General features: G+C 35.7%; 1 protein-coding gene across 5 annotated transcripts; it reads left to right on the top strand.

Moving 5' to 3' along the window:
* Positions 1-29,905: 29,905 nt before the first annotated feature.
* LOC143232722 (methionine aminopeptidase 1D, mitochondrial-like) lies at positions 29,906-70,203 on the top strand. Of its 5 annotated transcripts, none has more exons than XM_076468469.1 (8): positions 29,917-30,095; positions 31,485-31,613; positions 31,972-32,529; positions 36,117-36,308; positions 36,859-37,022; positions 55,934-56,031; positions 62,434-62,481; positions 66,541-70,203. In XM_076468469.1, the coding sequence occupies exons 3-8, from the start codon at positions 32,029-32,031 to the stop codon at positions 66,708-66,710; spliced, it is 1,173 nt and encodes a 390-aa protein (XP_076324584.1). In that variant the 5' UTR covers positions 29,917-30,095; positions 31,485-31,613; positions 31,972-32,028; the 3' UTR covers positions 66,711-70,203. The 5 variants fall into 5 exon arrangements, with proteins under 5 accessions (XP_076324585.1, XP_076324584.1, XP_076324583.1 ...); XM_076468468.1 differs by having other exon boundaries at positions 31,404-31,613; XM_076468470.1 differs by lacking the exon at positions 31,485-31,613 and having other exon boundaries at positions 29,906-29,972.
* The last annotated feature ends 1,886 nt before the right edge of the window (positions 70,204-72,089 follow it).

Below are 72,089 nucleotides of genomic sequence, written 5' to 3'. Positions count from 1 at the left end.
AGCTATAATCGTCAATACAATTCAAGGCTCTTTAACTTAGTTTTAAAAATAGCTTTTTTAACTTTCAAAAAACGAATGCACTCACATTTAAAAACGTTTATTTGAATAAGTAATTTTGTTGTTGGTTTTGTTTAATTAATCACTAATTAAGCCTAAAATTTGGAATAAGAATAATGTAAACTACTGTTTTTTTTTTCGTATTCTTCTTAATTTGATTATCTGGGGATTCAAAATCAAATGTGTGTTAAAATAGCATTTCAACTCAGATCTATTTCATCTCCTACAAGTTATAAACCAAGTAGTCTTTCTTACATACAAGAAATCGTTATTTTGAGCTGAACGAAAATGACAAATTAAAAGAGGATTGTGAAAAAACAAACATGTAAGACTTAAGTGGTTTTATCACAAATTTTAAACCTATTGGTTCCTAGTAATTCGTCAGCTTTTGCCGTTTAAAGATTAATAATCAGTTCAATATTAAGTAATTTTCGGACAACAGTTTTTATCACGACCGTCACTTAAAGTTTGGACATAAGCCCAGTATGAAGTATATAGTTGTAAGTTGATTCACAACTATAATTATTTAGCTTGAAAGGTATCACAGCTTCGAATAAATTTATATTACATAGATTCTATATACAGGTATTAAGTAATTTATAAAAAGGTTTTGTAATTGTTCGTTTTAGAATATTCACAAAAAGCTACATGAAGAAATATATGCGCATAGATATTCCTAATTCTTGACAGACAGTCTAGGGAGAGTGCATTCAATCGAGAACACTTGCCATTAAGTTTCAGGTTACTTTCTTATCTGACCGAATAGAAAGGTTTGTTACTGTAATAGCGAATCGAATGCCCGAAAAAAAAAAAACTGAGCGAGATTTTTTGCGGCAACGGGAAGCGTGTCGTGAATCCTTGAATTTATTTATAGTCTAACCACTAGGCCACGCCCGACCCTAAGGCTTCACGCATGCATGAGTAAAAAATATATACAAATTAAGTAAGTCAAAAATGAGAAATGACTTCAGAGTGAGAGAGAGAGAAATGATTTAGAGAACAGTGAAACTAAATTAACAAAACGTAACAGAAAGTACTTTATTTAATGTTTATTGAAATCATTAGCCTATTGCTTATGAAATATTATTCAGAAAATCAACATTCAATTCAGCTGTTACAGAAGATAAATATTTTTTTTCCTGAATATTTATTTCCTACTTATTTTCAAGTAATTTTGGTGAATAAAAATAAATATTAAGTTACAATGGTATGAGCGTTCATACAAAACTGTTACTGCGGGCTCAAAGAGTAGCCTGGCATGGCCAGTTCGTTTGGGACATTCGACTTGCAGTTTGCAGGTCGCAGTTTCGATTCGCTATCCTACCAAACGAGCTCTCCCTTTTAACAGTGATGGTATTATTATGTGACAGCCAATCTCACTATTCGTTAGTAAAAGAATAGCCCACGAGGTGGTGGTGGCTTGTGATGACTAGCTTCCTTCTTTCTTGTCTTCACTGTTAAACTGGGGACGACTAATACGGTTATTCCACATGTAGCGTTGCGCGAAATTCAAAACAAACCAGAGACTTAAGGAAGAGACAAGTTTTGTGTACTCTTATCGTTTTTATCAAGAGCGCAGCTATGATTTGGACATTTTTTAACTGAAAATTTTGTTTATGGGTTGTTCTGGTGCTACGATTACGTTATCGATAGTGTTTTAACTAATTTATATTAGAAACGAAACAATGGTAAATACTTAATTTTCGATAATTCATCTGAAAAATGTATGTAATTTTTTGGGAGTTATTACTAATGTTAAAATAGCATGGAAACATTAAATGTTCGTACACCTAAGAACTTGATATTGTCGTGTCTGAATTAGAAAACTTCAATGTTTGTTTTTCTTAAAACTAAAACTAATATAATTTAGCTATTTGCCTTGTTGCTTTAATATTTCGATAAATAAAACTTTTTACGAACTTCATAAGTTTAAAACTAGCACATTTTGGTTAGCAGAAGTTTCCTCTACTAAAAAAAAAATAATCTTCTTTCTTCTTGGTAGCAAGAAGTGCTCTTAATCTAAATATTATATTCACGTGAAGTGATATTAATCTGGGCCCTACATGGCCAGGTGGGTTAAGGCGTTCGACTCGTAAACCGCGGGTCGCGGGTTCGAATTCTGGTCGCACCAAACATGCTCGCCCTTTCAGCCGTAGGGGCGTTATAATGTTACGGTCAATCTCACTATTCGTTGGTAAAAGAGTAGCCCAAGAGTTGGCGGTGGGTGGTGATGATTACCTGCCTTCACTCTAGTCTTACACTACTAAATTAGGGACGACTAGCGCAGATAGCCCTCGAGTAACTTTGCGCGAAATTCAAAACAAACGAAGTGATATTAATCTGTGAAACTAGAGTTTATTTTCATTTCATATTCTTATTAAAATGTACTCTCACATAAGACATGCCTATGAATGAAACTGTGGAACTAAATGAACCTTTAAGTAATAATGGATTATCCTGAGACGTGTAACTTAAATGATACTTATAAGCCTCGCACAATCTATGTAAATAATTAAAATCCACTACCAACCATTGAATATATAGTTAACTAGCTAGTTTGCTTTGACAATGTATGAGTATTTTATACTTAGGGCTGGGCTGATTGTTATATACAAGGTAGACCAAAGTGATGTACCTTTTTGCCATTGATGACGTACTGTTTGTATAAAAATATGAAATGAAATTATTTTTGTTCAATGATGTTTATAAGTGTTTGTACAGGTAGGTCATAATAATAAACAATTTCTTTTCTACCCTAATGCTGCAGTTTATTTTCAGTCTACAATGAAACGAGTGGAGTTCAATACACGAAAGCTATCTGCACTAGTCGTCACTAATTTAGCAGTGTAAGACTAGAGGGAAGGCGGCTAGTCATCACCACCCACCACCAACTCTTGGGCCACTCTTTTACCAACGAATAGTGGGATTAACCGTCACATTATAACGCCCCCACGTCTGAAAGGGCGAGCATGTTTGGTGTGACGGGGATTATCGAATGTTCTCTCCGTGTCAGACATGAGGATGTTATTATACGACAGTAACTCCCACTATTCAATTACAGTAGCCCAAAGTATGTGGTGTTGACTAGCTGCCTTTCTTTTAATCTATAATCTCGAAATTGAGAAAGGTTAACGTAGATAACCCTCAAGGAGCTTGAAGCAAGTTCAAGATAACAACAAATAATTTTTTCCTTGTAATCGTTTCTTTTCGCCCTTTTTTCTAAAACCAAGGGAATCGAACCAAGTATTTTAGAACTGTAAGGTCCATAGACTCCCCGCTGTCCTACTGGGGGAGTCGTCTTTTAAAAGCCATATCTATCCAAACTGTAACGATTAAGGAAGATTGAAACAATAGTCAACTATTTTTAAAGGAATTCATTATAAGATTTACAAGTTGATTGTTATATTTTGTACTAAAAGAAATGGACAAGAGTTTAACAATTAACGAGAGATTTGCAAGAAGAAAGTTTCTAGACAACGAATCATTTTATTATGATCACCAGAGCTATATCACACATCTTGGTTAACCATAGTATCATTACGTTGTGTAGAACAGTAACACTTTGTTCTGGAAACTGTCAAATCTTGAAACCCGCACTCATGTCATGAATGTTCACGTGATTTGCGCATGTCAAACTGTTATGAAACTAAAATATGTTTGGACCCTGCAGGGTAATCTTTCAAGCTGGGGGATCTAGGTCATTCGGGCAAGTGGGTGGAGTTTCTCGAAAATATCTGTAGACGTTACCACAGATTAATCTCGCTTTCATTATCTGTATTTAAGAACTATCTTTCTATTTCTTAGTGTTGTGTCCCTGTTCTTTCTTTTTTTACTGTTTGTCGAACTTTCGGTGAGTTGGGAAGGGTCAGAAATGGACTGCGTTCATTCCAAGTCATATATAATGTGTGAAATCTGAAATTTAATGAGCTAAGCAAGGCCTGAGTTTCTTTAATTTGGTGTCATATATCTCCCAAAAATGAGAATTCAACCACGTGCTTGACAACGTAATATCTAAAAGTTGTTTATAATTTACCATTAAAAGAAAAACAAAAACAAACGGTGCGTTACTGTATAATTAATGCCTCACTAAATATAGATTTTTGCTTAGACACGTAAATGAAAGTTCATGCTTATAGGTTAAAAAAAAAGAAATATAAAAACACAGCATAAACTGCCCATTATACTATAATGAATTGTTTTTAAACTACGTAAAATATTGAATTTTGCAAAAGTGTATATAAATGTCAGAAATTGCTAGAAACATAATATTTGGTCAAAAAAAGTTATCAGGAAAAGTATTTGTGAGTGCACGAAATTTGCTATGTTTTAAGTTTTTCTCTCCACGACATAGACATCGTCTCTTAAAAAGCCCGGCATGGCCAGGTGGTTAAGGCACTCGGCTCGTAATGCGAGGGTCGCGGGTTCGAAATTCCGTCACACCAAACATACTCGTCCTTTCAGCCGTGGGGGCATGATAATGTTACGATTAATCCCACTATTCTTTGATAAAAAAGTAGCTCAAGAGTTGGCGGTAGGTGATGATGACTAGCTGCCTTCCCTCTAGTCTTACACTGCTAAATTAGGAACGGCTAGCGCAGATAGACCTCGTGTAGCTTTGCGCGAAATTCAAAACAAAACCAACAAATCGTCTCAAAAACTTAATATTTTGAGGGGCCTGGCATGGCCAAGCGCGTAAGGCGTGCGACTCGTAATCCGAGGGTCGCGGGTTCGCATACCCGTCGCGCCAAACATGCCCGTCCTTTCAGCTGTGGGAGATTATAATGTGACGGTCAATCCCATTAGGCGTTGGTAAAAGAGTAGCCCAAGAGTTGGCGGTGGGTGGCAATGACTAGCTGCCTTTCCTCTAGTCTTACACTGCTAAAGTAGGGACGGTAAGCACAGATAGCCCTCGCGTAGCTTTGTGCGAAATTCTAAAACAAAACAAACAGTATTTTGAGAATGTGCACGATCATATTTTATTTTCCGCATGAACTTTCAGAAAGTTTGCTTACGATGTTTTATACTAGACAAGTTCCTGTGAGTAATGTTTATGCTGAATTATTTTCTTAATTAACTTATTAATTTACCCCAATCCCATTCTGATATCTCAGCGGTACGTAAACAGCCTGTCTGTCTATTGTCGGTATTTGGTTTTTGAGGACCTGAGAGGGTCAGGTGCTTTTGACCTCTTTCTTCCGATATAGAATGGGATTGATCATAACGTTAGTAGGCTTTTGACCTAAAACTGTTTCAATACCTGGTAGGTAGTTTTGTACTTTACAACATAAAATTTTGTTTTGAGTCTGCTTTCATACATTTTTCTTTATTTTATACATTTCAATGTAATTGATAAATATTTGAAACATACACATCTAAATATTTTGCACAGCGGTTGATATTTAATGCAAAGTTAAGAATGAATAAAATTAATCATATAACTTTTAAAAAATGGATTTATGATGAAAGTTGTCATAACCCCAAAATAAATATTTCGAAATACTATTAAAACGGCATGTTCCTTCTTTTGATAGAAACCTTATTCGACTGAACAACCAAACAAATTGACAGAGTAAAAATTCAAAGTTAAACTAGAAAGAAATGGTGTGATACCTCCCCAAGCAAACACGCGAAAACGGATGTATTTATTTGTTTGTTTCATTCGGAATATTCGCGTAAACCTACACAAAAAGACATCTACGCATAATCATCTCTGATTTTTGAACTGATAGACCGCAAGGGAAAGCAGTTAGTGGTAAGTAGCCATTGCCAAATTTTGTACTACCCTTGTTTAACCAAATAATAGAATTAGTCCATAATTTTTGTGGAATATCTATAGAGCGTTTTTTGATACGATGAGCCGCGAACCAAGAACCATCAGATTTACAGTCCTAGTATGCTACATACATAGCACAAACAAGTGTAATAAAGTAAGGATAGCTATAAATATGTAAAGTGTTAATAAGACTTAAAAAGTGCAAACAGCGAACCATTTTTTTTATTCTAATGATATTATTGTTATTTACGGTATACCTACCAAAATATAAAAGTTATATAGAAACTGAGCATGAAATTTGTCGTGCTTATTTATGTACATAAATCAAGAATAGTGTTTTGTCATTTAAGTATTATCTTAATGCCTCGATTGTGTGATCTTGAATGAACCTGAAGCTACATGTATATTCGCTTCTCATCACAGTAATAAGATATTGAAACTATATCTATTTTTTTTCCAAATAAATAATTTACAGTTATGAAATAAATTGTCCTCACACAAATTCGAAGTGTTGATTCTTTAAAAAACAGGCACGTTTCAACTCGACACACGGTGCAAATCAACATATAAAGAAGCTTTTCCATACATTGTTTAATATATCTGAAACACCTTACGTCTAAATTCTGCATTATGTAGTTTTTATTGTTTAATTATTTTGTATGTTATTATTTTAAATGCTAAACAACACTTTTCGAGATATTTACGTAAACGTAGAGAACGTCGCCTAGCAGGTCGAGTATCTGAAAGTTTTAGCTTTAGGTTTAAACACTAGATGTCAGGACGTGACTAAATAAATAACTTTCTAACATAAAAACAATAAAATCGCGAAAAACTTATACCTGTTAAGTTGAAATTTCAAATCTATAACACAAAAAGACTGCTATATAGTTTTTAAATATTTTGAGTTTAGCGTATCTAAAACTACCTCTACTTCAGTTCATTGCCAATCTGAACGTACACCTATTGCTTTAAGCCTTGATTTAATATGTTTATAATGAAATATGATATATCTCGATTCAAGTTTCTTCTTTAACTTCAGTGTATTCAATTGTCGTTATTTCGTAGCACTAAAGAAAAATTATTTATGTGAACCGTTCTATGATAAATACTTTAAAACTATAGTAGAATATCAGCTATAGAGTATACAAGAGCTTAACCCTTTCAATGCTGTTAGGTTTTATTTTACACACTACTGTTTGTGCAGGACTGATGGAATCCATTACAGCAGATAGCCCAACCTGTCTTTGCATTAAAACAAACAAACAAGTTTTCATAATAAATAGCTACTGGGACACATGCTCTGCCCTATTCGACATACATATTCAAAAATCGTACGATAAAAAAAATTTCCAAGAATGCAAAACACATTCCTTCTGTATCATATGTCACTTATACGTACTTATATTTGTTCTTATTATAAAAATATACTGGGAATTGAGACATATTCTATCAAAACTATTTAGCATAATTCAAATGAATAAGAGTCTTATATTCCTGATTGTTATGCTATCAACTTATGATGTTATCTCTTAATCTCACTTTCTCTTATGACTAATCTATGTTTTTTCCTGAATAGCTTGACATGAGCTGACTGCTCTATATTGTTCCTGACTCGTATGTCGTCAGCTGGTTGTTCTACATTGTCTTGATTCGCGTGTCATCAACTGAATCTTCAATCCTGTTACTAGCTCGCATTTTACCATCTTATTACTCCGTCAGATAACAGATCCATGCTCTGACTCACACAATAATTAGCCTATTTCGTCATTTCCGACTTTCTCTTTCTCTGACTACTATACTTTATATTATCTCTATCTGTTTTGCACTGTCCATAACGTGAATGTTGTAAGCTGACTGTTATACACTGTGACTGACTCTTACATCATCAGATTACAGCTCTGTAATGTCCCAAACTCACGTATCCTCAGCTGACATATTGTCATTGACGTGCATGTCATCAGCTGACTGTTTTATACTGTCCCCGACTTTCACTTCATCAGATCACTACACCATTAACATGATTTAACTACTGTATGCTATCCCTAGTTCTTACTTCATCATATGACTATTCTATGTTATCTCTGCTCTACTTTGTATCTGAATCTCATATCAGTGTATGTTCAATCAGTGACTGATATTTTTGTCTAATAATCGTCAACAAATTACCATTTACATTGCAAATGTTCATAATTAACGCTCCAATTATCTGATAAGTTATATTATCTTTTTCACATCTTCATTACATCCATAATCAAAAGTAACACTTTATTTGTATATCCTCTTGCGTTCTAAGGTTAGTTACCAAACGTTTGAGAGTGTCTATAATTTTCAAAATATTTTTTTTAATTTTTAGTTTTTAAAATTAAGGTTCTCTACTCTAATAAATCATTTGAACAATATCTTTTTAACAGAGCTCAACCTTTCCGGAAGACTGACGCAATTCTACTTTTTTAAATGATGTTCGAATAATAGCTACATTTGTAATGACAAAACGTGTTTTATCGATGTTTGTTCCCATGAAGAGAAAAAATAAAGCACATATTACGTGTTTCGATTAAATTTATTTTTCTAAATTCAACGAAAACCTTATATGATAATAATATCTGGCGAATAGAGGATGAAAACCTTTTGTTTCTTCCCTCGTGCGTTCAGTAACGTGCCTTTCTTATTAGCCAATATGCTTAAAATGTCAACATTAGCATTAGTAGTTTATATCAGCTAAAGTCTCCTAGACCATAAATCAAATCCAGTTATTCCTGTGGTCAGAACTTCTTTCTATATGACGTTTACTAAAGCTGAATTACACGATATCAGAGAAGACGGGAAAGCTTCATAAGTGTTTAACATTCTTTCTTCAGCCAGTGGACTTGGTGCGTAAGCGGTTATTGATTCCACGTTACGTACTTCCAATTATCTTCAGTAGATGACGAAATTGTAGATTTTGACATACTTTCAGACAGTTGATCCATTTCTTGACTTGCACAGACCAGTAGTTTTTGAGGGCAAAAGTGATCGCAATTTTATAATCTTCCGATTTTCACAACGCAAACTCCATTCTACAAAGAGTGTTTATTAGTTTAGTTATTTTGACGATGATTCGCACAAAATGATAACCTTAAAACGTTTTGTTCGCTATGACAGAGTCGCCTCATGTTCCGAGGAAAGAAAATTATCAGAATGAAATATTTCAGGTTTCGAAATACACGTCGGTTATCAACCAATCCAGTTTCTTAATGTAATATCGAAATAGTCATGAATTTTATTTAGTCAATTACATATGCAGCTATCTTATTTTAACACACTATCTGCTTTTCACTTCCCCGTATTAATGTAGAAAATTTCAAAATTTGTTGTTCAAGAATTTCGTTATATTCCTTTCATTTTAACTGTCCATTGTACGATGTCATTCACCCAGAGTAACACGTTTTATCTTGTTGTAGGAAAGATACTCGCAAGGCCACGTAGTGTGACGCTAGACAGGTATCTTTTCCATTGGCATTCAGGTAACATATGGAAGTAACCAATTCTCGTGTGTCTCATTGGGAAACGGCTAGTCTCAAGTGTAGTGCAAGCTTCTCTGGATATGCCTTACATTAACAATTAAGTTGGCTAATGTGATAATTATTCACTCTGAGACAAAGATTAACCAGATTCTTCCTGGAAAATGAGCTTATCAGAGTAGTCTGAAACAAGATCATATAGAAATTTAGTCTGGAATTCGATCGTGAGAGATTCAGTTTGGCACTTGAAATTGTCGAGTTAGTACTAAACATTCAACAAAAGTAACTGTCCGTTGTGACCATTATTTGTCTTAATTAGATTTTCTACACTGTGATTGTACATTCGTGTTTATTTTTTTTATTAGTCACAGCTTTGGTAAGCAGATAGGAAAGAATTATTTCGAAGTAAAATATCTTGTCGAATCTTCCTGTCTTGTTGCTGTGAGTGGAAAGAGACTTGTCTGAAAGTACCACACGGCTTCTATTCTTATATATTAGTACTTTAAACTTTTTTTTTTTTTAAATCTAAATCTAAAAGGTAAATCAGGGTTCTTTTTGCCCTTGACCTATGCAGAAGTTTTAGAACTCTTAATCTTAGTTACCATTATATACATTGCAGGAAAAGAAACTGGACAGTCTGATAAATAGTGTGTGTGTGTGTGTTTTCTTAGAGCAAAACCACATCGGGCTATCTCCTGAGCCCATCAAGGAGAATAGACCCCTGATTTTAGCGTTGTAAATCCGTAGACTTACTGCTGTACTAGCGGGGGGCTGATAAACAGACATAATACACAGTAATTATCAATAAAATTTTGTTTATCTGTTCACTTGTACTTCTGAGTTTAATTTTCACCTTTGCTGTTCTATTTACATTTAATCTCTGCATAACATTTGCAAAATCTGCATTTTAAGGATACTTTTAAACTTAGGTGATCGATAAGAGTTAACCTGAATAAAATATTGATGACTTGATTCATGATATCAGTGCTCTGAAAAAATCCTCTTGTCCTCGGTCTGTGTGATTTGTATATTTAACTATGTGTGTACAGTCAGAGTGCGTTGAGTTACATATATATATGCAAGTTGCTTGTGCGACGTTAACTAAGAATAACAATAAATAGCAATCATCATAGTGGAGCCCACTAGAATGAAATGGATTGGAAAGGCCGTGTGCTAGGAAAGGAACAGGACACTCTTACAAAAAAACAACAATTTTCTGGACTCCTGAGGGGAATAAAAGAGAAGAAACATAAAACAGCATGAAGAAGGTCGACCGAAGCTGGAATGAAAACTAAGGTAAAGCTGACCTAGGGACAAGTTGGAGTAATAGCCTGACATAGAGTGCGCTGACGAAACCTTGTGAAGGTCGTATGCATCATTTAACGCGAATAGGATTAAGTAAGTTAGGGAACTTCCGTAAGTTTTAGACATATTTACAGATTTTGACAAATTATCCAGAGACTGAAATTAAACGCAGCTTCCCTTAATCATTTTATTTATTATTATTATTCTAATTCCTTTGCTTTGATACAACTTACGATGTATGACAACCCATTATGCGAATCTTTAACCCTAACAGACTGGTGATTCAACATGAAATATAGGTGTAATTATTGCGAAAGGTTTGTTTTTTATTGTTGTTGTTTTTTTATTTCGCGCAAACCTACTCGAGGGCTATCTGCAATAGCCGTCCCTAATTTAGCAGTGTAAGAGGAGAGGGAAGGGAGCTAGTCATCACCATCCACCGCCAACTCTTGCAAATCAGAGTTTGTTTTTCTAATTTAGCAGTGTAAGAATAGAGGGAAGGGAGCTAGTCATCACCATCCACCGCCAACTCTTGGGCTACTCTTTTACCAACAAATAGTGGGATTGATCGTAACATTATAACGCCCCCACGGCTGAAAAGGCGAGCATATTTGGTGTGACGGGGAGGCAAACCTGCAATCCTCAGATTAAGAGTCGCACGCCTTAACCCACCTGGCCATTCCGTGCCATTGAGAAACGAAACGACAGTAATAACATGTCACTATCATAATAATAAGCTTCCTTGAATGGAAATAATGCCTTATGATTCGCAGTTTATTGTTCAAAAGAACAATACAGGTATTATCTGTGATACTACTAGTTTTTACATTAACAACGTTTAATTATGTACTATATTCTGTATCGCAGGGACGAAAGGGAAGACAAACAAGTGAGGTAGCGACAGACCTCGAGCTGATGTGCTGTTCCTGCCTTACAACATTTGTGTTAGCAAACTGATTCATACCAACATATCATATCGGTCTCTGTGGGCTGAATACTAAGGCCTTGTCCGACGTGGGAAGACATCGGTTCAAACTTAGATTTAAAAATTTTAGGAATGTTGATAAGACAAAAAAACACCAAATAATCTTAGAAGTACTAGTGACTATTTTTAGAAAGTGAAGTTTAACTTGCACCAACATAATTTTGTGTGTTATATGAATTTCTAGTTATTGTTTGACATGCTGGTCTTATCAATATCTGTAAAATTTCCAATATCGTTTTATTTTTTTAAATAATAACCATATTCCAATTAATAGGTTTCATAATAGATTCATTTATTGTTTTTATAAAAACATCTAATAAAAACTAGCTACATTCTTATAGTATTTAACTCATAATTTTACAGAAAAGTTTATTCGGCGACTCAGAACCCAACAAATCGATATCTTAAACCACAATACAGTTTTACCATGATCAAAAAGAAGCCTGGTGTAAGGAGTAGAAACTACAAAAAATCTTTTGAGGACTTCATAAAATTAATGTAAATACTGTTAATTAAACACCACTGTTTAATTATTGGTCAATATGAGATCAAGGAGTAAGAAACCACGACCTGCTATGGGGAGGTGGTTAAGGCACTCAACTCCTACTCCAAGCATCGCGGGTTCGAATCCTCCTTCATATAGGCTTGTCCTTTCAGCCGTGAGGGCGTTATAATGTGACGGTCAATCTTACTATTTGTTGGTAGAGTAGCCTAAGAGGCGTATTCTCTCTAATTCTACACAGCTAAATTAGGGATGACTAGCGTAGATAGCCTTCGTGTAGCTTTGCGTGAAATTCAAAACAAACCAAACTGATAAGCCCAGCACAGATAGCCCTTTGTGTAGCTTTGAGCTTAATTCCAAAACAATAAACTGATAAGCCTTGTGTTTAATGCCAAATAATGGATCCGAGGGTCTCATGTTCGCGCCCTCTAGCAGCAAAATAAAATATTAAATCGTGCTCCGCACTTTGAGGCCGTGAGTGCATTATAAGGATGAAAGTGAAATTTCACTATTTGATTAAATTAGGTCTAGAGTTTGCATGGAGTGCTTTTAACAAGCTACCTTCTCGCTATAGTCTATCAGTTTAAAATTAAAGGCGACTAGTACAGATAGCCCTTAAGTAACGTTGCGTGAAATTCAAACAAAACAACAATTAATACCAGTTCAACCTTCCTAAAATTAACCATTAAATATTATGACATTAAAAATAATTTATTTATTGATGAAAACTATTGCATATTTTATGTAGACTCTATGGTTGAATATTTATTATATAATTAACATACAAGTTTAACAGTGGAAACAAAAATCCTTATGATTATTAATAAAAGAATATTTCACCTTAGAATGGTTATTCTTATCACGTATTAGTATTTATTAAATGAGATATTCTCGAGTATTTCAAGTTTAATCATGATTGAAATAGTTTCGTAAAAATGTGTTGTGTCTCTGAAATATATAATTAATAAAAATAAATTACAATATGATATTTAATTACTAATAATTGTAAAGTAGCAAAAATAGTGCATTACCATCCTGTAGCGTGGCCTACACTGTTCTCCAATACGAATATAAACCTGTAATAAAATTCAAATTTTCTGTTATTTCCATGCTAATGACCTGCTCACTGGCAATATAACACATTAATATCATCATTTTCTAAGTCTCTGCAAACAACAATTAAGCTAAAGCTACTGCAAGCCATCTTTACAACTATTAGAAGACAGTTATCCCTTTGTCAGGGCAATAATTAAATGGAGAAAACAGGGTATTCATCTACTGTTCTCTTGTTCTGATTAGTATAGACAACAAGCAAAAATACCTATTCACCTACAAACCTATACCAATGTGACTTTAAATACAAAATGAATCCACAAACGTAAGCCACCAACAAAAATATCATTACATACTACCTAATTTTAGTACCCTGTTTGGCATGACATGGCCTAGCGCGTTAAGGCGTGCGCTTCGTATTCTGAGGGTCGCGGGTTCGCGCCCGAGTCGCGCCAAACATGCTCGCCCTCCCAGCCGTGGGGGCATTATAATGTGATGGTCAATCCCACCATTCGTTGGTAAAAGAGTAGCCCAAGAGTTGGCGGTGGGTGGTGATGACTAGCTGCCTTCCCTCTAGTTTTACACTGCTAAATTAGGGACGGCTAGCACAGATAGCCCTCGAGTAGCTTTGTGCGAAATTCCAAAACAAACAAACAGGTACCCTGTTTTTTTCCCCTGGCCTAGTTGCTTTGCGCCGTAAAACACCAAAACAACCAATCTTTCTGCTGGCAACGCAAGAAATTGCCTAAAAGCTTCTAAACGTTCAACAAAGATTTAGTGTAAAAGCAGTCCGATGTCGTTGTTGTTAGGTGCAAAGCTAAATCAGGCTATTCGTGCAATTCCTACCACGGGTATCGAAACCCAGTTTGTAGCACTATAAGCCTTCAGACATACCGCTAAGTCAATGCAGGTGGGGCAGTGCAACCCTGTGTGTTTAATAAAAACTCCACAACATTTTCTAACTTTAATGGTTACTGATATTTATCTGATACTAAGATTAACATATAATTTAAATACACAGTATAGAGAAATAATAAAAACACCAAAAATTACTATTTTCAGAAATTTCGCGCCTGAAATAGATCACCTAAATTAATTTAATATTTCTGTTTACTGATATGTTCATACAAATGTATATACCCTGTTAGTGCCGTGTGCTTGCTTGATAAATGGCAAAAAGGTCACTCTATTTTAAAAAATAACCATAACCTATCATACCCTGGTCCTGATACGGTAATATAGAGTATTCATGCAAACGTACAAGTGATACATATACAAGAATCATGAACAATGGCAACAAGAAGACGAATTATTATAACATTAAAATAATCAAACTCATTACATAATTAGATGTAATTGAATGCAGGCTATTTTAGACAAAACGTCATGATACACTTCCATGTGGTCAATTGTTTACGCATATTATCATTCACAGATTTAACGACTGACGTGTTAAATGTAGCCGAATTATATTTGCCAGAGATATCTTAATACATAGATCTAGCTAGTCTTTAAGCCAGCTGGTATGTCTTAGCATCGTGAGAAAAAAAAAGATGAAAGACCTTTATCGCTGAGTCAGTAATTTGACAATTTGTTATTTTAATTAAAAAACGTATACAGAAATAAATATTGTACGTTAGAGTACGAGAGATAGATAGGAGAGAACAAACATGGAAATTTTTAACTGTCACCATGAGATCAGATAACGTGTAAACAACCTAAAGAAACAAAGAACATAACACGCACCCTTGGCTGTGTACTATGACGCTAATCAAATGGTATAAAAATAACATGGTAAATGAGAACCTTGTTACAAAACACTAGTTTCTAATATAATCTAGGTCCTTTACAATGAGAGTTGGGATGCAACTAAAACAACCGTACCGACACAAATCTTTCTGTTGTATTCATCAACTGAGGCGTATTTTCACGCATACACACGCACACAAAATAAAATGTAACACAAATATTCACCTTTAGAATTAAAATAAAAAAATATTATAATAATTCTGAAGTCGTCTAACAAACAAGCCTATGTTTCTAATGTTAGTTCAAAGTTGTTGTTGTTTTCGTTTCTAATAAATCTTACAGTTATTGTCTGAGTTTAAACTTGTACAAATTATTTTCATATGTAAGCTACATCTTATCATTATCTACGTTGTTTTCAACTATAATTGTTACATTAAAATAATATTTTGGAAAGATGACACTAGACGTGACATAACAGTTAAGTTGCATATGAAAAGGTCTAAGGTTCGAGCCACGATACGCTGATGAACATGCTCTACATTTCAACTATGAAGGCATATAACAAAGCATTTCTTCTAATTTTAAGGCTTAGGACTTCTGTTAATTTTAGTGTTTTTCAAAGGTTCTCACATAATCTTAGAAAAATCTCGCGTACCCACAGGGTTATGCTACCATAGGTTAGGAAAAACTGACAGGTGAAAATTTTAAGTGGCAAGAAAAAATAATTAATAGCTTAAGTAATTAAACACTTACTGAGATTCCGAAAAAAATTAAGAGAAATACTCGTATCCCCTCGTCAAACATGTTAAATTGTGAGCTTGTTTCAGTTCATATTCTTTATAAAACTAGTATTTAAAAGGAAAAGAAACAAACTAAATTCAAACTAACATTTTCCACGTACTCTCCAAATAAAAATTATTAAGACTTAAAATAAGCTAATCAGAAACATATTTTTCTCCTGAGATACTAGATAGACTTCCAATTGCAATCTCGTTGAAGTTGAATGTTATGAGTGTGGCCAAATGATTAGCATGCTAGATTGCAGATCAGAATGTCTAAGGTCAAAGTGAAAAACATCCTGATATTCGGTTAAGAGTATACATTTAGATAATTGTTGCTACAGACTGTTTATTCTCCATCTTTATTACAGTTTTACACCAGAGACGACCATGTATCACTTACGATACCATTTAGGTTGAAAATAGCAAATGGTCAGTTAAATGAAATAAAACAGAGCCATAGTAAAAGGGTATCCAATATGAAACATTTTGGACTTAAACCAAACATAATTTTAGCCTATGTTCCGATTGATAAGATAGGTAGTCGTTTAATTTGAGGTTGTTTAAACCTAAACCAAGTCAACTCATACTACACGTCACTTTTGATGAGACAGGTATTTGTTCTTTTAAAACCCAGAGTTCACGTCACTTTTTATAATACAGTTGTTGATCCAAGATGACTGGTTAGAGTAGCTAACCGCCTTTCTTTTCCAGAATAAGAGAAAAAATCAAGGAGTGTCAAAGGATAATCAGAACAAAAAACGGAAGGTACTTCCCAGACCCATCTGAACAAAATGTTGGCTCAGACTCAATTCACGTCATTGTGGTTAATAAAATTAAAACAGGAAATCCCAGTTACCGTTACCCTCCTCGTCAGAAAGTCGTTAGCGAAAGTATGTGTTATCCTGTAATGGGAACTGCTTTACTTAACGGTAGTCTATATTGAACAGTCTCAACGATAATGTGATGAATAAGTGTGGTGAAAACAGGGTGTGCAAGCTGAACTTCAAAACATAAAATCATATGAACTACACAACTCAAAAATTACAAAACACATTAGTTCTAAAATGCAATCTGCATTGTTTATGTATGGTGCTTGTAATCAGAGAAAATTCAAACTTTTAATAAAGAACCACAATTATTTGTAAGGATATATCATTGTTCACTAGTTTCTGTCTGTCTTCAGCTGAATAAGTTGAGATATTTCCTCTCAGCATTATGTCCTTAAGTTATTGATTTCTGGTCAAGAAAGGCAATTTCGTAAAGAATAGACATCTCGAGACACCTATCTACTGATTGGTTTCTCCCTTCTTGTGCGTCAGAGAATACAATCATGAACATCGTCTCTTCGGCTATTTTAGACGTTTATCTTCACACATCTAAAAAGGAAAGTCTTTTAATTGTAAAGAGACGTTTAATCACTAAACTTTAGTGAAACTTAGTTGATATGTTCCAAAGTTGTAATATTAGCTTGTGCTAGTAAGATGGCTTAAAGACATACATGGTATTTGTTTTATGCTCACATTTTTCTGATAAGTATATATTTATTTTAACATGAAATTTTAAATATACATTATTAAAATTTTATTAACTTTTTAGACTAATTTTAAAGTTTACTTGAGAAAGTTAAAAATGACAGCAACCAATAAATAACATTTATTCAATATTTTGTATGAAGATTTTGAGAAGGATTAATTTTGTTCAAGCTGAAACTGTGGTTCTATTATGTACAACGTATTTTAAAACTGTGATTTTTTTTTCGCGTTTTCAGAATCAGTTGAGATTTCACGATTAACCTGTTAAAGACGGGTATTTGGGGGCAAGGGGGTAGAAGAGAAATTCTGTCGGTATCCGTCGAAACTCAGTAAAGGTTCTTTTCAAAATGGTAAGTACAGTATTGTTTCTTTTTTGGAATCTGATATCGATCTCCATTGTTATCATTATTTCATATGTCATGATATTTCATAATTTGCATAATGCATAAAGAGATTAACCTACTGAAAATTTAGTACTCCATACACTGTAAGACCAAGTCCTTACAAAGGTGAGTACCTGTACTTCAGTTTAGGAGAGTTTACTTTTAATCAAAGATAGCTATTTATTTTGAATAGAACGTCTTCTTTTGGAAAGAGGTTACTTGGTGTTTTTTATTTAAACATTTCTGTCTTATGAAGAGATTACGAACTTACAGATAGGTGAGAATTCTGCTCTCAAACTCAAGTGAATGGCCTACAAAAAATTCCGGCACTGTAGGTTTCAAACTCTTTAAATGGTTATTCTGATGTAAACACTATAGCTAATCACTTAATTATCTCCTGTTAAGTTCTACTCAGACTTAAAGTGGAAAACCAACCGATAAATATACACCCAGTTACAGTAGTTATCAAACGAGCAAACACTTGATCCAAACATGTGAGTGGTTGAGTTCAAAAATAAGTAGTGGTGTAAATTAGATTTTCTTAAAGCAATGCCTCGGTACAGTAAAAAATGCATTAAGTGTTCACTTTGCATATGTGAACATATATTAGACCTTCAAAAATACGAATATAATTACAATAATTAAAGTTAAAAGTACAATATTGAAATTAAGATAATATAAGAAGTTTGTTTTGTTTGTTTGTTTTGAATTTCGCACAAAGCTACTCGAGGGCTATCTGTGCTAGCCGTCCCTAATTTAGCAGTGTAAGACCAGAGGGAAGGCAGCTAGTCATCACCATCCACCGCCAACTCTTGGGCTACTCTTTTACCAACGAATAGTGACATTGACCGTCACATTATAACGCCCCCACGGCTGGGAGGGCGAGCATGTTTGGGGCGAAGGGGGATGCAAACCCGCGACCCTCAGATTACGAGTCGCACGCCTTAACACGCTTGGCCATGCCGGGCCAATATAAGAAGTACAACAGCAATGAAGCTGTACCAAGTTGAGGTTAAATATAATTGTCCGTTTTTTGAATTTCTCGCAAAGCTACACAAGGTCTATCTACGCTAGCTGTCCCTAATTTAGCAGTGAAAGGAAGCTAAGCACCATCACCTACCGCCAACTCTTGGGTTAATCTTTTACCAATAAATAGTGAGATTGTCCGCACATTATAATGCCCTCACGGCTGAAAAGAAGAAGCATATTTAGCTTGACGAGGATTTGAGCCCGCAACCCTTACATTACGAGTCGAACGCCCTAACCACCTGGTCATGTCGGGTCTAATTATAATTATAATGTTAAAAACCGGATTTCGATATCCGTTATGGGTACAGTACATGTAACCTATTGTGTAAGCTTTGAGTTTGAGAAGAACAAAATAAAAAACAAAGATTTTAAATTATGAATTTATTTGCGCGGACACCAGACAGTCAATCAGATTATGAAAAAAATGAAACAACAGTGAATATTAAAATTATGTTATAAAAAGATTTTATTCGATTAGTTCAATTATGTGCACTCAGTATGGACGTTCGCTGGGTACGTTACGTAGAGGGCTAAGATGACAAAACGATATTAAAGTTATAATTTGAAAAACGCAAAAGTTTTAATTCAGGGGAAAATACCCCCATTGAAGACGCACATGTATCTACTTATCAGGCAGTATTATGTAATGTAAAAAAAAAATCCAGAAGATTATTAACTAGAAATATATTTTTTCAATCAAAATATGAAGACAGAGAATATCACAGCTACTCGCGTTGATTTCGTGTCTCTAAGAGCGATTGTGTGGCCCTCTAGAGGAACTCCTAGAAACAAATGTTTATTTAAAAGTTTTCATTCAGAGAAGTGTCTTCCGGCATGCACCAAAAACGACTTTTTTTAAATACGTAATTTAAGTAATTTCTGGATTTTTTCTGCCATATCCTGTAAAAATGATAATCAACTTAAAGAACCGAAGTTGTTCACGATTTATGATAAAATTTATATACGTAACAAGTTTTCCTTCAGTAATTCCTATGATTTTTAATTAAATATATACGTAAAGCACTGGCATTTTTTATGTAATTCAGTTAAGTTGAAGATTTCAAGTTAAAAGTTACCTTTTTGGGGTGATATATATTACATAATTTTCAGAATCAAAGTTATTTTATTTCGTGATTTTAAAAGTGTATAAATTGATAGGAAATTTTAACGTTTTTAAAATGATTACGATAGGATAAAATCAGGCCACTCCACGACCTGTTGTTATCGTACCGCAGTAGTGGTGGGAAAAAATAAACAGTTTATCATTAGAAGCAACTTAAATACATGATAATACAATCTGCCTAAAAAAGTAACCTTTCTTAGAATTCCAAAAAATATAATTTACAATAATTGAAGATTATAAAAACGACATAAAAGCTGTTTTCACCACCTATGTACAGCCTAACAAAAAAACCATATGTAACTATAACTATAATTAACTATACGGGAAACATATAACACGTAGGAGACGAAGTTAGCTGTCACACTGGGCAAAACTTACTACTACTTAAGTATATGCAAAGGAGTGACCTGTAGTTTGACTTCCAGTAATTTCATTCCCCATGCATTTCACTCCTTGTAAATTTACTCCCCTCTGATAATTTATTAATATCAAATAATAATAAACATTAAAAGTAACATTCATTAAAAGTTATTAAAAGATGCATCTGAAAACAAACAATCATACTGTACCATTCCTAGTCATCTCCTATGGAATTTTCTGGAACCGGACTACTCAAATGCGCCCTAAAAAGTCATCGCCCGCGCACATTTGCTTGAATGACCTTAGAGTATGTCACGAAAGCCTCCTATTCTGGACACTGTGTTGGAGAAATATGATTGACAGCTATGACCACTACAGATGGTAGAGGAAGGGGCAGTAAGGCCTAAGTATTAATTGTTCATCGTTACCATGGACGGTAAACACCAGCCTGTACGAAAGATTATTATACGTGTTTAAAAATGTGTTTATTTATTGACAAGGTACTGTGAAACCACATTTGAACCTGAAAACAAGTCTTTTTGGTACTGGATATGGCAAATATACTGATTGCATATATTATTATGCATTTTTCTTCAGTTTCTTTAAAACATTATTATTAATAATTACTAATATAGTCTTCTCTCACAGACACTCTGGTCAGTTCATCCACTATGGGACAAAAAAAATAGCAATGCATATATACGACGTTAAAATAAATAAATAATACAATATATTATTTTTAAAATCCATTTCTTAATTCTAATATATTGCGACATAAATAAAAGCCCCCTAGTGGCTCTGCGGTAAGTCTTCTGACCGTAAAACTAAAAATCGGATTTTGATATTTTTGGTGGGCACAGCACAATAGTCAATTCTGCAGGTTCGTGCTTAAGAACAAACAAGCATAAATAAGAAATAACTACACTTCACCAACATAATTCATATTACATCGTAACAAATGTTATTAAGCTATTTCCGAATATAGTTTGCTTCTGAACCGTTACTAAGTCTATCGTGTCCCAACGGGTCTAAAGAGATTTGGTATTCGGCGAAAGGTTTTTTTTTGGTTTTGTTTTTCTTAGTTTCGCGTAAAGCTAAACGAGGAATATCTGCGCCAGCCATCCATAATTTAGTAGTGCAAGACTAGAAGGAAGGCAGTTGGACATCACCATCCACTACCAACTCTTGAGCTACTCTTTTACCAACGAATAGTGGTATTGACCGTCACATTATAAAGTGGATTAATGGGTTACGAGGAAAATAATTAGACTTATGGTTCCTCTATACTTAGATAATCGAAAAATGAATTACTAACTTAACCCACAAATTGACGACATATTTATAATACGAGGGCTGTTCAAAAAATACGCGGACTGTTTGAATTGCGCGGCTCCAGTTGGTTCCAGGGAAATCCGCTTGGTGTCGCTAGGTTCGCACAGATCAGCTGGGTACGACGCCATTTCCCGATTGCAGATATCTTCATTTGTGTATTAGCTACGCGGTTTTAAGTGAAGTGCGATTTTTTCGTTTGGCGGATTTCAGAATGAATGACCTGAAGGAGCAACGACTTGCTGTGAAATTTTGTGTTAAACTTGGAAAATCTGCGACTAAAACTTTTTCTATGCTTAACACGGCTTACAGTGATGTTGCTATGAAGCGTACGGCATGTTTCAAGTGGCATGAACGTTTTAAGGATGGTCGACAGTCCATTGAAGATGATGAGCGTCCTGGACGTCCTTCCACGTCAACTGACGACCCACACGTCGACAAAATCAACATCCTGGTGCAAGCAAATCGACGTCTGAATGTCAGGGAGCTTGCTGAAGAGTGTGGGATATCAGTTGGATCTTGTTACGAGATTTTGACTGAAAAATTGAAGATGCACCGCGTTGCTGCGAAATTCAGCCCTCAGAACTCGTGAGTTTTTGGCCAAACACTCGATCACTGTTTCCCCCCCCCTACTCACCTGACCTTGCTCCTTGCGATTTTTTTTTTGTCCCCCAAACTCAAAAGACCCTTGAAAGGAAGAAGATTTGAGACGATTCCCGAGATTAAGGCAAATGCGACGAAGGAGCTGGAGGACATTACAAAAGAAGCGTACCAGGACTGTTTCAACAAGTGGAAACACCGTTGGGATGAGTGTGTGCGTTGGGGAGGAGAGTACTTTGAAGGGGTCCCAGACCTGTAACTTCTAAATAAAGTACATTTTGTTTTATGACGTCAGTCCGCGTATTTTTTTAACAGACCTCGTAATTCATTTCAAATGCAAAATACAAAGGAGACTGCAACAACAATGGTGGAATTAAATAAAATGTTTTTTATTTTATTTGACATCTTGGTATGTGATCCAGTGTTGATACAGACTCTACAACCAACAAAACCAGGATCCACAAGAAATGTCGTTTTTAAATAGTTTTGAAAAATTTGTTTACAACCTAACCGCAAGTTAGGTTCAAATGAACAAATCAGGCTTATGAAAATACATCCTGAAGCTTTATTTGTCAAATTATAAAACCTAAACCTTATATACCTTTATACAACATTTTTTTCCTTTAAATATTTTGAGTATTTTCCTTCTGAGCTGGAAAGTTCTGAACCCTCCCCAGTTTTAAACGTGTTAGCTACGTGTTATATTCGTTTTAAGTTGGCGGACTTTAAGATTACAATAAAACATGTTATAAGTAAAGAAAATGCTCAAACTAAAGATTACAGCTAACATAAGGAGGCTCAAAATAGGTATGTGTATGTGTGTATATATATATATGAGAAATTAAATATCAGGATTTTTATGTTTAATGGTTTTCTTATTTATTACTGTTGGTAATGTGCAAAAGAATGTGGGGAGGGTTCAGAACTTTCATGCCGTGACACAGTTCCATTTTCTGATCGTCTGAATTAATCGGATTAAAAGAAAACTGATCACCTTTTATCATTATACTATTTGATTTGTTGTTACTAATAATTAGATTCAATGCAAGTACAAAATGGAAGAAAATATGTATAATACTGTTTTCAAAAATCACTCATTTAGTTTGCTTTATTCATAACAATTCATTATGTTAGTGCAAAATTTTAAGCTTGTTTTTAGTAAGCTAACTCACTTTTATTTAAACAGTGATAGTGAGATTGTGGACGTCAATTTAGTATTACTTCAGTAATAATTTGTTTGTTTGTTTTTAATTTCGCGCAAAGCTACTCAAGGGCTATCTGCGCTTGCCGCCCCTAATTTAGCGGTGTAAGACTAGATGGAAGGCAACTAGTCATCACTACCCACCGCCAACTCTTGGGCTACTCTTTTACCAACGAATAGCGGGATTGACCGTCACATTATAACGCCCTCACGGCTGAAAGGGCGAGCATGTTTGGTGCGACGGGGATTCGAACCCGCGATCCTCAGATTACGAGTCGAATGCCTTAATCCATATTGCCATGCCGGGCCATTCAGTAATCATACTTTTGGGTTTCACTTTCAAGTCACATCCAAACAAAATTCAACGTTAGAAAATATCTACAACATACACACAATATACTTATTATTTATTTCACCTTTAGTTTAGAAGCGTTACATGGCTGCCATCTCCATGTCAAACAAAAAAAAATGCAAACAAACAAACTTTCGTAGAATTGGGATATGAGAGCCCGTCCTTCTGTGAAAGCGTTTTTTTTGTTTTCTTATACAACTACCCTCTCCTCCGAATGGCACAGCGCTATTGTCTGCGGACTCCCACCTCTAAAAACCGCGTTTCGATACCCGTGGTGAGCAGATAACCCATTCCGTAGCTATGTGCTTAATTCTAAACAAATAACTACCCAAGACGGCTGGTATTGGTATTAAAACTTTTATTAAAATAAAGTATATAACAACGTTTCGACCTTCTTAGGTCATCTTCAGGTTACATTTGAAAACAATTTTCTTTTTTTTTTAACCATCTAGAAAACGATTTTTCAACCAAGAGCATTTTTCAAGAAATAATCAACATGTCACCACACGCTATGATAAATATCAACTAAACATTAATAACAGACATGACTTATAGGTCAAAGGTCTTCGTCTGACCCTTTGGGACGTGCCCACTCTTATCTTCTTTATCAGAGTTATACCGTTTTCCGTCGTGTTTGTAAACACTCACACACATGCGCATTGTCTTTCCTATCTTTTTTTTTCTTCATCCCCATTTATAGTGTTTTTCAACTCATGTGTACGAAGAAGATGAGGAACCACTCATTGACAGATCTGGCTTTCCGCCAAAATTACTGTCAAGTTTGTCTTTTTTTTATGGATGTTAAATGAAACGTATACATCAATTTGTAGCTCAAAAAATCATAATATACGTAAACACACAATCTGAAAAACACTTTTTTGAAGACTTCTTCATCAAGCAATTTTGAGAGAAAGGGATTGAGACGTAATATGTACAGTTAATGTGGGTTGCGTATTACAGGATTAACATTCAGTAATATAGAGACAGAAGTAATAAAAATAAATGACACAGTATTTGTTCAATTTCCAATTATGAATAAATGAAATTGCACATTTGAGATACTGTTTCCATGGCTCAAATAAATATGCATGAAAAACTATGCTTTACCATATAGACTTGAAGTTCATATCCTAGAAAATTAAGAATACTGTTATAAATAGTACAGCGGTATGTCTCCGGATTTACAACGCTAAAATCAGCGGTTCGATTCTCCTCGGTGGGCTGAGCAGATAGCCTGATGTGGCTTTGCTATAAGGAAAAAAAAAACACACACACCGTTATAAATAATGTAAATTTTACACATACCACTGAAGAAAATAGAAAAATAACTCACCAGATAAATGTAGTTGACTTACACGTGTAGCCTCAGTAAAATACAGAAAACGGGAAGAATCAGGGAACAGGCTGATAGTTTATGTGTTAACCTGAGATAAGTATACTAAAAAAAACATGAAAAACAACTGTCAGACTGCTAAAACTGATGTGAAAATATAACCTCATTATAAACAGGAAGAATGAGTGTAATTAAGTAAATGTGGAAATCTAACCTCCTTATACTAAATGAAACAGGAGACATAAATCAGAAGACTATTTAATCATCTAGATTCTAGAAGAAGCTTTAAGAAATTGCGCCTGTATACAGAAATGTCTTCTTGAAAAACCGTTAGATAGGAGAGAACGTATTACATTACATTTATATCAAATCTTTAACTGTACCTCATTTACAGAGGGTATGGGAAGTGATATGTTATATTTTATCTGTATCGAATCTTTACATATACATTATACAAGGAGGGTATAGGAAGGAATTTTGAAATTGGATATTAACATAGATTTAAATATCACCTTATACGTATTTGGGTTAAACGTCTTGATTCACAATCCTAAGAATCGCAAAATTTTCGATATTAAAAATCGTTTGTCGCCATTGTAGTCTTCATATTACAGGCTGAATAGCCGTAAAATTAAAAGACTTATAGATACACGCCATTTTAGTGTTGTGCCCGCTAGTACATAAAATAATTTTTGACCTTTTTGTTTTGAAACACTGAGAAAAATAATTAAATAATAACTGGAATTCATAATATGATAAAACCAAACCACAATTACAACATAATTTCAACCACTCCTCCTCTTGGCAATGTTTATGCAAGTATTTGCTACGCGTTTAATAGTCAATGGTATGATTCACAATGAAAACGATTAGGTATTCAGTCTCTGCTATATACATATATAGTGTTCTTACACAGTCTTTTCTCTATTGTCACTTTAAAGTGAATCACTGACTTTAAAGTACTTCAGATTGTTCTTGAATTATAACTATATTCCAAACTACGAAGATACATTCCAAAGTATAAAACAATTCACGTGCAATTGTGTCAAGTGCACGCAGACTGACCAACTACATGTAGAGCAATATTATTTTTAAATATGGCTTTGTTTTTCTGTAAAACAGCTAATTAGCGTATACTTAAAGAAAATCTGGAACCAGGTCCAACCCTGTTTTTATATATAAATGTGTCGGCTATGGTGATGGTTAAAACATGGCTTGGGAAAAATAAGCATTGATGGAGTTAAACAATTATAAATTTTAAAATGAAATACGGATCCTGCTAAAAAGTAATGAAACAAGAGTTTTAAAAATAATAAATTTTAAAATCATATAAGGATCCTTCTATAAAAGATACTAAAACAAGAATTAGAACCATAATCACAAATTTATAAAATTTAGTCCTTACAGATAAATTCACAAAATGTCAATCTAATCATATATACAAAAAAATTGTTGGATTGAAATATTATTTATTTATTTAAAAATTTAATAATTTGCTTTATTTATGAATTTATTTAAATGCACAAGTTGTAATAGTTCTTACAAAGAAGAGACTAAGCAGGAGTTAAGCTCAAGAGTAGTTTGTCTGGTGTTAAGAGCAAAGCTACACAAAAGGCTATTTCTTCTCTTAACACAATAGGTATCGAAATCATACAAACAGTATTTAGCTATTCTGTTGATGATATAGCTAAATTAATACTATAACTAGAACTGCTTCTATCCTTCGCTCCATATTCTGTCAGGACTGTAGAAAACTGGCTTTTATGTGATATACAGGCATACCATGTTTTCTTCTGCACACATGACACTGAGCCACTGGGGACTCCTCAGGAAGAGAAGGCTGTTTAACTAAACACAGTATTGCATAAGTTACTGTTATTTTATCTGCATAGACTTTCACACTATGTTTTCTTCTTGTTCAGACTCATTAGTTTATACTTAAAGAACATGATCAAATTAACTACCACAGAACACTTTCCTCAATTCTCGATCGAATCTGCTGTTATTTGTGGGTTTGCTTATCTGAATCTTGTCGGGAAACCGATTTCACCAGAAAGCATCACAGTTATGACTAGTCTTAAAACTAAACTCTGAGATAGTCAATTTGAGTGTGTTGATTTTAAATCTGAAGTCGGTTTTTGTCTGCAAGCTACAGATTTTATGCAATTTGACATTTTTATTTATTTTTTAATTTTTCGTTATTATAGGAAATTATAGGAATAGCTTATCAATTTGTTTGTGTATTTTATTCAGGTAGGAATTTGCGTTTGTACACTTCATCTGGACAATCTCGTTTAATGCTCTAGCAGTAGTCAGCCATCATACTTTTGTCCCAGCGCCCTTGGTAGCGTTCTTCCATGACCTTTAGGTCTTGGTGGAATCGTTCTCCTTGTTCGTCACTCACAGCCCCCAGGTTGTCAGGGAACTTATCAAGGTGGCTGTTCAAAAAATGAAGCTTGATGCTCATGTTGCACCCGAGATCACGAAAAGCGAGGAGCATTCTGTTCACAAGTTCACTGTAGTTCTCCGCCTTATTGTTTCCAAGGAAGTTCTGAACGACTGCCACAAAGGATAACCATGCTGCCTTTTCTAAAGCGGTCATCTTAGCAACAAACTGATAATCACGAATTAGGGTTCGAACGTATCTGTGGGCCATCAAACACGCCTGCTTTGATCTTCTCAAATGATAACCCTGGTAAAGCTGTGATGATGTGTTGGAAACATTCACCTTCGGTTTCCAGTGCCTTGACAAATTGCTTCATCAAACCTAATTTGATGTGAAGAGGAGAAAAGATGATCTTATCTCTGCTTACAATTGGGTCTTGTATGATATTTGGCATGCCTGCTTCAAGGGTGTCACGAATAGGCCAGTCCTTCTGGACCCAATGTCTGTCTCGTGCTCGGCTGTCCCACATACAGAGGAAACATGGAAACTTGGTGAAACCTTTCTGTTGTCCAAGAAGAAAGTTGACCATCTTTAAGTCTACACAAATGATCCAATTGTGCTCATGATATTTTAATAAGTCCATGACCATTCTCATATCATCATAGTCTTCCCGCAAATGCACTGAGTGACCGACAGGTACTGCTCCATAAACATTCCCATTATGTAAAAGAACACACTTTAGACTACGTTTTGAACTGTCTAAAAAGAGTCTCCATTCATCAGGACTATAGTAAGGTACACCCAGTTCTTTGAGAAGCCCTTGGATGTCATAAACAAACTGTCTGTCTTCTGAAAAGAAGGTCACTAAAAGCTGGTCACGCTTTCTGAAATATGATACTTTAACAGAGTGATCAACAAGATTTCTGCCTTGTAATCTTGATGCCAAAAGCTCTGCTGCTTTCTTTGAAAGGCCTAAATCCCGCACTAAATCATTCAGTTCAGCCTGGGGAAGAGGCTTGGGGACGGGGAAAGGTTCAGTGTCTGAAGAACAGTTCTCCGATTGTGTACACTTTTCTGACAATTCACTGTCACAACTGTCTTGTTCGCTTGTATCATGTCCAATGTCTTTCTCGTCCAATGAAGGCAAGCCTTTGAAAACTGGAACAGGAACTTCTTCAGAGTGCGGAGCAGGCCGAATAGCTGAGGGAATGTTCGGATACGTAATCTTATGTCGGTTTTTCTTCCCAACACCCGTTGTGTTTACCATGCAGAAATAACAGTCAGTGACATGGTTGGTGGGTTCACGCCAAATCATTAGAACACCAAAAGGCAGACCATTGCGTTTTCCTTTGGTCCAGTCTCGAAGCATTTTCTCACAATTGTGGCACACAACATGAGGAGCCCATTGCTTGTCTTGATCACCAAGATGAACTTCAAAATATGCCTTGTAGGCACGCTTGACGAACGAGGATACGTTACGTCTCTAACGATTGAGTGTGTAGCATTCACATATGTAGCAGAAGGCATCAGGCTTGTTTCTGCAATGATATCTATTTTTGGAAGCCATGTTTGATCTGAAACAAAAGAAGAATGATCAAAATATTAGAAGCTATCTATATATATGGACGTGAAAATGCTTATACATGGTTTACGCAAGTTCACATTTGTACAATTTCATTAACCTCAAATTGCATACAAACTAGAGCTTGTAGAGAAAAACGAATTTCAGATTTGAAATCAGCACCTAAAACTCCTTCAGAATCAGTTAAAATATCCAATGCAACTCAAAGTTACTGAAAAAGTGTTCCCCAGTGTAATCTAAAGCAATTGCTCAGACATGGTTTAACCAAAATATACTTTCACTATTCTTGTAGTAGAAGAAAACTAAAAACATTCTAAACATGACCTAGTTAATTTATTTACCACATTAAAACCTTTCAATTCTTCGCTTACGTAGCTCATTATCATATTACAGCAGAAGACTCGTAAAATGTCACAATATTTGACCAAAGAAATGGATATTTGAACTAGCAAAATTTGTAAGTTTTTACAAGCATGTCGCTAGATCCATATGCTTCTTTTATTTACAGATTATGAAGTTACATCTTATTAATTATGGCTGCTGTGTCTTCTCACGGCGTTATAAAGCGACGGTCAATCCTACTATTCATTGGTAAAAGACTAGCCCAAAAGTTGGTGGTGGGTGGTGATAACTAACTACCTTCCTTCTGGTCTTACACTACTAAATTAGGGATGGCTAGCGCAGATAGCCCTCGTGTAGCTTTCGCGAAATGAAAACAAAACAAAACAAGCTTTCTCACGATGCATATTACCTATGATATCAAACCACAAATTTTATTTTTTTATTATTATAATTTATCTTTTCCGATTAACTTATAATGTATGAAACTGTAAGTTGAAAGCCTATTCAAATTTGTCAAGTTTCTACGATATCGTTACTTTTACTTAAAATCGCAAAATATTTTTAGGCTTATCAGGCGATTAAAAATTTCAAACCATATTATCCAATTATAGTCTTTGCACCATAAATAAAATATACCGTGAGAGGGCGTAATACCATATCATTAGCTGTGAAGAGGGCTATGCGAGAGTATTGTTTTTTGATAATTATCGTAAAGTACGACCGTTCATGTTGATTGTTTAGTTAGTGATGAACTATTGTTTTATAATTGTGTCTAATAAGTAATTAATTAATTATATATGTAAAAATGGCTGGTATAGGTAGAGAAAGCGCTTAATGGTAATCAGTACTAATAATTTTCACAGATTTGGTAGTCATTATAATCTGTAGTCTTATTATTAATATTATGCATGCATTACTATAAATATCTCATTTTTAATTTTAATCGTTTTAATTTTATGCTTTGTGCTTGAGTTCAGTAGTTTAATTGTAACATACCTAATTATAATATAATATTGCTGTTTGTCGTGTAATTTTGTCATAGGCTATTAGTATTAGTTTTAATGTTGTGCTTATTTTTTGTACAACTTCAAGTTTAGTATTAAAAACTAAATTACTTCTAATTAATTGTACAATAAAAACATTAACTGTGTTAAGAATATAATATTTTCGCTATTTTTTTCAAAGAAAAAAGAAGACAAACAAATCTCTTCCACAGTGTGCACTTGTACATATTTTTTCAAAAGTACTAAACTTTAAAGTAGTAAATGTTTAAAAGGTTTTTGTTATCTTGTGTGACCTAAGCTATTTTATGCTGGGATGGGATTTTGTGGAACATTATGAATAACCTGAATGAGTGAAACTGGTTAGAGTAGTAATAATAAAGGTGTTTAAGGTTTTATTTTTGGGTTTGTATTTAACATGAGAAAAATAATTTAATAAGAATTTACAACCATAATTACTTTTATTGGATTATCATGTGGTTATTGCCCAGGTGGTTAAGATGCTCAACTTGTAATTTAAGGGTTGGAAGTTTGAATCCCTGTCACATCAAACATGTTCAGGCATGGGTGTATTATGATGTTACAGTCGATCTTACTATTCCTTGTTAAAAGAGTAGGCCAAGAGTTGGCAGTGGGTGATGATGACTAGCTGCCTTCCCTCTAGTCTTGTGCTGCTAAATTAAGGATGGCTAGCACAGATAGCCCTTGTGTAGTTTTGTGCAAAACTCAAAAACAAAAACGTGGTTATTACTAAGTGCATTTATAGCTCAGATATCAAGTATAGTGGTCTTGTGGTAAACACATTGGTGAAAACCTGGTCTTTTTAACAAGAAGCTTAATACCTATCTATGCTATTCCATTTTTTGCTGCCAACCTTCTCCAAACAGTATCCTGATTTCTAAAATGATTGTTTTTTGTTTTGTTTTTTTTAACCCATTCAGTTTTGTAATTCCTACTTCCTTTGAAGGCAAATTATTCATTTGTGATTAATTAATATTAATGTCTAACCAAAGTATATTGTGTATTTGGACTTGTTAGTTAGAGCAAAACTAAAAATCAACTTTGCAGTCAGTATAACTAATTAGATATCCCCTTCTTACATTTGTTTAATAATGTCTATATGATTAGGAGTTTTTTTTTATAGATACATGTCAAGGGACTGTTTTGGGATGAACACAATATTACCTTTTTCATGTAATCTCTATATAGGATTTGTATTATATAGATGCATTTAAAGGGACTAATTCAAGATGGATACAGTATTACCCACATTTCAAATGATGAATTAAGGATAAATACATTGTTAGCTGTGAGATGTCACTGGCATGAATATATTTAAAGGGACTGACTCAAGGTGAATACAATATTACCTATGTAATTGATAATGACATGTTTGAAACCTGTGACTTTTAAGTGTTTGTGTATACTATATTGTATGACTTAAATTATGACTAGCACTATATTATTATGGTAATGTCTTGTTAAGTTCTTGAGTTGTTTATGAATTACTCACTTTGATATCAATATGCTCATTTTCATATCTTTTCTTTAATCATCTAATTAGCATTTCCTTTGATAGCTGCTACTAAGATATAAGGTAAAACATAACTTTTATAACTAATATATTTATTTAGGAGTCAAACAAAGTAATTATATTTTATATTGATTAATAGAACTTGATAAATACCATAATTGTTTTTTTTTTATTCTAGACTTTGTCACCGTACGACACTTGTTGATTTTAAGCTTCATTAAGCAGATACTCAGGCATGATAAAAACAGTCTGTTATACTATGCCAAAACATGTATGTTTTTTCTTTTGTGTTGGTCAACCAGTTAAGTCCTGTTTTATACCACTGCTTCAGAGAATGAATTGGGCTGTTAGAAGGTATACTGACTTATCTATAAGATCATTGGTATGTGAAAATCAGAAAATATTTTCCTCTCCTCTTAAACTTAAAAGTGGTCACAATATACATTTCAAGAGGAATTTCAATTGTAGTTATTCAGTCAAAAACATTAAATTTCTCAATGACTTCTGGAAAATACCTAGAAAAAAATATGGTCAGTATGCATTAGTTCAACCTAGATTTGTAAGTAAAGCAGGAGAAATTCCTCCAGACATAGTTTGTCCAGAATATGCATACTCTGGAATAGTTGAACTAGCTTCACCTAGCATAGAAATAAAAGATCCTGAAGCTATTCAGAAAATTAAAGACTCGTGTGCACTTGCCAGAAATGTTCTAGACCACGTGGGAAGCTGTCTTAAGGTGAGCATCTTCATGTGTAGGAAGACAGTAGTAAAAGTGTTATGATGCTAGAGCAATGTTTTAATAATAATTAACTTACTCATTGTTAGAAAAATGGGTATATTGGGTAAGTTTTTCTCTTGTATTTAATAAAAACAAAAGTTATGAAGAGTAGCTAAAAGTATGTTGTTTTCATAACCATGCTACATGATTTAGCAATAGTACACTGGCTTTCTGCTGTTATGAATGTAAGGCTTTTTAACAAAAGTAATAATGCCGTTTGTTTTTTCTATAAACTAACATTAATAAGTATCTTAGTTCCCAGTTACAGAAATTGAAACTGTCTTTCAATTGAAATCTAAGAACCCTTGATTGAATGCAAAAATAAATATATTATGTAAACAATATTACACCTATTATGTTGAGTGATCCTGAAAACTTTTTGCCCAATAACGGCTTATTGATAAGGTCTGGGATATGGCATATTAATGGTTTGGGCAATATTTATAGGAACATCAGCTGTTAGTGTGTGAATCAGATTAATCATGTTAATTGTAATTATCAATTTAAGTTTTAGGTATGAATTTATAACACATCATTATTTTATTTTAAAATTATTTCCTTTATATATTACACATAAAGAATTCTTGTGTTAAAATGGTAGTTGCCACATATGGGGAATTTTTAGTACAAGTTAAATAAAGCATTCATAAATAACCAAAAAAAAATAACTCTAATAATTGATTTCAATACTTTATTCATAGTTGCACCCTATGTTTATAGAAAACATTTTATAGCTTGCATGACTTTGGAAAATAGTCACTAATCAGTGTTAACTGTAAATATTATCATAATGGGCTCTATATGTTTTTACAGAATCTTTGTACAACATACAAGTTAGTAGGATATACTTGGTAGTAGATCTAATTACAATGGTAATGTGAAACTTAATGTTCATTAGTAATAATTGATGTTCAGTTACCCCTCTCTGTAAGGAAAGCATAGACATAAACATGAATTAACTTTTTTTTCCCTTACATGGTACGTGAATGCGTATTTCCTATTCTTTTGGGTGTATTTTGTTTTTGTTACATTCATTTATCAATATCTGTGGTACTTTCCTGAATATTTTTAAAACAACTCTCAGAAACAAATACATGCTGTTTAAATTTATTTGAACTAATAGTACATGAAGTTTCAGGCCTAATCTGTAGTATATTAACAGAAATTTCCAACAAATAATTCACCTCCACTCACAAAATAGATTTTCTTGACTAACATTGCACTTTATCAGTACAAAGTTTCCACACACAAAACTAGCTTTCCATCTTCCACTTCTGCATATCTACATGCAAATGTAGCAGCTCTTCATCAATGGGGTGGGATACAACTTCTATCAAAATCAACACTCTTCACATCTGCATTCTTTAATCACTTCTTAGTTGGTAGAAGAACTGTACGGATATGTTAGTTTTTGCTCATGGATTTATCATTGTTTTCTGTTCTACTGTTGACTTAGGTTTGTTTGTTTTTTTACTCATTTAAATTTTTACATTTTGGACTTGTGAAAGGTTGCTTTTTTTAAAATTATTCCTGCTTTTTCAGGGGCCTTTTTTGCTAGCGTATTGTGGATTCCACTCTGTTGCAAGTGAAGCCTGACTAAGTATGCAAGTTTACTCTTTGAAAATCCACACTGACCATCCTGTGACTGTTTGATGTCAGCTACATTGTAGTCCTTCCTACCTAGGGCTTGATATACAATTCCAGTGCTGCCAGGTATTGGTTGTATGTTTCCATTGTATTCTTATTTAATAATAAACTATTATGACACTAGTTTGGGTTATGCACAATGTACAGATGGAGTGTTTCCTAGGACTGCTATTTGTTCTCTTTAATGGGTTTTTTTATTGATAAATATGTTCTTCATGGACTAACATGAGTAAAGCAGACAGAAATTGCTACCTATTTCTGATGTACTTTGGTGTTGAGACTTTCTACAATCTGGCCCATACAGTTCCAGATATTGCCAGGTTTTGGTTGAAGTATTCTGCCAAATATATATTATTGCAGTTTGTCTCTTGAAGTGGGAATCCTCCTCCTCCTCCTTAACATCCTCTACATGTACATTCCCAGTGGGTCCAATGTTGGTTAGAGGTGGTCCAGCTAAGTAAGTCCTTACATGTGTACTGGGCAGTATCCCTCCTTCTACTGTGGATTTAATTACAAATGCCCACTGTTGTCAAGTTTTGGACTGGAGGTGCATACCATGTTTGTAGTTCCTCTTCCTACAATCTGTTGGATGTGGGTTCCAGACATAACTAGTGTTGGTTGTAGCTGGATACACTACATATTTTCCTGCTTATGTACAGCTGAATATCCTCCTCCTAAAATGGACTGGAAGAAGCATACCCACTGCCATTAGGTTTTTGATCAGATATGTCATTCTACTGGGGCTTTTCATCTTCTTGCCATTTGTTGGATGTCTTTTCTTGGTGGAGCTAGTGTGGGTTGTGTTGAAAATACATTCAGGTGGAGCTGGATTTTGGGATGGAAGCTATTGCAGATCAAAGGTACCATTCCAGATACTGCCTGGTGTTGGATGAAGTTGAACTACCATTACAGCCTGTTTCACCTTAGCCACTTGAAACCAGGGAGTCCATTCATTGGTTGTGTATATCTTGGAATTCCTTTGTTTTTGTCTTTTATGTTCAAAATACAGTCATAAAAGAAAGAAGAGTACACCTGTATCAGATGTGGTGATGTCTCCCACTCAGGTGTGATGTTTTCTGTTTTGGTTTCACACCTCCTAGTTTCTCTTTGGGTACTTTCTAGAGGGATATTTTTTTAATGACCCTCCACCAATCAGTGTTGTATTCTGCCTATTTTGTGAGTGGAAGTAGTATGCTATTTTGGAGGTTTGCATTTCCATATTCTGAAAATGTGTTTCTTATGGATACCCCCCTTCTCTTACATTTCCTACCCATCCTCCCCACTTACAATGATATATGATGTAGGTCTTCTGACTAGTCTTGAAGTGATTAATGAGTGAAAGCGCAAAGGGGGTGCTGATTGCAAAAGAAGTGGTGTAGTGCCGTTATTAATGAAAAGCTGCTGTATGATCATTTGAATATGGATATGCAGAAGTAGGAGGTGGAAGGCTAGTGGTATGCATTACATATTTGTAGATTGAGGACAGAGCTAGTTGGTATCTGCCAGAAATACATTTTCAATGTAGTAAAATGTTAACTTTCAATAGTAACCTTTTGCCAACCACTCATTTATCCCTAGATGACTAATTCTATAAATTAAATATATCAGTAAATATATTAATAAAAATATGCTGTAGGATATGGTTATTAGTATATACATAAAGATATATTTTACTAAACTACCAAATTCATATGTTTTACTTTATTAAGGTTTGAATGTACAGCTCAATGCACTGTTTTGTACACAAATTACTAAAATATATGAAATCTTTCATTGTAGTCACATCACTCTCACCTATCATGATTTGTAAACATTATTTGGTTATGCAAGCATTCTTGCATTTTTTATTAAGTCTGTCTGTTGTAGTGGTTCAATGATTATACTTTCTCATTTCAAAGATAGGTGTAACAACAGAGGAAGTGGACCAGATGGTACATACTACAGCCATATCTCACAAAGCTTATCCTTCACCACTCAACTACCATGGATTTCCAAAATCTGTGTGTACATCTGTAAATAATGTTGCTTGTCATGGAATTCCTGATGATAGACCACTGGAAGATGGTGATATAATTAGCATTGATGTCAGTGTATGTATGTTTGTTTCTGACAGTAAAACAGCTAACATTGAAAGCTAATGTCCTTAAATAGAAACTTACACCCACTGAAATGTATTACTTTTATTACTCAACCAGATTTCAGTTATCTTTTTCTACTCTTTGTTTGGTAATAACACTATGTTGTTAACATTCTAAGAGAAAAAAATGAAGTTTTTGGCAAATGAACTAATATTTTAATAAAGTCATCACATTTAGAAAGTCAGTTAGCTTGGTCACAAGTGTAGTCCTTTTTTTACAAATAGCAAAATTTAAGATCTTGCCTTTACAAAACCAAAGTTGTTTTTTGTACTACCATGATTTTTAACTAATCAGTGTGTGTTTATAAAAAGGAATCTTTTGTCTGTTAGTTTGTTATGTATGTATGTCTATATATATATCAGAATTTGTGAGACTGTTTCTAATCATGCTTCAGTGTAGAAAAACTTTGTTACATGAAGATGACGTTTGAAATACCTTATAGTTTTCTGATATGATATCTTCTATTACAGTATTTTGTCATTTATTTTAATTTTATTTTCAGGTGTTTTACAATGGCTACCATGGGGATTGTGCAAGTACATTTGGAATAGGAGATGTGGATGAAAAAGGAAGGAACTTAATGCATGTAGCACAGAACTGCTTGAATGCAGCAGTAACTGTTTGTGGTCCTGGGCAAAAGTTCTGTGAAATTGGTAGAATTATTAGGTGAGTTTACTATTAAGTTTCATGACACTGGAGAATCCATGGTTTTGTAAAAGAGGTATTGGAAAAGTAAACAGCAGAAGAAGAACTCATAAATAAAATAATCAGTTATGACTGTGCAGCTCTTTAAAATGAGGCTAGAGAATCAACCTGCCCTACTATGCCATATAAAATGTTTTTGTTAATATTACAAAATCATGTGTGTATGGTATTTCATGCACAGTATATCATAAATAGATTTTATGCTAAGTTTAAAACAGAATGAACTTGCTTGTTGGTATTCTATAAATAACCTGCATAATGAATATAATTATCTGTAAGAATTCAAAAATTTAGCATTTTGTTAGCCCCTCAGTGTGGATTTCTGTATGTGGTGAGGGGACATCCCAGGCAGGGAAGGTTCTGTTCTTTCAGTTTACCTCCTCTGGGATCTAAACGTCCACCCACGTGTTTTCCGTGTGTGGCAACCCATGAAGGGGAGGAGAGGATCCTGGTGGTTGAGGGGTCCAACCTTAACACACCACTTTGGCCTTGAATTCCTGTAGATGGGCAGCCTTGAGATGGCCCCCCTTGGGTCAGTTGGCTGGTCTACTCAGGCTAGAGTCAACCAAAGTACCAGTGTTGGATGTTCTCAACAGGTTTTGTGGACATTGTATCTGATGCTGGTGTTTGGGTATAGTGCTCACAAAAACCTGGTGTTGCTACAATGTCCTTGTTTAACACTGTAGTACGTCCCCTCATATGGTTCCATGGTGGATGGGTCAGTGGGCACCAAAATTTCCCTTTTTTTTATTATGGATACTCCAATTAAAAATCTTAATAAAAACCCCCTCGGTGTGGATTCCTGTACGTGGTGAGGGGACCTACCAGGGAAGGTTCTGTACTATCTGGTTACCTTCTCTGGAATCTAAACATCCACCCACGTGTTTGCCATGCATGGCGACCCGTGAATGGGAGGAGAGGATCCCTAACACACCACTTTGGCCTCGAATTCCTGTAGACGGGCGGCCTTTGGGTGGCCCACCTTGGGTCAATCGGCTGGTCCACTTGGGCTAGAGTCAACCAAGTACCAGTGTTGGAAGTTCTCAACAGGTGTTGTGGACATTGTGCCTGATGCTGGTGTTTGGGTATAGTGCTCACGAAACCCTGGCGTTGCTGCATTGTCATTGCATGACTTTGTAGTGCGTCCCCTTGTAGGGCTCCATGGTGGGTGGGGTCAGTGGGTACCGAAATTTTTTCTTTTTCCTATGGATCCTCCAAAAAATTTAAATAAAATTGTAAAAAAACAGTCAATGGGTAAAGCGACCATGTCTTGAATACTCAGAACAGCAATCTTCAACATCAGTAACACACGTAACTCATTTTCTTATATTACATTCTCATTCGGAAAATCATTTAGGGCAAATGTCCCCTTTTTTTAATTTAAAGGGACTAGAGGGACTTGCTGGCTCTCCAAAGTCAGTAAAGAAACTTCGATCTGGTGACATATTGGTTGAAACATCCACATCCCAACACAGTGAACTCCTCTTGAATTCAAAGGCAATTGGGGATATACCTATTGAGGTTACACCCCATGCTACCTTGAATTCTTCACGAGGAGTTATTGTTGAAAGGGATTTGAAGAACGTTCCCAAGTCAGAGATTCTCGCTGGTCTCTCCACTGAAGGAGTTTCTGCAGTGAGGCGCATCTTCACTCGCAAAGATGGAGTTACACTGCCAACAAATACCCTCGTTTTAACATTTACTTCACCACGTGCACCTGCACCATCAAGGCGGGTTATCTCATTTGCAGGGTTCGGCCATACATACCAAACCCTCTTCGATGTTTCCAATGTCAGAGATTCGGCCACTCAAAGACATCTTGTCGTGGTTCCCTGACATGTGCTCGTTGTGGAGGCAAGGACCACGATGCCTATGACTGTGACATGAACCCACATTGCGTAAACTGCAATGGTTCTCACCCCTCTTACTTTCATTCTTGCCCAAAATGGTTGGAGGAAAAAGAGGTGCAGCGTTTGACACACAACATTAGTTATCCAGAGGCTCGGAAATTGCTGTCCACAACTCCATCTCCGACACATGCTGCTGCACTTCATTCCACAATTACAGTGGGAGTGCAGACAGATCTCTCTGTGCCTCCAAGAGAATCGTTTTCAAAACAAATGAAAAGCCTTTTGACCTCCGTGGTTAAAAAGGTTGATGAATCAACTTCCACACCCATCTCTGTTCCTCCCATACCTTCCAACAAACCTCAAGATCCACGTCCTTCATTTTCAAATACAGGCATTTCTTCTGATACATCTTTTTCTTCCACCACAAGAGACAAAACAATTATTCGTTTGTGTCCTCAGTCACTGGATTCCCCTTTCAATAACAAAAACCTGCCCACTCGACCCAGACCAGTATCCATGGAGGTTGATATACCTCCTCCGACTAAAGACAGTAAAGAAAAAAGATGTGGTCGTAAACCGAAGGGTTCTCCAGCCACTTCACCTACCTGTTCTTAAAAATGGCCACCTTGATACAATGAAACTGTCGAGGTTTACGTTCTAATCTGGATGATATCAAAACACTGATTGCTTCCTACCATCCTGTTTGTCTTTCTTTACAAGAAACATTTCTCAAAACTGCTGATACTGTCTCCATTCGGCAGTTTTCTCTGTACAGAAATGACAGGTTGTGTGATGGTCGAGTACATGGAGGGGTGGCACTGTTGGTTGATCAACACGTGCCCACCCTGTCTTTGTCACTCAACACACCCTTGGAGGCTGTAGCCAGCCGTGTTTCCTTGGATCATACCATCACTGTTTGTTCTCTGTACCTGTCCCCTGGAGAGACATATGATCAATCAGATCTTGATGCTCTCGTTGAACAGTTGCCATCTCCATTTCTAATCCTAGGGGATTTTAATGGACATCATCCCCTCTGGGGGAAGTGATATTATTGATGGGAGGGGCCGATCATAGATCGGATGCTCTCTGATCACAATCTTTCTCTTTTCAATACTGGTTCTTCCACTTACTTTCATGCACCTAGTCAGTCCTTTACCGCTATTGATCTCTCAGTTTGCTCCCCTTCATTATTCTCCCATTTTTCATGGAGGGTTGACAGTAATCCACTAGGCAGTGATCATTTTCCGATCCTTTTGAGAGAGACTGGCCGTGGTCGATGCCACCCTACCCGCGTGCCCCGGTGGAAGCTGGATCAGGCAGACTGGTCTACTTTCACTGCTCTTGCAGAACTTGATCCTGCCATTGTAAATCAGCCATCAATAGACGACTGTGTAGCAGCGGTAACTGACTATTACACATGCAGCTGCTCAGTGTATTCCTAAAACCTCGACACGTTTTCCACGATATCCTCGTCTGTGGTGGAATCCTGCTTGCCACTTAGCACGGAAGGCTCAAAAGCGGGCCTGGGATACTTTTTGTAGATATCCCACACTTTCAAACTGGGTTGCTTTCGAACAGGCCCGTGCACATGCTAGGTGGGTAAGACGTCAAAGCCAGAAGGAATCTTGGATTAAGTTCACAACCAGCATATCTTCTACCACCAGTTCCAAGATCATATGGGACAGGATTCGAAAGGTTAATGGGCACTACAATTCTGTCCCCCTCTCGATCTTACTCTCTGTTCAGGAGGTGACTGATGTTCGGAACATCGCTAACACTCTACGTGAAAGCTTTTGCCCGGGTATCTAGCACTTCTGCTTGTTCCTCCACCTTCCTGGCCATCAAGGCTTGGCCAGAGTAATCACCTCTTTCCTTTCGAACTGACTGTTTCTTTGACTATAATTGTCCCTTTACCCTGGTGGAACTAAAAATGGCCCTTCATCGGTCTGCCAGTACGTCTGTTGGACCTGATGATATTCATTATGACATGCTGCACCATCTATCTCCTGCTTCTTTTGATGTTCTTCTGATTATTTTCAACCGGATCTGGCAGGAGAATGTTTTTCTTGATGCCTGGCACCAGACTATTATTTTACCTTTCTCCAAGCCAGGGAAAGATCCCAAGATTCCTTCAAACTACCGTCCAGTTGCTTTGACGAGCTGTCTCTGTAAGACATTAGAAAGGATGGTTAATGCTCGTCTTGTTTCGTTCCTTGAATCAAACAACCTCCTCTCGCCCACCCAGTGTGGGTTCCGTCGACAGCACTCCACCACAGACCACCTAATTCATCTTGAAACATCTATCAGAGAAGCCTTTCTCAACCGCCAACATCTTTTATCAATATTCTTTGACATAGAGAAGGCTTACGACACAACATGGAGGTATGCCGTTTTGCGAGACCTCCATACATATGGGTTACGTGGCCATCTACCCATGTTTATTAAAAATTTTTTAATGGACAGGAGATTCCAAGTTCATGTGGGTTCGACACTTTCCCGTTCTTTTGTACAGGATCTTGGAGTCCCTGAAGGCTGTGTATTGAGTGTTACACTCTTCAGTATAAAGATAAATGCCATCACTGAACAACTCCCTCTCACTGTTGCGAATGGGCTGTATGTCGACGACTTTCACATCTCATGTCAGTCATCAAACATGAGATATATTGAGCGGCAACTACAAACTGCCCTCAATTGTGTACAGAAGTGGACTCTGGCGAACAGCTTTAATTTCTCTCTCTCCAAAACTGTATGCATGCACTTTTGCCGTCGACGGGGTATTCACCCTGATCCTGAACTTCATATCGGTGAAGTTTTGCTGCCAGTGGTCCCGGAGACCAAGTTCTTGGGGCTTATCTTTGATCGTAAACTGACCTTTATACCACACTTAAAGCAGCTTCAGGTCAAATGCACAAGAGCACTGAACATCCTCTGTGTTCTCTCTTCTACCAGTTGGGGGGGCAGATCGCTGTTCACTGTTAAAGGTATATCGTGCTCTTATTAGATCGAAACTCGATTATGGATCAATGGTCTATGGCTCTGCCAGACCCTCGGCCTCAAAGATGCTGGACCCCATTCATCACCAAGGACTTCGACTCTGCACTAGGGCTTTCCGTACCTCTCCAGTTCAAAGTATATACATTGAATCTCATGAACCTTCTCTACACCTTTGCCATTTGCAACTGTCTTTACAATATACTTCGAAACTTCATTCCTTACCAAAGCATCCCACCTGGAAATGTGTTTTCCTTCCTCGGTGGGCAGTACTTTTTCAGAACAGATGATCTGTCATTGCTCTGTTTGGCCTTCGCATCCGGGCGCAATTGGATGAATTGGGTCTGTCCTTGGATAACATTGCAGATTCCACAGGTCGGCCCATCCTACCATGGCTTATTACAGCCCCCAAATGTGACCTTTCTTTCAGTCACCTAAAAAAGGCAGATACTCCAGATTGGAAGTACCGTCTTTTATTCAATGAATATCTTTCAAACAATCATTCAGTTCCCATTTATACAGATGGTTCCAAATCAGGTAGTTCAGTGGGCTCTGTCAACATTGGTTTTATACCTTTTTGTTTTACCTTCATTTCCATTTATGTCTATTACTACATTTAATTTTTTATTATTTTTTTTACATTTTTACCGAATGTCTGGCGCCAGATAGCCTTGCTGCTTTGTGCCATAAAACACTAAATCAATCAATCAATCACTTAATAAAATAGTGAAAAAATAGTCTATAGGTAAATGACCACATCTTGAAGATTCTGAGCAGCAGTCCTCACCATCTGTACCACCTGTTGTACCTTATTTTCTTATATTGCATTCACTTTCAGACAAATCTTTAGGGCAAATGTCTCTCTTTTTCATTTAGAAGGGACTAGAGGGACTTACTGGCTTTCCAAAGTCAGTAAAGAAGCTTCAATCTGGTGACATATTGATGGAAACATCCACATCTCAACACAGTGAACTCCTTGCATTCAAAGGCAATTGGGGATATACCTATTGAGGTTACCCCTCATTCACGAGGAGTTATTGTTGAGAGGGATTTGAAGAACATTCCCGAGTCAGGGATTCTCACTGGTTTCTCCACCCAAGGAGTTTCTGCAGTGAGGTGTATGTCCTATTACAAAGATGGAATTATGATGCCAACCAAAGTCCTCATTCTCGCATTTACGTCACCATGTCCACCTGTCACCATCAAGGCAGGTTATACACTGCACAACAAAGTTTTTGCTTCTTGAACACTGTTTAGTGTTCCTTATAGATTTGTGTCTGCTGATCACGAAAATCACATCCAAATTTGCTCATCAAAATCATCAGTTTTGTCATGTTTTTTCTTATATTTGTGTCCAAACATTTTTGTTTCTGTAAGATACCTATGAACAATGTTTTGTGAAGTCTGGGCATGTCCAGACATGAAATCAGGTCAGGTTGGAAGCTGTTCTGTGGAAGTATGTAGCCTGGGCATGCCTAGGCAGGCCAGAGCCAGCTTGACACTGTCTCAGCAGGCTGTAAAAGTGGCTTACATACACAGATGCTGCTCATTCGATTAATATAGACCTTATAGTGTGTACGTATTGTTTCAGAATATAGCATTTCTTCTGTAGCACTGTAACAAGTAAGTTGGATATTATAGATGTTTTATAGAACAATTGGTGTTGGTCAGTATGTCTCGTCAATGTCATAACAGCCACAATACATTCTGCTATATTTGTGGTATGTATATGCTTGCTCATCAGAGATGCTCAATAACTGCTCTTGTGAAGAAAGCATATCATCTGTACTTTGGGTGTAAAATTGGTGATCAAGACCAGGAATGGGTGCCTCACATTTGTGCAACATGTCTGTCTGTCTGAGAGCTTGGCTCAGAGGTGCTCGAAAGACAATGCCGTTTGCTGTCCTGATGAAATGCTGAGAACAGAAAGACCATGTGACAAATTTTTATTTCTATTTCTAATCTGCCTTCAGCAATGAGATCCATGCCACACGATGACAGTCTTCCAATTTCTAAACCACCAGAGGAATAGACCTGAGATGAATCAGATGAAGAAACTGCAGCGACATTGATCCGGATTTTGAACTGTGCTCCTCAGGTGATCCACATCTCATAACACAGTCAGAATTAAACGATCTGGTCAGAGATTTGGGCCTATCAAAAGCAAAAGTCGAATTGCTGGGTTCTAGACTTCAGGAATGGTGTTTGCAGTTACCAGGTATGAAAATTTCTGTTTTTTGAAGCCGCCAAGATGATATAACCAAATTCTTTGCAAAAATTGACAGTCTTTGTTTCTTTGTTGACATAGAAGGATTGTTCTCTGCTTTGGGTTGAGACCATGACCTGCAAGAGTTGCATCTCTTTATTGATTCATCAATGTTAAGCCTCAATGCTGTTCTGTTACACAATGACAACAATACCTGTTGGCTATGTAGCACACATGAAAGAAACCTACAAGAACATGGAAATGTTACTGAAGCACATCCAGTACAGCAAGTACAACTGGAATATCTGTGGAGATCTGAAAGTCGTTGCTCTGTTACTCGGACTGCAGCTTGGCTATACAAAGTATTGTTGTTTCATCTGTGAATGGGACAGTTGTGCCAAAGAGTCACATTATTCTAGACAGAGCTGGCCACTCTGTAAAAAGTTAGTTCCAGGACAGAAAAATGTGGCACATACAAAACAATGAAGTGCAACATGTCACATAATATTCATTTCCTTCCCTCACACTTGGACTTCTTCCCTGCAAATCTTGGTGCTGACGAACACGGTGAAAGGTTTCACCAGGACATTACTACAATGAAAAACGATAACAGGGCAACTGGAATCTCTCAATGCTTGCTGACTTCTGTTGGACATTGCAACGTGATGCACCGGACATTGAATATAAACGAAAATCAGGAACAAAACACTGATGTTGAACTTAATAGCATATTAGAAACATAAATGCAATTAAATATGTTATTGCCTGTAAACAGTTAACTGTCTATTTCTCAGAGTTCCTACGTGATGAAGTAAAACCAAAACTATATTTGTGAATGCCCATCAGGTACCTGTCACAGTCAGCAAAATCTTTTCAGGAAGCAAAACTTTTCAAAAAAATTGTTGTGCAGTGTTTTCGTAATTGCAGAATACAGCCATACATTCCAAGCCTTCTCTGATATTTCCAGTGCCAGTGATTCAGTCGCTCGAAGACGTCATGTCGTGGTTCCTTGATGTGTGCTCGTTGTGGTAGCATGGACCATATTGCCTACGAGTGTGAAACGGACCCTCATTGCCATAAATGGTTGGAAGAAAAAGAGGTGCAGCATTTGAAAACAATTCATAACATTACTTATCCTGATGCTCAAAAATTGCTGTCCTCCACCTCATCTTGGACATATGCTGCTGAACTTTGTTCCACAACTACAGTGGGAGTGCAGACAATCTCTCTGCGCCTCCAAAAGAATCATTCTCAAAACAAAAAGTCTTTTGACCTCCATGGTTAAAAAAGTTGATGAATCAACTTCAACACCCATTTCTGTTCCCTTGCGTACATTCCAACAAACCCCAAGATGCACATCCTTTGGTTCCAGGTACAGGCATTTCCTCAAATACATCTTCTCTCACCCCAAGATGCAAAACAATCATTCATTCACATCCTCAGTCACTGGAATCCCCTTCCAACAGCAAAGACCTGCCCAATCGACCCAGGGCAGGATACATGGAGGTCTGTAGACCTCCCTCGAATAAGGACAGTAAGGAAAAAAGACGTGGTCGTAAACAGAAGAGTTCTCCACCCAATTTGTGTACAAGTAAATAAGAATGGTTACCCTGATATAATGGAACTGTCGAGGTTTATATTCTAATCTGGATAACATCAAAACACTGTTTCCTACCATCCTGTATGTCTTTCGTTACAGGAAACATTTCTGAAACCTGCCGTTTCAGCAGTTTTCTTTGTACAGAAATGACAGGTTGTGTGATAGATGAGTGCATGGAGGGGTGGCATTATTGGTTGATCAGCATGTGTCCACCCTGTCTTTGCCACTTGACACAACCTTGGAGTGTCATACCATCACTGTTTGTTCTCTCTACCTGTCACCTATAGAAACACATAATCAATCAGACCCTGATGCTTTCATTTAACAGTTTCTGTCTCCCTTTTTCATCCTGGAGGACTTTAATAAACATCATCCCCTCTGGGGAAGTGCTGATATTGATAGAAGGGGTCGTTCTGTAGAGTGTATGCTTTCTGATCACAACCTTTCTCTTTTCAATACTTGTTCTTCTACTTATTTCCATACACCTAGTCAGTCCTTTACTGCTATTGATCTCTCAATTTGCTCCCCTTTATTATTCTCCCATTTTTTATGGAGGATTGACAATAATCCATGAGGCAGTGATCATTTTCCTATAATTTTGAGAGAGATTGGCTGTAGTCGATGCCACTCAACCTGCATGCTCTGGTGGAAGCTGTATCAGGCAAACTGGCTCTCTTTCACTGCTCTTGCAGAATTTGATCCTGCCATTTTAAATATGCAATATACGAACTGTACGATCTGTACTGATTCACTTAGCTGTCTGTTGGCCCTGACATCATTCCATGTTAGTTACCATCCTATTCTTATCAATATCCAAAACACACTGGCCCTTCTCTCTCTATCATCTATTTCCGTCTGTTTTTTTTTATACTAGGTCATGTTGGTATTCGTAGGAATGAGCTAGCTGACAGAGCAGAAAAGTCCATCTGCTATGGCTCTATCACCATTGGCTGTGTTCCATACATGTAGTTATCAAAACCTGACTACATCAGTTTGCAGTCAACCTGGAGTGAGCAATGAAATAAGCTTTTTCAAATCAAGCCTTCTTTAGCTTTTTGGCCCTCTTGTTTCTGTAAAGATCAAAGGGAGGAAGTTGTTTTGGCTAGGCTATGCATTGGTCACAGTTTTTTAACTCACCACTTCCTTTTATCTGGTACTGATGCACCAATGTGTGGTCTGTGTGGCACTCAGGTCACAATCATACATATTTTATTTTCATGCCATCATTACAATCAAGAACAACGATGCCATTTTAAACATATTTTTAAGGTAGGTTTGCCCTTGACATTAGCAAATATCATAGGTGATACTGGCTGCCTCACTCATGTTTTTACATTTTTAAGAGCCGTTGGTTATTTAACTTAAGGTATTTATTGGACTAACACTGTTTTAGTATATTTCTTGTACACATTTTAATTTTTTTTTTACCTGAACCCAGGACTGGAAAGTCCAACTTCAAGTGACTGACAGCAAGTTTGAACTTAATGTGTTAGTCTTCCTGGCAGGTCTTAATTATACATATTTTATGTATTTTTATCTTCATTTCCATATACCATTATAGTGTACTACATCTTGTTTGGTGCAGATAGCCTAGTAGCTTTGTGTTAATAAACATGAAATACCTACCTACCTTCCCTTGACCCAAACAGGATAGACTTTTACGTGCAGTAAATACCCTTAGTTGCTATATTAACACCATAGTTTCCTTCTCTCACACCTGACTCTTTATTCCTTTGCAGTCTTTCTCTGTTCATGTTCTTTCCCCTTCTACCCTCACCATTTGGGTTCAAATTTGGATTCAGTTGGCATATTCTTCTTCCTGGAATTTGTTCAGACTCTTTTTATCAGATTCAACACCTCACCTTTTCCTCTCATCCCCATTATTTTTATTGTCTCATGATTTCTTCTTTGTTGGATTTTTACCCGACATCTTTGACTGTTCTTCAAGCTTCAGTGAGACTTTGGGTAAGTTTATAACCATGCTCTCTTTTCCTTTCAGGACTTTTAGCTTCATTTATACATTATATGGATCCCACTTTGTTTTAAGTGATGCTTGACCAGGTATTTTTTAATTTGAAATCTGCACTGTACAGCCATGTTGACTTGCACTTTAATTTCCATGGCTTTGCAGTGCTCAGTGTTGAGATGGGGTGATCCACAAGACTGCTTTTATGTGAATAACCTTGCAATGTCTTTGCTTCAAAGACTTGTCTATTTTTGACACTACTACCCATATTCTGTGTGGGTAAAGCAGAAAAGGAGATAACTGCCCATCATTGCCATGCCTTGTATTGAATAAATTAGTGTTGTCTACTTTTCAAGATAGAGTTTTGTGGTCACTGCTTGCACAGTCTCAAGTGATGACATTCCTTCAGATTCTCCAACATGTTCTCACCCCTGCTTTCTTGAAGTGGAATACAGGAATCCTTACCACTTTCCAGTTCCAAGCCACTAGGGTGGTCAACTGTGGAGACATCCAATTGAATGTTTCATACAAAGATAGATATAACCATTCATTGCAGCATAGGGTAGTGGAATTCTGCTGTTGTAGGTGACATGATACCCTCCACAATGTATTATACAATTCCAAAAGAATGAGCATCAAAATGTAGATCACCTTATTACTTGAAAGCTCTCATCCAACCCCTGTGTGAATGTCAGTACCCCAGAGCTGAGTTTTAGATTTAGAAAATAACCAATCAGCACAAGTCTTCATACATGTTTATGGTTGTTTGTCTTCCTCCTTTGATCATACTCCTTCTGTGTTGTGGTCCACAGTGGAGGTAAAAGTAATTGCTCTGGTTCTGTCCTTTTTGAAATCCTTTGTTTCTTATGCCATTGGTATTATTGTTTTGCAAATGGGTTCTAATCAATTTTACTGTTATGGGAGTTTATTTCTATTATATAGATATCTTTTTGATACAGGATATCATGTTCCCAGTTCATTAAATCAGAAATATCACATGTCACGTTCAGGAGTTGGAATGGTTCTAGATTTCTCCCCACTTTCTTAAACATGAGGTGAAGACAGTAAGAACCTCATCTTACCAAACTTATTGATTCCAATAGGATGGAGCAGAACGTTTGTGGTATACATAAGGAAAAAAAGTTTGTACATAGAGGGCAGCACTAAACAAGAATAGCTAATCTTGTGAGCCAGGGGGAGTACCTATCAGAAATACATTTTCAGTACAAGAAAATTATAACTTTCAATATAGTGAGTGAAAACTACAACATATAAAAATACGTCCAATAATCTGTTGGGGCATTTGTTTATTAACTATTTTAGAACATAATTTCAGTAATATCTTATTTCTGACTAGCTGAGAAGAGTAAGGTTATTTACTCTTAAAATTAAATATTAAGCTAAAAATACAAGAAAATATTCAAGTGTAAAAATTAATGATGATAATATTTAATCTTGTCTTAAACAATATAACCAAACATTAATGAAACAAACTCTAAAGAAACATTTGCTATATCAGTATTTATAAAAAAACAAAATGAAGTTTTTTACTCTTAAGACCAACACACAGTTTACCAGTACACAAAAATTAGAATATACTTACTAGGGTTCATGTATTAATAAATACCCAACATTGAAGACTGGTCAGAGATCATAAAAAGGCTATATATTTAAGAAAAAAAAACATTAGGTACCTTTTCAAAGATTTATACCAACAATTTGCTACTTTAAGTAATTATTTCACAGAGTAGTCTGCCACTTGAAGGCTTGATACCTTCATTTTGTGCAATCATTTTGTCTAAGCTTAAACTACAGCTTATAATGTAACTCAACAGTCACATGTTGATTGGCCTGATAATAACAGTACATGCATGGCATATGCTAAGCTGCAGTATATCAATACCCATAGGGTCGGTCGGCTGGTCCACTTTGGCTAAGGTCAGTCAAGTACCAGTGTTAGATGTTCTCAATAGGTGTTGTAGACATTGTATCTGATGCTGGTGTTTGGGTATAATGCTCACGAAACTCTGGCATTGCTGCAGTGTCCTTGTTTGGCATTGTAGTGCGTCACCTCGTAGGGCTCCATGGTGGGTGGGGTCGCTGGGTACTGAAACATTCTTTCTTTATTATGGATCTCCCAAGTAAAAACTTAAATAAAATAGTGAAAAAACAGTCCATAGGTAAACAACCACATATTGAAGATTCTAAGCAGCAATCTTCAACATCTGTAACACCTGCACCTCATTTACTTATATTATATTCTCTTTCAGACAAACCTTAAGGGCAAATTCTCCTTTTTTTATTCACAAAGGACTAGAGGGACTTGCTGCATCTCCAAAGTAGTCAGAAAGTTTCATTATGGTGATATATTGGTGGAAACATCCACATCTAAACACAGTGAACTCCTCTTACATTCAAAGGCGATTGAGGATATACCCATTGAGGTTACTTCCCATGCTACTTCACAATGAGTTATTGTTGAGAGGGATTTAAAGAACATCTCCAAGTCAGAGATTTTCACTGGTTTCTCCACCCAAGGAGTTTCTAGGTTGAAGCGTATCTTCACTAACAAAGATGGAATTATGATGCTGACAAATGTCCTCATTTTAACATTTACATCACCTCAGGCACCTGCTACCATCAAGGCAGGTTATCGTAATTGCAAGGTATGGCCATATATTCCGAATCCTCTCAGATGTTTCCAGTGTCAGCAGTTTGGTCACTCAAAAACATTGTATGGTCCCTTGACATGTGCTCGTTGCTGTGGCAAGGACCACGATGTTTACGAGTGTGAAACAGACCCTCATTGCATTAATTGCAATGGCTCTCACTCATCCTACTTTAGTTCTTGCATTAAGTGATTAGAAGAAAAAGAGGTGCAGCGTTTGAAGATGATTTGAAACATTTCTTATCTTGAGGCTCAAAAGTTACTGTCCACCACTTCATCTTGGACGAATGCTGCTGCACTTAGTTCCACTACTACAGTAGGAGTGCAGATGGATCTCAAACCAAATGAAAAGTCTTTTGATCTCTATGGTTAAAAAAGTTGATGAATCAATGTCAACACCCATTTCTGTCCCTAACATTCATTCTAGCAAACCCTAAGATCCACTTTCTTTGGTTCTGGATACGGGCAGTTCTTCAGGTACATCTTCTCCCACCTCAAGATGCAAAATGATTATTCATTCACAATTTCAGTCACTGAAATCCTCTTCCAACAACAGATCTCTGCCCAATTGACCCAGGGCAGGATCAATGGTGGTAGACAGACCTACCTGAAATAAAAAAAAAAAGAAAAAGACATGGTTGAAAACAGAAGGGCTCTCCACCCAATTCACCTATACATAAATAAAAATGGCCACCTTGATACAATGGAACTGTGGAGGTTTACATTCTAATCTGGATGACATCAAAACACTGATTGCTTCCTACCATCCTGTATGTCTTTCTTTACAAGAAACCTTTCTGTAGTTTCCTTTGTTTAGAAATGACAGGTTGTGTGATGGATGAGTGCATGGAGGGATGATGCTGTTGGTTGATCAATACGTGCCCAGCCTGTCTTTGCCACTCAACACACCCTCAGAGCCACAGCCATCTGTGTTTCCTTGGGTCGTACCATCACTGTTTGTTCTCTGTACCTGTCTCCTGAAAACACGTATGATCAATCAAACCTTGATAATGTTGTTGAACAGTTGCCATCTCCCTTTATAATCCTGGTGACTTTAATGGGCATAATCCCCTTTGGGAAGGTACTGATATTGATCAGAGGAGTTGCTCTGTAGAGCGTATGCTCTCAGATTACAATCTTTCTTTTTCAATACTGGTTCTTATTTTTATGCACCTATTCAGTCTTTTACTGCTATTGATCTCTCATTATGCTCCTCTTCAGTATTCTCCCACTTTTCATGGAGGGTTGATAGTAACTCATGAGGCAGTGATTATGTTCCTATAAGTTTGAGAGAGACTAGCCGTGGTCAGTGCCACCCGACCCAAGTGCCCTGGTAGAAGCTGGATCAAGCCAACTGGCTGTTTCACTGCTTTTACAGAACTTAATTCTGCCATTGTCTGTAAGCCATCAATAGACAGCTGCATGGCAGCAGTGACAAACTGTATTATACAGGCAGCTGCTCAATATATTCCTAAAACATCGACACATTTACCACGATATCCTCATCCGTGATGGAATCGTGTCTGTCTCATGGCATGGAAGGGTCAAAACAGGGCTTGGGATACTTTTCATAGGTATTCCACACTCTCCAACAGCATTGCTTTGCAGCAGGCCTCTGCATGTGCTTGGCAGGTAAGACATCAAAGCCAGAAGGAATCTTGGATTAAGTTCACAACCAGCATCTCATCTACCACCAGCTCCAAAGTCATATGGGACAAGTCGAAAGGTTAGTGGCAGTATAATTCTGTCCCCCTTTTGGTCTTTTTATCTAATGGCCAGGATATAACTGATATCCAAAGTATCACCAGTATTCTTGGTGAAAGTTTTTGCCAGGTATCTAGCACTTCTGCTTCATCCTCCACCTTCTTAGCCATTTAGACTGGCAGAGTGATCACCTCTTTCCTTTTGAGCTGATCGTCTCAATGATCATGATTGCCCCTTTACACTGGTGGATCTCAGACTGGCCCTTCATTGGTCTGGCAGTACATCGGTTGGGCCTGCGAGATGCTGTGCCATCTATCTCCTACTTCTTTTGGTATTCTTCTGAGTGTTTTTAACTGGATCTGGCAGGCAAATCTTTGTCCTGATGCCTGGTGCCAGGATATTGTCCTACCTTTCTCTCAGCCTGGGATGGATTCCAAGATTCTTTCAAACTATCATCCAACTGCTTTGACAAGCTGTCTTTTTAAGACCTAAGAGAGGATGGTTAATGCATGTCTTGTTTGATTCCTTGATTGAAACAACCTCCTCTTGCCCACCCAGTATGGGTTCCAATAACAGAGCTTCACCATGGACCACCTGATTTGTCTTGAAACATCAATCAGAGGAGACTTTCTCAAATGACAATATCTTATATCAATATTCTTCAATCATGAGAAGGCTTATAATACTACATGGAGGTATGGCATTTTGTTAGACCTCCACTTTATATGGGTTACTTGGTCATTTGCCCATTTTTATTAAAAATTGTTTAATGGACATGTGGGTCTGACACTTTCCCATTCTTTTCTAAAGGAACTTATAGTTCCTCAAGGTTATGTTTTGAGTGTCACACTGGTCAGTATAAAAATTAATGCCATCACTGAACAACTCCCTCTTACTTTTGCAAACGGGTTATACATCAATGACTTTTACACCTCTCATCAGTCATCGAACATGAGGTATATTGAGCAACAGCTAGAGACTGCCCTCATTCATTTACTGAAGTGGACCAGAGCAAACAGTTTTAACTTTTCTCTCTCTCAAACTATTTGCATGCACTTTTGCCACCAGTGGGATATTCACAATGATCTTGAACTCCATGTTGGCAGCATGCCTTTGGTCCCTGAGACAAAATTTTTGGGGCTTATCTTTGACTGTAAGCTGACCTTTATACCACACATCAAGCAGCTATGAGTCCAATGTACAACAGCACTGTACATCCTCTGAGTTGTCTCTTCCACTACTTGGGTAACTGAAGGATCAATGTTCTATGCTAAAGATGTATTGTGCTCTTATTCAATCAAAATTGGACTATGGGTCACTGATCTATGGCTCTGTCAGGACCTTGGCCTTGAAGATACTGGGCCCCATTCATCATCAGGAACTTCAGTTTTACACCAGGGCTTTCTGCACTTCCCCAGTCCAGAGCTTGTACCCAGAGTCTCATGAACCTCCTCTACACCTCTGCTGTTTGAACTGTCTTTAATGTTTGCTTTGAAACTTTGATCCTCACTACAGCATCCCATCTGAGTGGGCCATGTTTTTTGAGAACAGATGGTCTGCCATTGTTCCTTTTGGCCTTCCTGTCTGGGTGCAGTTGGATGAATTGGGTCTGTCCTCAGAAAGCTTCGCTCTATCCACTGGTCAGCCCATCCCAAAATGACTTTATACAATCCCCATATGTGACCTTTCTTTAAGTCATCTGAGAAAAGCAAATACTCCCATTTGGAAGTACCATCTTTTATTTGTTGAACATCTTTTGAACCATCCTTCCACTCCCATTTATACAGATGGTTGAAAATCAGGTGACTCTATGGGCTTTGCAGTGGTTTGTTTTGGTTTGGTGGTTGCACATAGAATCCCCTCCATAGTTTCTGTGTTTACTGCTGAACTGTATGCCATTTCTCTTGCCCTGGATCACATAAAAGCTAAGCAGTGCTCAAATTGCACTATTTATACTAACTTGCTTAGTTTTCTACTGGTCCTGGAATTGCTTCGCATTAGTTCACACCCTGTTCTCGCTGATATTCAAAATAGACTGGCCCATTTCTCTTTAACATCTACTTTTATTCAGTTTTTCTGGATACCAGGCTATGCTGGTATTCGTGGGAACAAGCTCACCAATACTGCAGCTTAATCTGTCTGCTCTGGTGCTATCATTACTATGCCTGTTCCATACATGTTTTATGATCCTGTATTCATAAAATACACTTGTATTTTATGTCACATTGTAATTCTGTGACAGTTGGCAGCCAACTTGGAGTGAGCAACATGAAAACAAGCTTTTCCAAATGAAACTATTTATTGCTCTTTGGCTGTCTTACTTCTGAAAGGATTGGAAAGAGGAAGTTGTCTTAACTAGACTATGCATTGGTCATAGTTTTTTAATTCATCATTTTCTTTTTTCTGGTGCTGATGCACCAATGTGTTGTCAATGTGACACTCAGGTCACAATAAGCCACATTTTACTGTCTTGCCATCATTATGGCTCTCTACGTCAGCACCATTTTAGATGAGTTTTGTACAAAGGTTTATCCATAACATTGGACAGTGTCACCATTGCCAATGACACTGTCCACCACACAAATGTTTTTAGTTTTTAAAGACCATTGACTTTTTAAACTCTGTTTAAGTTTTTAATTCATAAATTAGACCATTTTTAATGTGATTCCTTTTTAAGAATTAAGGTACAATTGGTTCGATATGAAATTATAAAACAACTGTGAATCAAACAACTCAAAACCAGGACTGGAAAGGCCAGCTTCAGGTGACTAATGCTGATGTTTGGACTTACTTGTTAGTCATCCTGGTGAGTTATGATAATTAAAATTATGCTCCAGAAAGTCCTTTAAAACTTGTATTACTGTAGTTTTTCTCTTACCGTTGTAGACTAAATGTAAAAATTGGATTTAATGCTATTTAAGTTTTTAATTCAAAGATTAAATTTTATTTTTTTATAAATTTTACTTTAATTTTAAATTTTTACCAGATGTTTGGTGCAGATAGCATAGCTGCTTCATGCGATAAAATCCCAAACCAACCAAACATCCCCATAGTATGAAAAGAGATGATGCTTCAATACCACAAACTCCCTTAACAATCTTAAATATCTCAACTAGATCCCTCTAATGTTTTAACAGAAAATAATTTTAAGTATCTTAACCTGTTGTGTTATGACAATCCTTCCATCACAGGTATCCTCCTAGTAGCCCTTCTCCGAAATCTTTGTTACAATTTAATATCCTTTGAAAGGTAAGGCATCCAAGACTGAACACATTACTCCAAATGTGATCTAATCAAATTACTTTTAATGAAATTATAACCTTTTTAGTTTTATATTTGTTATTTCTGTAAATACAATCAAAGATCCTTTTTGCCTTGCCAATAGCAACAACACATTTCTTGGATGTCTTAAGAGACTGATAAATTACAGAATGCCACAATCCTTTCTTCCAAGATTATTAAGGCAAGATTTTACTCTAATTAAATTGTTAGCTATTCAGTAAAGTGTTAAGCTTTATTGAAATGACAAAGAATCTTTTATCAGACTTTCAAAAACTTTTCCCACCACTGATATAGGACTAATGAACCTATAATTACCGGGATAAATTTATTTTATCACATTTCTTGTAATGAGGAATAACTCAGAATAAGCTCAGAATTATTGTAATTCTAATGCTGTTTGGTCTCATTTCCATCTGTCAGATATTTAAGATGAGGTATATTCTAGAATGCATTTATCTTAAACTGAGTTATAAACCAGTGTTTTTATCTGAAAAGATATTTTAATAACTAGAATCTAATATATGTATGTGAGCTAATGTTTAAATTTTGTTTTTTACATGAGTCCATTTTATTCCATACATATTGTTTCTTATTTTCATTTACAGTGAAACAGCAGAAGTAGGAGGGTGCACAGTTGTTCCTGAATTTTGTGGCCATGGGATTGGGAAATTCTTTCATGGACCACCAGATGTGTTTCATTTTGGTAAGGATCATATGGCAAAATATTCTTCTTGTTAAAGATAAGTGTAATGAATGCTATCATGTCTTTTTCCCTTTTTTTTGCTCTGTTTTCATTTTGTTTTATACAATTTGAACACTTAATATTTACCAATCCTTTATTTATTAATATAAATTACAATGTTGAAGCATTAGTGATAAAAATAAGCAAATATTTTAAATTATAAACTACCATAATTATTTACGATGATTGGACCTGGACTCTAAATATGATCTATGTAAAAATATTAATACATTTAAAAGCTTCCACTAATGCAAGATTTCAAAAGAAATGTCATTATTATTATTAAACTTATGAATACAAGTACTTGAGTAAGGAAGCACGTTATGCTAACTTAATAGGTAGGAAAACAAAATTTATGAGAACTAAGAAGAATTTTAGTGATGGTGGAACATGTCTTCAGGTATATAGGCAATAGGAAAATAATAGATTATAAAGTAGACTACTTATGTTTATAAATTGTAGTTTGCTTACCCATTGTTAAAGTTATGGGTATCAGTTTTTTAAATCAAATTGCGTGGGATCATATAGGTTTGAGGTAATGTGAGTGAGTGTATATGTGTGTGTATGTACATCATTTCTAATAAGCAAATACAAACCCCTAAAAATAAAAAAATGCATAAATCAAAAGGATTCCCAAAGGGCAGGTTGTAATATGGGATATAAAATGTATCCTAGATTTTCGATATGACTGCAGAAGTAGGACTCGCATTACAGTGGGGATACATTGTTTATCAGTCTTAACCTTGATTCATCAATATAACATCAAGAAATTCATGAATGATAATAATCAAATAATTATAAGTTAGGACAATGAAATGTGGGTACTCAAACTCACAATATCCCACATCCATATAACTTTTCACTGCCTGCTGACAGTTGTGGAAAAGTTATTACTTTCCAAATAAAGAAGAAAAAGAAGTAATAATAATAATAATGTACTACCACTTGGGGGTAAGCAAGATAAACCTACCTCCTGAAATTGGCATTGCAGCTCCCATTATGGTGGTAAGACACTAATTAGTAGACAAATTATACCAGCATAATGGGTCCCAACTAGGTATCTAAACTAACTCCTGACCACCACCCATTAAGTTCACTGTAACTACCAGTTTTCAGACTCTAAACAAGCCTTTATATGATAAGGTGCTCATCTGCATAAAATAGTGCCAAGTTGTTTAAATGACCTTATTAACAACTAAAAATACTTATAAAAAATATCTTTAATCTTTACTTCTTTATATTTATTTAATGCATTCTTATATTTATCACAGAATATTTTAGTACTTTTATTTGAAGTTTCTGTATTAAATCCATTAAATATTAATTTTTGCACCAATATTTTAACATTAATAATTATATTCCAAAATTTATCATAAAGTTGGAATATTTGTGAAGTTATAAGAGTATGGTACATTATTATTATTAAAAGAGGGTAAACCATATATTGAAAAAGTAAAATATTTCGACTGATATTATTATCAGTTATTTTAATTTCTATGTCTGAATAATGTGCTTCTACATTGGAAACTGAAGTATTTTCAATTTCTAATTCTGATGGATAAATGGTGTCAATAACATTATCTCAGGATTGTTTATACTGATTAAATCATCTATATATCTAAGTTAAAGCAAAAATGTCTGGGTTTATGCAATTTTCAATAAATGTAATCTCATAAAACTATGAATTTGCAATGCAAATAGAATAGTTAGCTACCATTGGAACTCATATTAATTATTTAAATATCTGGTTATTGAGAAATATATAATTATTATAAATGCAGAAACTTAATATATGTTTTATATTTTTGGAGCAAAATTTCCTTTCTTCCAGCACCATAAAAGAATAACAAAACTGTTCTGTTAATGAATTCATAATAAAAATTAAACCTTTTAATGGAATTGCAGTGTACAGTATGGTAAACTCAAATGTTTGAATATTGTTTACTTATTCATAGTTTTCTGCTTTCAACATTATTAATGGCAGTGTTATATCTTTTGGTACAGCTGTGTTACACTACCAGTGACATTGTATAGTTAAAGGCAATGATTAAAAGCTTTAACTAATTTGAAAGCTTGACCAAGATTTACTTACTAAAATATCATGGCTATGACCTTTACTTTGTACTCTTTTATTGCTTTTATTTCAGTGTTAACATGTTCAACTTGAAATGTTCAAGATGGTCATTTTACATACTTTACAGTGCATCCTATGTTCATTGATCAATAGTGATGATAATAAATATTAAAATTTTTGCCCAGCATTATTAAATTCTTTTTATTCCATTTGCAACCCCTCTGTGTGGATTCCTGTATGTGGTGAGGGAACTTCCCAAAGAAGGTTCTGTTCTTTCAGTTTACCTCCTCTGGGATCCACTCACATGTTTGCCATGTGAGGTGACCTATGAAGGGGAAAAGAGGATCCTGGTGGTTGAAGGGTCCAACCCTAATACACCACTTTGGCCTTGAATTCCTGTAGATGGGTAGCCTTGGGGTGGCCCCCCCTTGTGTCAGTCGCTGGACCACTAGGGCTAGGATCAACCAAGAACTAGTGTTGGATGTTCTCAGGATGTGTTGTGGACATTGTATCTGATGCTGGTGTTTGGGTGTAGTGCTCACGAAACCCTAGCATTGCTGCAGTGTCCTTGTTTGGCATTGTAGTGTGTCCCCTTGTAGGGCTTCATGGTGGTTGAGGTCAGTGGGCACCAAAATATTCCTTTTCTTATTGTGGATCCTCCAAATAAAAACTTAAATAGTGAAAAAACAGTCCATAGGTAAAAGACCATGTCTTGAATATTCTGAGTGGGAATCTTCAACATCTGTAACACCTGTTGTACCTCATTTTCTTATCCTACATTCTCTTTCAGACAAACCTTTAGGGCAAATGTCTCTCTTTTTCGTTCAGAAAGGACTACAGGGACTTGCTGGCACTCCAAAGTCAGTAATGATTCTTCGCTGTGGTGACATATTGGTGGAGACATCCACATCTCACCACAATAAACTCCTCTTACATTCAAAGGTGATTGGGGATATACCTATTAAGGTTACACCTCATGAGGAGTTATTGTTGAGAATGATTTGAAGAACGTCCCTGAGTCCGAGATTCTCACTGGTTTCTCCACCCAAGGAGTTTCTGCAGTGAGTTGTATCTTTACTTGCAAAAATGGAATTATGATGCTGACCAATGTCTTTATTCTGACATTTACATCACTATGTCCACCTAGTACCATCAAGGCACGTTATCTAAACCCTCTCGGCTGTTTCCAGCGTCAACGATTCTATCACTCAAAGACATCATGTCATGGTTCCTTGACGGGAAAAGTGTTAACGATTCTATCACTCAAAGACTTCTTGTCATGGTTCCTTGACGTGTGCTCATTGCAGTGGCAAGGACCACGATGCCTATGAGTGTGAAATGGACCCTCATTGCATCAATTGCAGTGGCTTTCATTTGTTCTACTTTTGTTCTTGCCCTAAATGGTTGGAAGTAAAAGAGGTGCAGCATTTGAAAACAATTCAAAACATTACCTACCATGAGGCTCGAAAGTTGCTGTCTACCACTTCATCACAGACATATGCTGCTGCACTTTGTTACACCACTGCAGTGGGAGTGCAGATGGATCTCTCTGTGCCTCCAAAAGAATCATTCTCAAACCAAATGAAAAGTCCTTTGACCTCTATGGTTAAAAAAAGTTGATGAATCAATGTCAACACCCATCTCCGTCCCTAACATTCATTCCAGCAAATCCCAAGATCCACTTCCTTTGGTTCTGGGTACAGGCATTTCCTTGGGTACATCTTCTTCTCCAACCCAAGATGTAAAACGATCGTTCGTTCATGTGCTCAGTCATTAGAATCCTCTTCCTGCAGCAAAGACCTGCCCAATTGACCCAGGGCAGGATCCATGGAGGTCGATGGGCCTCCTTTGAATAAAGACACTAAAGAAAAAAGATGTGGTTGTAAACAGAAGGGTTCGCTACCCAATTTGCCTATACATAAATAAAAATGGCCACCTTGATACAATGGAACTGTGGAGGTTTACATTCTAATCTGGATGACATCAAAACACTGATTGCTTCCTACCATCCTGTATGTCTTTCCTTACAAGAAACCTTTCTGTAGTTTCCTTTGTTTAGAAATGACAGGTTGCATGATGGATGAGTGCATGGAGGGGTGGCACTGTTGGTTGATCAGTATGTGCCCACCCTGTCTTTGCCACTCAATAAACTCTTGGAGGCTGTAACCATCCATGTTTCCTTGAGTTGTACCATCACTGTTCTATGTAAAATATTTTCTCAACCCAAACGAGCCATTTTTGCATCACTGTCTGTTCTCTCTACCTGTCACCTGGAGAGATCTATGATCAATGAGACCTTGATGCTCTCATTGAACAGTTGCCATCTCCCTTTTTAATCCTGGGGGAATTTAACGGACATCATACCCTCTGGAGAAGTGCTGATATTGATGGGATGGGTTGCTTCGAAGAGCATATGCTCTCTGATGCCAGGCTATTGTCCTACCTTTCTCTAAGCCTGGAAAGGTTCCCAAGATTCCTTCAAACCACAATCCAATTGCTTTGAAGAGCTGTTTCTATAAGACTTTGGAGAGTATGATTAATACTCCTCTTCTTTGGTTCCTCGAATCAAACAACCTCCTCTCACTCATCCAGTGTACGTTCACTCCAATCACTGTGTCTACCAGTGTTAAATAGATCATGTTCTCATTCGATTAAAACTTGGCTATGGTCAGCTCATCCGACCATGGCTTATTACAGTCCCCAGATTTATCTGAGTAAAGCAGACACTCCTGACAGGAAATACTATCTGTTATTTGCTGAACATCTTTCCAACCATTCTTTCATTTCTATTTATACAGATGGTTTGAAATAAGATGACTGTGTGGACTTTTCCATGGTTTGTTATGGTTCAGTAGTTGCATGCAGAATTCCCTCTACAACTTCTGTGTTCACTGCTGAACTGTACACCATTTCTCTTATTCTGGATCACATAGAAGATAAACAGTACTCAAATTGCCCTATTTATACTGATTCATTTAGTTCTCTACTGGCCCTGGAATTGCTTTGCTTCAGTTCACACCCTATTCTCACCAATATTAAAAATCGACTGGCCCATAAGACAGTGTTATTGGTGATGGTGACACTGTCCACCTTGGAAATGTTTTTAGGTTTTTAAAGGCCATTAAACTTTTTAATGTTATTTGAGTTTTTTAATTTATACATTAGACTTTTCTAATGTGATTCCTTTTTAAGAATCAAAGTACATCTAGTTTGATATGAAATTATAAAACAGCTGTGAATCAAACAACTCAAAATCAGGACTGGAAAGGACAACTTCATGTGACTAACGCTGCTGTTTGAACTACTCGTTAGTCATCCTCGTGAGTTATAATTCAAATTTTGCTACAAGTCTTTTAAAACTTTTATAACTTTACTTTCTGGAAATGGCCATAACGTCAAATAACTCGGAACCAGGACTGGAAAGGCCAACTTTAGGTGACTGGTGGTCTTTGAACTTACATGTTAATCTTCCTGGTGAGTTATGATAATTACAATTATGCTACATAAAGTCCTGTACAACTTGTATTACTGTAGTTTTTCTCTTGCCACAGTAGACTAGATGAGAAAATTGGTTTTAATGCTATATATATATTTTTTTAAACCTTGTTTTGTTTTATGAATTTTAATAATTTTACCAGATATTTGGCACAGACAGCCTTGTTGCTTTGTGCCATAAAACACCAAACCAACCAATCAATCCATCTGCAACTTTCAACATCGTTTTAATATAAAGATTTGTAAATAAGACTATTACTAATACCCTATAATGCAAGAGTTTGAGTTTGGTGTTTTTGTACTATGTTTTAATGCTGTTTAAGAGTCAGATTGGTTTAATTTTTTTTTTACCTGAGTGAAAAAATAAGGCATGATAAATACTTACTTTTCAGTGTGTAATAAATGTGTCAGGTATTAGAAATGATTAATTTTAAGTAACTTAACAAGGTTCATCTCCTCACAGTAAGTATAAATCTTTGTTTCATTCTATTAGTAAACTAACACGGGTAGATGGAGCTTCTTGCTTTCATCAAAATTAATATTTAGTTTTAATTCTTTTGAAAATGGTTCAGACAGTGAAATGAAATTGTAAAAAAACAATCACCACCTATGTACTTCGTGTTTATGTACTTACACTTGCATGTTATTGTTGATAATAATGTGGTATACACCTGAATTCTATGCTTCCATTTAAGAATGCTTAGTGTTAATTATTGTTCATATTTATCAAACATTGTATAGGAATGGATATGAATGAAATTAGTTTCATAAGTGTATAAATTCTTATATTCTAGTCAACGATGAACATGGAATTATGCAGGAAGGAATGACTTTCACAATAGGTGTGTAACTTTTTGTTTTCATCAGACTAAGAGACATGTTAATTGCATTATGTCAAAACATTAGGTTAAATTGTAATAATGTAAATGTTTGAAAATAAATAAATAAGCAAAGTTTTTCCTTTCAACAAACTGAAATGAATGAAATTTGATACTTAGCGTGAGTTAAAAATAAAGTAAGGTAAGCTAACAATAAAAAGAAACAACACTGGTGTAATTAAACACTCAACTGAAACTTGCAAAGAAGTCAGTTCTGTATCACCCTGGGCTCAGAGGTTAGTGTGTCAGACTATGGATATAAAGTTCCAAGGTTCATGTCCCATCACTGTAAACAAATTAATTGCAATACTAACTTTGAGGCTATGAATGCATTGTAAGAGTGACAGTCAAATCCTACTTTATCAGTCTGACAAGAGTAGCCCAACAATTGGGTGGTGTTTACTAACTACCTTCATCCTAGTCTATCACTTTAAAATTAGGAATAACTAGCTCAGGTAGTTCTCATGTAGCTTTACCCAAAATTCAACGCCAACAAAAGCAATCTCCCTAATCATAGTTTGTGTTGTATTGTAAAAAATACAAGATTTAACCTATTACAGTTGCAGTGATTACTGGTTACAAATATATTCACGATTTAAACACAGTATCAGTAAGTTTACATCTATATGATTACTTTTTCAGTATAAACAATGATATACATGTACACAACTCAATGCTCTCTGATCTAAAGTATTTGAGAAATGTTTGTTTAAAAACTTCTATGTTTATATGATGATATGAACATAGAGGCTTATAAACAATGATATAAAAGTAGAAGTTTATAAACAATGAAGTAAAGAGGTTATTAAACAACAGTAACTTTTGTCTTTTACTACCTACATGTACTTGCACTTATGACTTGAAGTTAATTACACTAGACATATAACAGTGGACTGTGTCCAATACTTAAAAGCTCAGTGAACTCATAACATTATACAATTCTTTAAGCACCCAGTCCCCATATTAACATTTTGCTTACCTTTAACATACTTAAATACATCCTTCCTGTTAGTTTTAATATCATTAGCCAGCTGTTCTCATTAATCCATTTGGATTTACTAAGTTTTTTTAAAGCTTCCTATAGTTATGTAAATTTCCAACCTATTTCTCAAGTTAATCATCTTAAACTTTGGCATTTCTCCCTGACCCCCCCTTTTTTTTTTAAACCAATCAGTAACTTTTATTTTTCATGTTACTCTTTTTTTCTCCAGTAAATTTTTCAATATTTCAATAACACCCCCTACCACCACCACATTCCCCCAGTTTATTTGATATGTAGAAAACTCCTGAATCACTCTTGATATTTGACCCTATATAATCCCAGTTAATATAACTGAAATTAGTCTTCCATAATTATTGCTTGTTAAAAACTTGATAAAGGTTAAAAACTTTCTATTCTTGTATGCCTAATAGGTTCAGTTTCATGACAGATACTTTTGTCTTTAGTCCCACCAAGCTGTAGTTCAGTCCTTATATAAATATTTACTTCACCTCTTTGTCAAATAGTTTATTACTGTTAAATTACTTATAGCCTCAAATTTTAAGATAATTCCTATTTTCAGTATTAACCAAACCTAACAAAAAATTTCAGTAATTCCCATAACATCAGTCTTCTATTTCATCCAGATCCTAGAACTTTTCTGTTTTGTTCTAATACTCCTAACATTAGGATTATGACAACTGAGCTTATTCTTGAGTGTACTATGTTTATCTTTAAATCTCTCACTTATTTTTAAAACTATTAAAGTTGTTATGCTATTTGATTTACCAACTTAACCTCTATGTTTACACATCTTAGATACAACTGCTTCTTGAAGCACAGTTTGAAGGAATAGGGAATATTTAATGTCACTTAATAGCAGAAACAGTTATTTCATTGTTTACTTTGAACAATTAATTTTAACTAAATTCCAAAACTTCGGTTATAATAAAATATAACTTATATGCCGAATATTATTACTAATGACTTGTAATTATATTATTCTCTAAACTACCAGTTACAGTTTTGCTATACCAGAAAAGAAAGTTTATTTTTTTATGTCATTTAAAGGTTCAAAAACTATCAACATTTAAGGGAGTGTTTAATTAAGATTACCCTTCTTGAATAAAAACTTTTTAAAGGTAAACATGAAGTAAAATGTATCATAATCTGTTATTTCTGAATATAAATAATTTCTTATTTTATATGCAAAAACGGCTCGTTAGGGTTGAAAAAATTTTTTATGTAGAGGAGTGAACAACGTTTCGACCTTCTTCGGTCATCGTCAGGTTCACAAAGAAAGAGAGAGGTAACTGACTGGAAGCTGACCACATGTTTGAAAGGGGGTTGTGTAATGAGTGTCGGAATGTAGAGGGCGGTGTTAGATGTTTGAATATATAATTTTATTTATTTTATTATATTAATATAGGTATAAAGGCGTTCCTTTATATTGGTTTATTTTGGGTTTAAGTTGTTGTATAAGTAAGGCTTCTTTAATTTTGCGTTTGTTTATGTTTGTTTCTTTATTTAGTATTTGAGTGTTTTCTATGGTTATGTTGTGTTTATTTGACTTGCAGTGTTCAAAAACGTGTGAAGGTGATTTTTTATGTTCTTTAAATCTGGTTTTCATTTTTCTACTTGTTTCTCCAATATAGAAGTCGTGGCAGTTATCACATTGTATTTTATAAATAATGTTGGTGTGATGTTTGTCAGTGTAGTTTTTACATAGTATAGACCTCAGTTTTGTGCCTGGTTTTTGAATAAATTTGGCATTAACTGGAATGTCATATTTTGTTGCTGGTTTTTGCCAGTATATTGGTGGATGTAATGCTGTGTTAATTGCTTGTGTTTCAACTTGTGTCATAGAAATATTGGCTAGAACTGGTGATACTGGGTTGCCCATGCTTAGGCCATTTGTTTGTATATAGTTGTGGTTGTTGAACATGAAGTTTGTCTTCATCGTGGTGAATTCTATGAGGGTTGCTAATTGGTTGCTGGGAATGTCTATAGATGGGTTAGGGTCTTGGATATAGAGTTCTAAGGCTATCTTGCATGCTTCAGCAGTTGGAACTTCTGTAAAGAGGGATATAACATCGAAACTGGCCATTAAGGCTTTATGATTAAGTTGATTAAGATTAGACTTGAAATTAAAAGTCTTTGATGAATGAGCTGGCTGATGTTACATATTTGGAGACTGCCCATGCTATATATTAATTTATTTTGCATGAGAATTTTTAAAAAATAATTACCTTAAGATCAATTTTACAATATCATATTTCTCATTTTTATTTGTTTTAATTAATATTAATTTTAAAATGTTCAAGAGCCAAGGGGTGTCTTTACACAACACTTTATTGAATATTAATAGTAAGTTCAATCCAGAAATTCCCAAAGAAGGTGGTTTTGGATGCATCTTTTCTAGACAAGTTTTTGTTTGTATTAAGTAAACTCATTATATATCAATAAAGCCACATTCTTAGCATCATTAATTAATTGCCACCCTTTTATGCTTCTACTATCACCTTTTTATGTTTAGTTTTCAAATGAGAAGATTCGAACAATTTCACCTGTAATTTGATCAGAAAGGTCAAAGCATCATGACAGTCAACACTAGGATGAGCAGACAGTAACACTTTGAAAGAGTTACAGGCATACTATTGTAATATTGTATTCTGTTTGATGTACAATATCTACCAAGGTGGTTCTGAACCCGATTTCCTTTGTGTGTCATTTGGAGACTTGCATGTTTCTTGTCTTTTGCTATTAAGCTTGTGATGAGCTGATGGATTTTAGTCAACTTCCCCTCCAAATCACTTTTTGCAGTTTTATTGCTAAAAGAGTGTGGGAAATGTCATCTTTTTAGCCATTAAAATTCTCCAAATAATTCCAGTTCAAATTAAGAAAAACTAGATTGGGTAGTTTTGTTGTTGTTTTTTTTCAATGAAAATGCCACCCATTGGCTTGTGAGAGGTCTGTTAAAAAGAAACTTATAAGTATAATTTAAGTTCTTGCTAAACCTTAGTCTTTGATTTTTATTTCTTTAGAACCAGTAATATCAGAAGGAGAACCCAAAATAGTGATTCTTGAAGATGGATGGACAGCAGTTACGTTAGATAATAGTCGTTGTGCTCAGTATGAACATACAATTCTTGTTACGAAAACAGGTGTAGAGGTTTTGACATCCTCTTCTATTAAGGAATATAACATGACATAAAGCTTCTTAGTACTTTAGCAGAATTAGGATTGTTCATGTCAAGGCACTTTTTGAGTTAGATTACTTTCGGGGATTTAAACCTTGTTCACATCTTTAGACTATACCAAAGCAAAAAGATTCAGTTCCATCTATGTGTGAAGTATTTAATGTAAGTTGTAAATTAATGTTTTGTAAGGATTATTTCAAACTGCTAAGTACACTGCTGTGTTGAGTGTTTCACAGAGTAGTACAATATTCAAAATTTGTCAATATTTTGTTTTTACATCATTTAATATCAGGGAATAAAAAGTACTAAAATTTTCTGTTTTTTTAACACACTCCTAACCTTGAGTAGTATTTGGAATTACTGTTGTAGGTTGGCCTTGGATGCTGGTGAGAAGTGGTATTCCCTGAAACGTAATTAATGTAGAATATAGCCAAACTTAAAGCTAGGTCAAACATTTTGTCTGTTTCTTCCACACCAGAAATGGCAGGGGATAAAAGCCTTAAACAGTGATATTCTGTTTACTTTTACTGATACACACAGTGCATGACTCAATATTACAGGTGTTTTTTTAAAACCAAATATCAAGCATGTACAAACGGATTTCTCAAATATACTAGAATATCAAACAATGTTAAAAACTGTTAAGATAAGTAGGCAGTTTAATGTGTAAATCTTTAGTACTCTTAAACAAGCCTCTGTCTCCACCACTGTATTTATCATTTTGATGCACTTTCTCTGACTGGAATAAGTTATTAATCATTAATAAACTAGTTTTTAACAACAATAAACTGTTGCTATGAAAGCTTGTAAATATCACATGATGTACAAACAATAAGGTCTGGGAAATAATACAAAAATGTAATTTCTGTTAAACATATTTAAAGTTTTACCAGATAAATTTTCATATACTAACAGTTTTATACATATACTTTCACACATACCACAAATATAAAGTATAATTGTAATTACAATGGTACCTCGGTTCTCGAACTTAATCTGTTTCAGAAGGCTGTTTGAAAACCAAATTAATTTTTCCCATAAGAAATATTGTAAATTAAATTAATCTGTCACAGACCTCCAAAAATTATGCATTATGAAGCATTTTAAGTAAAAATATTGTTTATTTATACCTGTATAATAATACTCACATGCATAAAGTCAACCACAAAAACTATAAACACAATAAAAAAACAATAAATGAAAATTTAACTGCACTTTACCTGTGCTGAGGAGAGCTGATGGCGTAAGTGAAAGGTGGTGAGGAACGTGGAGAGTAGGTAACGTCAGATAATTCTCCTTCTAAGGTTCTTTCTCTTTTCTGTCTCTTTGCACTGCTACAACCTGCTTGAGACTCACTGGACCTATTTCTTGCTAAAAACTTGTCTAATGAGGTTTGTTTCTGTCTGCATTTTAAAATGTTTCTGAAGTAAGACATGGCATTGTCATTGAAAAGGTTTATGCTGCAGTTTCCTACAGCTTTGTCAGTGTGAAATATTTTCACACATTTCCTTGATTAGTGAACTGGGAACACCCTCCCTTCTCTCCTCCTCATCTGAAGACACTTCCTCAGTTGTCTTCCGTTGCTGCTTCTTCTGAAGGTCTTGGAGTTCTCAGTGTTGTGGTCTTCCACCAACTCCTCCACATCATCACCACTCACATTCAAGCCCATAGACTTACCTAGTGAGACAATATCCTCGATAACAGGCTCAGCTTCAAAGCCTTCAAAGTTTCTATCTGCAACTGAGTCTGGCCATAATTTCTTCCAGGCTGAGTTCATGGTCCTCAAAGACTTTTCCCTCCAGGCTTTGTCTATGATCCTCAAGCAATGGAGGATATTAAAGTGATTTTGCCAGAACTCTCTGAGGGTTAACTCTGTGTCAGAGGTCACTTCAAAGCACCTCTGAAACAGTGCTTTGGTGTAGAGTTTCTTAAAGTTCGATATGACCTGCTGGTCCATGGGCTGAATGAGAGGAGTCGTGTTAGGGGGCAAGAGCTTCACCGTAATGAAACTGTACTCCTCCACCAACCTGTCTTCCAAGCCTGGTGGGTGAGCAAGTGCATTGTCCATCACAAGAAGGGCCTTGAGTGGCAACTGTTTTTCCGTGAGGTAATTCTTTACACTTGGGGCAAACACTTCATGGACCCACTCCATAAAAAAAAATTGCCTGGTTACCCATGCTTTACTATTGGCCCTCCACATGACATTTAGTTTTCTTTTCAGGACATTATTTTTCTTGAAAACCCTCAGGTTCTCAGAATGGTACACAAGCAAAATCTTAAGTTTTAAGTCCCCACTTGCATTACTACATAACAATAGAGTTATCCTGTCCTTCATTGGCTTGTATCCAAGCAGTGACTTCTTCTCCTTGGTGATTTAGGTCCTTTTTGGCATTTTTTTTCCCAAAGAGGCCTGTCTCATCATAGTTGAACACTTGTTGGGGAATAAAACCCTCAGCTTCTACATAGTCCTTAAATTCCCTAACAAATTTATCAGCAGCATCTTTGTTAGAACTGGCACCCTCCCCATGTATGTCACTTCTCTTCCTAAATTTTTCAAACCACCCCCTACTAGCCTTAAAGGCATCACTTGCATCAGCACTCATTCCAGGGGTGTTTTTCAGGAGGTCAGTATGCAATTGCTTTGCTTTCTCACAAATGGACTCAGAAATGCTGTCATCAGCTAACTGTTTTTCGTTTACCCAACTCAACAGTTTTTCTACCTCTTCCATTGTTTGTGATCTTTGTTTCGTAAGCACTGTCACTCCTTTTGCAACATCAGCCCCTTTGATGACCTCTTTATTTTTCAGTATGGTGCAGACTGTAGACTTCATCATACCAAACTATGTAGCAAGGTCAGACACACAAACACCACTCTCATACTTCGCTATGAGATCTTTTTTCACCTCTTTTGTGGCTCAAAAACCTTTTGGTTTGCTGCTTTCATTATCCTTCTTTGACCCCATGGTGGCTTAGTTAATGAAAATATCTAGAAAAACAACAACAAAAAAAGAAAAACGAGAACGTTCACAGCAGATTTTAGCGGGGGTGTGGACTGATCGACAGATGCGGGTAAAATGTTTTGGGCAAGCTTGGCGTCGGCCGAAAATAGTCTAAGGGTCGTTCGGGTTATTTCGGGGGTTCGGGAAACGAGTTTATGTTCGACAACCAAGACATGTTTTTGTGAAACAATATGTTCGAAAACCAAATTGTTCGAGAAGGGAGTCGTTCGAGAACCGAGGTACCACTGTATTTCTGAATGACAATTAAAATTGTTAAAAGTTCTTATGTTAAAAACTTTGAGTAACCTGTGTGTGCTAATATGCATGTAATTGAATGTAATGAGTTATACTTCTATATGGTTTTGTGTAATAATATTTTTAAAACTATTTCTTGAAGCAATTTATTTTGTAAGTTACTCTATATAAATGTTAAAAAGAATGTAGATCAGGTATTCTTAATGTAATCTGAAATTACAAAAAAGAAAATAAACTACTGCCTCAGAAAAAATGTGTTGAAGAGGTGAGTTGGAAAACTGCTTAAAGAATATATTTATAGTTAAGCTGCAGGGTTAAGGCCTTGTTAAGGGAAAGAAGTACAATTCCATCTTGTAATGTCAATATCTGGATTTACAAGTATTTGGGAAATAGTTGTAAATACTTGATGTGATGGTTATACAAGTCACTTACTTTCGTGAAGCTGTGTTGGGGGTATGTGTCAAGAATAGTATTGTTATTGTAGCCTTACATGAAAAGAAAATGATTTTGACAACATCAGAGAAATTACAAAAGGTAGCAGGCAGTAGCAAAGAAAAAGAGAAAACTTTTGAACAGAAAATCAATGTTATGCAGTGTGTGCATGTATATTTTTATAAATTTAAACGTATCATCGAGAGTACTAAATACAATATGAAAAATTAATCAAATACCACAGATTTGGAAGTTTCAACAATAGCTTAACGTAAAGGTAAACAAAATTAGTCATTTCAAAGATACATGGGTCAACACAGTTCTTTAATTTTGATTAGCAAATTATACGTAAGGCAACGTCTCAAAAGCACTTGTCATGATAATCAAATACTCGTAAAGAACAGTGCGATAAGCTATCAATCTAAAAAGTGCGAGACATTCCCTGTAAAATATCATCATAATCCGATATATTGAGCTCTAGACCTCGTTTATGTCCAAATATTTACAAGAGGTTTCAAACCAGTCGAAAACCGTAAAGAAAAATCAGAGAAATGTAAATGAGGGTTACGAGACCAACTTTGACACAGAATCATTAAGATTTTGGCGCTAAGAAATGCACGTTGGTTTATGGGTTTGTTTGTTTTTTACATTAATACCTGTTGTAGGAACCAGCTAACATGTTGATGTGGATAAGAGAAATGAGGGAATTCTCATCATCCGCGACACATGAAATTCTGTTAGGCAGAATGAGAGTAAATTAATCTATGAGACCTTGGGCGTGTTAAAATGTATCAAACGAAAGGGCTTGGCCTCCCGAGTCCAAAACTGTGATTAAAACTCAAATTGGTCACGAGATCACGGAGCTGTGAGCTAAAAGTTTGTACTTGAACCAGAACCTCGGAATCATTCCTTGAGCCGCAGCTAGAAAACGAGAAAACATTCCGGAAATATTCGAGTAATTTGAATTATACAGAAAAAAAAGAGACGTTTGGTACTATTTTCGAAGTTTAGATCACTGGATCAAACCCGAAATCATAAGAGCCAACATTGGAGAAGTAAACTTGTAAATGTAAACTAAACCAATTTCGCAATGAAACGTGCTTTAAATGTTCTAGATGTATTTGTGATTGTGATGGTTTAAGTGTTGCGACTAAGCAAAACCGTGGATCCAGGTTGGAGGAAGGAAGAACATACTCGAAGATTTCGATTGATACCAGCTGAAACTACTGGTGCGGAGATTTGTCAGTTGATTACTACATTGATAACGAAACAAAAACAAATTGGCACAATAGTATTGTCATGCTTGAAAAGGGGAAACAGCATCATACATAAGAAATAATTAATTATAGAACTAACGGCACAATAACTTCCAAAAATGTAGTGTTGAAGTAGATGCATGATGCATTTCGAGATGATGTTTGTTCCTAGTAATTATCATATAAATGCCGTTTCTACAAAGAAAAGTAAATATAATAAGGAATGATAAAATGTCCAATATAGTAACACCATACTATAATACAGATAAAATTAATCATGTTATATTTTCATTAATATTTCGTGCTTATATTTTTAGAAGTTGTACTGAACTTCATTTATCAAAATCTACTGAAATTATTCTAAATCAGGGATTTACAAAATGTTCTCTGATGACTAGCTCCTTTCACTGTAGATCTTTGATAAATTAGGGGCAAATAGCTTTGCGCGAAA

Source organism: Tachypleus tridentatus, chromosome 11 (genome assembly GCF_004210375.1).
Source record: "Tachypleus tridentatus isolate NWPU-2018 chromosome 11, ASM421037v1, whole genome shotgun sequence".
Taxonomy (NCBI): Eukaryota; Metazoa; Arthropoda; class Merostomata; order Xiphosura; family Limulidae; genus Tachypleus; species Tachypleus tridentatus.
Note: the sequence above shows the minus strand (reverse complement) of the source record. Positions and strands in the feature narration are given on the sequence as shown.

Bases quoted from the DNA above. Each gene is read 5' to 3' on its own strand.
- LOC143232722 (XM_076468470.1), top strand. From the start codon at position 32,029: ATGATAAAAACAGTCTGTTATACTATGCCAAAACATGTATGTTTTTTC. The intron at 37,023-55,933 runs GTGAGTTTACTA...TTTCATTTACAG, and splicing joins GAAATTGGTAGAATTATTAG to TGAAACAGCAGAAGTAGGAG. The intron at 62,482-66,540 runs GTGTGTAACTTT...TTATTTCTTTAG, and splicing joins AGGAATGACTTTCACAATAG to AACCAGTAATATCAGAAGGA.